Source organism: Raphanus sativus, chromosome 1 (assembly GCF_000801105.2).
Source record: "Raphanus sativus cultivar WK10039 chromosome 1, ASM80110v3, whole genome shotgun sequence".
NCBI lineage: Eukaryota > Viridiplantae > Streptophyta > Magnoliopsida > Brassicales > Brassicaceae > Raphanus > Raphanus sativus.
Window position 1 is genome coordinate 21,000,346 of NC_079511.1, and position 71,430 is coordinate 21,071,775.

General features: G+C 35.5%; 6 protein-coding genes, 1 long non-coding RNA gene and 2 pseudogenes across 19 annotated transcripts; 3 read left to right on the top strand and 6 right to left on the bottom strand.

Moving 5' to 3' along the window:
* Window positions 1-10,737: 10,737 nt before the first annotated feature.
* On the top strand, window positions 10,738-13,747 carry LOC108852548 (beta carbonic anhydrase 3). Its single transcript, XM_018626054.2, has 9 exons — window positions 10,738-11,412; window positions 11,573-11,637; window positions 11,812-11,955; window positions 12,309-12,357; window positions 12,606-12,722; window positions 12,815-12,868; window positions 13,043-13,131; window positions 13,243-13,348; window positions 13,436-13,747. Exons 2-9 carry the CDS (start codon window positions 11,585-11,587, stop codon window positions 13,601-13,603), a joined length of 780 nt encoding a protein of 259 aa, XP_018481556.1. The 5' UTR covers window positions 10,738-11,412; window positions 11,573-11,584; the 3' UTR covers window positions 13,604-13,747.
* Window positions 13,748-14,362: 615 nt separating this feature from the next.
* LOC108841146 (uncharacterized) lies at window positions 14,363-17,585 on the bottom strand. Of its 13 annotated transcripts, none has more exons than XR_001948060.2 (10): window positions 17,250-17,584; window positions 16,999-17,138; window positions 16,762-16,845; window positions 16,315-16,656; window positions 16,152-16,216; window positions 15,840-16,043; window positions 15,634-15,747; window positions 15,281-15,528; window positions 14,966-15,213; window positions 14,363-14,888 (listed from the first exon to the last, which is right to left on the bottom strand). It is a non-coding gene; the product is annotated as an uncharacterized LOC108841146 (long non-coding RNA). The 13 variants fall into 13 exon arrangements; XR_001948062.2 differs by having other exon boundaries at window positions 14,363-14,714; window positions 14,792-14,888; window positions 16,999-17,584; XR_008934928.1 differs by having other exon boundaries at window positions 15,634-15,741; window positions 16,999-17,585.
* Window positions 17,586-17,914: 329 nt separating this feature from the next.
* On the bottom strand, window positions 17,915-18,447 carry LOC108860166 (pectinesterase inhibitor 1-like; annotated as a pseudogene).
* A 3,676-nt stretch (window positions 18,448-22,123) lies between these two features.
* Window positions 22,124-22,549, top strand: LOC108847831 (secreted RxLR effector protein 161-like). The gene has a single exon (XM_018621182.2). It carries the CDS (start codon window positions 22,124-22,126, stop codon window positions 22,547-22,549), a length of 426 nt encoding a protein of 141 aa, XP_018476684.2.
* Window positions 22,550-27,339: 4,790 nt separating this feature from the next.
* Window positions 27,340-28,457, bottom strand: LOC108835177 (pectinesterase inhibitor 1-like; annotated as a pseudogene).
* Window positions 28,458-28,826: 369 nt separating this feature from the next.
* On the bottom strand, window positions 28,827-31,006 carry LOC108835178 (dihydrolipoyl dehydrogenase 1, mitochondrial). The gene is made up of 3 exons (XM_018608463.2): window positions 30,651-31,006; window positions 29,141-30,401; window positions 28,827-29,065 (listed from the first exon to the last, which is right to left on the bottom strand). Exons 1-2 carry the CDS (start codon window positions 30,921-30,923, stop codon window positions 29,151-29,153), a joined length of 1,524 nt encoding a protein of 507 aa, XP_018463965.2. The 5' UTR covers window positions 30,924-31,006; the 3' UTR covers window positions 28,827-29,065; window positions 29,141-29,150.
* A 1,859-nt stretch (window positions 31,007-32,865) lies between these two features.
* On the bottom strand, window positions 32,866-35,253 carry LOC108817424 (probable protein phosphatase 2C 13). Its single transcript, XM_018590142.2, has 2 exons — window positions 34,911-35,253; window positions 32,866-34,313 (listed from the first exon to the last, which is right to left on the bottom strand). The coding sequence occupies exons 1-2, from the start codon at window positions 35,049-35,051 to the stop codon at window positions 33,330-33,332; spliced, it is 1,125 nt and encodes a 374-aa protein (XP_018445644.1). The 5' UTR covers window positions 35,052-35,253; the 3' UTR covers window positions 32,866-33,329.
* Window positions 35,254-35,421: 168 nt separating this feature from the next.
* On the top strand, window positions 35,422-37,068 carry LOC108848017 (syntaxin-132-like). Its single transcript, XM_018621421.1, has 5 exons — window positions 35,422-35,595; window positions 35,917-36,015; window positions 36,094-36,150; window positions 36,793-36,873; window positions 36,964-37,068. Exons 1-5 carry the CDS (start codon window positions 35,422-35,424, stop codon window positions 37,066-37,068), a joined length of 516 nt encoding a protein of 171 aa, XP_018476923.1.
* Window positions 37,069-46,754: 9,686 nt separating this feature from the next.
* Window positions 46,755-56,947, bottom strand: LOC108840425 (acetyl-CoA carboxylase 1). The gene is given in 35 exon segments (XM_018613258.2): window positions 46,755-47,078; window positions 47,171-49,306; window positions 49,392-49,568; window positions 49,661-49,850; window positions 49,925-50,223; window positions 50,309-50,540; window positions 50,631-50,941; window positions 51,020-51,268; window positions 51,346-51,468; window positions 51,561-51,638; window positions 51,745-51,921; window positions 52,010-52,099; window positions 52,206-52,316; window positions 52,391-52,579; window positions 52,706-52,897; window positions 52,969-53,055; window positions 53,139-53,243; window positions 53,320-53,376; window positions 53,447-53,521; window positions 53,594-53,710; window positions 53,803-53,927; window positions 54,193-54,232; window positions 54,320-54,370; window positions 54,453-54,559; window positions 54,562-54,627; window positions 54,711-54,737; window positions 54,740-54,803; window positions 54,887-54,934; window positions 54,936-55,061; window positions 55,178-55,273; window positions 55,377-55,469; window positions 55,545-55,706; window positions 55,791-55,997; window positions 56,072-56,412; window positions 56,521-56,947. Coding segments are annotated over 35 exon segments (6,903 nt in total). The 5' UTR covers window positions 56,819-56,947; the 3' UTR covers window positions 46,755-47,021.
* Between the last annotated feature and the right edge of the window lie 14,483 nt (window positions 56,948-71,430).

Sequence of the window (71,430 nt, forward strand, 5' to 3'; positions counted from 1 at the left end):
ATGGCTAGTTAGGTACGATGATAAGTTACAAGAAAACTCATCCTATCCCTACCCTATTAATGTAGCACAAAATAACATCTAAAAGCATCAAGTAGTTGTATAAATTACACTTCATTACATTATCATAGTTCGTACGTGTCCACGTTGTCATCATAGTCTTCGTTGTGGAAGTCTTCCAGGTCTATGTTTAATGGAAGACTTTTGTGGAAGTATTCTAGGTTTATGTTTAATAAAATTTCATTTTGGATCAAATTCATATATAGATTGTTGCATAATTTCCTAGATAAATCTTAACATTTTGCATCTAAAATTTCTAGAATCTAAATGTTTTAGATTTTCTCATAATAATTTTGAAATAACTTCGGAATACTTATCATAATATATCTGTTACCCTCAATGTACACGCTAAATATGAAAATTTCCAGGATATTCTTTTTCTTTTTAATTTTATCTTGTCGATCAAGCTTAAATTACATATAAAATATATGCCTAACATTTCCACTAAACGTACAATTTAAGGAAAATATAAATTTACAAAAAGAAAATCAGAGTCGTCTTCTTAAGTAAGTTTCAAGAGTATATCTTAAAAATATAGTTCGTTGATTTTTTTTCAAGGTTGCGAAACAGTTTCATCACAGTTGTATGATGTGATTTAAAATTGCACATAACTATCACATATTACAGACGATTTATTGAGTTACGGAAATATATCAAATATTGACTCTGTGACTTCGTCTTTTCATTAACGTTCTTAAATATTTTTTTAGTCTTTATATTATCGTTTTTTTGTGTACTTTCTTTTTCATGATTTTCAGTCAGAATTTTCACTATCTTACATGTTTCATGTTCCAAAATATGCTTTGAGAAAGTTGAAAGCATGTGGGGGGGTTTTCTATTGGAGTGGATCACCAAACGCTTCTAATACAGCTAAAGTGACCTAGAAGGAAGTACATTTACCTAAGAGGATTAGTTGGGTTTGTGGAGATGTCAAGATCTCTTCATGCATTTTACTTTCACCTCATATGGAGTTATTAACCCTTCCATGCTATTATTTATGGCTTGGGTTCCTTTCCCTTTGATAGGAGAAACGATTTTTTCTAATGCTAGAAATACAAGAAGATGTTCTTGGAATTGAAAAAAAAGCATTTAAAGCTCTGTCTTCTTGCAAATGGTTTTTTTTTCATGCAAGTCAAACTGGGAATCTGGTCAGATTATTAACTCGCATGGATGTGGTGTAAATTTCCACACTACTCAATCTAATAGCAAATGCACAACAAATATATCAGTATAATTTGGGTTACCGATCAGGAAACTGTATGTATACAAAACATAAGAATTCAATAAAGGTGTAAATCTATATAATAGTAGGAGAGTTTTTCTCTCCCCCTAAGAGTGTCCACGTCGGTAGGTGGAGTCGCTTTGGAATTTTGGACAGTGAAGTTTTCGAAATATGGAGGTGTGGATGCCATTGTTTTCCAATTTGTGAAAGGGGTGATGCATGCTATGCTGCCAAGTCAAAATGCATTGCTTAATTTATATGTTATTGTAAATCTAAATGTCATAGTCAAAATAGTCGTAAGTATTATCCTCTCTATTACTTCAGAGCACGATGGATACTCCTTTGGATGTGGGAGCTTTCTTTCAGTAAGATTTCTCCAGTTTCTTCTTAGCACAACGGTTCATAATAGGTCTGTAAGTTCACTTGCATTCTCTTTCTGAATCTTGAACAAATCGTTATTACATACTAAACTCAGTTGTTTGCATAGTTTGAGAGTGATATTTACCAGAAAAAAATTTCTCTTATGCAGGTAAAGCTTTGTGGTTCAAAGTAAGGGACTGGTCTTTGCGGGTTAGGGACGTTCAGTGCATGGATGAGCCGATTTTCTTACTGTGCTAGAATTGTACCCTTCATCTTCACGTCTCCTTACGATCTGTTTTTCATATGTTTTTGGTTGGCCGGATAACACCAGTTGAAAGGCATGACTATTATTCTTCATGCCACATGAAGCAGAATAAATTAAGGAAGAATGAGAATTTGATACAAGAAAAGACGAGAGAAGGAATGACAAGACTCACTACTTTCCAGGATCCAGTGATTAGTTAATTGAACGCGCTACAGAGTCAAGCTGCTTATGAAGTTATGATGAATAATTGGGTGGTTATTTAGATTTTATTGTGAACAATCATGGACAGTTTCTGGTAGATAATGTAAACCACCGCGGCTGCAACACTTGCAGACGCTTACGGCTTATGCTAACCTAGCATGGATCAAAGAGCACAACTTAGGGGATGGTTTAGGAGTTATAATTAATCTTTTTACAATCATAGTTTCTCCAATTTATAGCAGCTCATGTTTTGTAACTGTGTTGTGATGAATTTTAGTCATTCGAATCGCCTTTGTGTGGACTATTAAACATAATCAAAATAATTAATAACAAAAAAGGAAACAAAATACTAGGGACAATCGAACAAGAGCAAATGAATAGTTTAATCAAAGACAAACACAAAAAAATTTGGAGGATGAAATTTTGAAGTATCAAATATTGTGTTTATCCAGATAATATGAAATTCAGATTAACACCCAACAATATATAATACAGGTAACTCAAATAACAATAATACTCTCGGTAAAGGAAAATGTTTCTAAGACTCCTTCGTACATATTTTGGTTTAAACTTATAGTTAACTGCTATATTAAGCCACTCAAAACACATACAACTAGGGAATATTCTAAACTATTTTTTATTTTATTCATCTTTAAAATATAAGAAGGTTTTTATTAAAAAATATAATAAATATTATAGGAAAATATATATGATGTAAGGAATAGATCTGTGAAAGTCAACTCAATAACAAAAGTTGTGATACTTTTTTTTGAATAGGTACCCATAATAAAATAAAATAAAATACAAACAAAACAATAAGAGCATCTCCATTAACGAGTTCTAACACAATATCTCATAAGTAAAGAAAATAAGAAAATGTGAAAATTATCAGAGAGACGAGAAATGAAATCTGACTGCAGAATTTTGGACACATATTTTAGAATTTCACATGGTAAATGTCAAATTTCAATTGGTTTTCTTTGATAAAAAGAAAAAAAAATTATCAAATGAAAACAGAATAGAATAATAATACTTTTTGGCTGAGATAATTCATTTTTGTATGAGACCAATAAGGTTGCTCTAACCATTTAGCCAAAAAAAAAAACAAAATAATAACCCAAAAGAACTCATTTGTCTTAGAAGTTATCTCATTTCGACATTTGTATGATTATCTGTATGAAATAACCAAACAACAATAATAGAATATCAAAGACCGAAAAAGTTTTCTTAATAAAAACATTAACTAAAATATATAAAGGTCAAGATAATAAAATTCTACATAAAGTAAATTGCCATGTACGAAATTTATGATATAATATTGGAAAGAATTTTTTTTAACTAATGAACAAGATTTAACTTAGATTTTACATCAACAACTATTTAGATATTATTATTAAAACATTGACAGAAAATAGTAGATATATAAAATTATTCGAACATGATATGAAAACACTAAAATTGAGATCTAGGTGGAGTTCACGAAAACAAAAAAAAAACAAAAATACCCAACGATTCCTACTTTCTCTATTATTTTATTTTCAAGTAAAATTACGAAATATTAAGGAAATAAGAACTTACTATTTTTCTAGTAAAAAAAAATTATAATTATACACAAAATATTAGTGTAAACAATCTGCGAGTTGTAAATCATTCTCTAAATATATAGAAACGATGCAGGTATCCAAATCTCTTTGCTTCGCTTTTTTTATGAAACCTGAATCATATAATTGACTTCACCATTATCCAAATAAGAGAAGGATACCAAATTTGGGATTATGAACATTATTTTAAAATAAAACAACATTAAATAAACCTCATAAAATTTACTACTCTGGTACAACAACCAAAATCATACACAACGCGAAACACAAAAAACAATAACATTTCATCACTTACCTAAATTCTACTAAAATACAAATCATGATAAGTCAAAGATCATAGCAAAACACGACATCAGCTCTACATATTTATATAGAGCAACATGTACGTCTTCGATCCCGCACTCGAGCGAGGCTTGAAATCAATTGTATTATCTTGCCTTTACATGTACATCATCACCTCAATATATACATGAGACTGTTGCATGATTACAGGGAAATTATCGTAACAAACATAAGAGATATCCAAGAATATCGGATGGTTTTGTTGGCATATTTTATCACTCCCCCTCAGTCTAATCGTTGGGTGCCCGAATGGATAGAATACGACTAAAGTTGTTGAAGAGCGATGAAGGAAGGACCTTTGTGAAGATATCAGAAAACTGAGATGAGGATGGAACATGGAGAACACATACTTGTCCCACAGCGACCTTGTCATTAGTAAACCGACGAACATAAATGAGGTTTTTAATAATATTTGAAGCAACAAGTAAATTATTTAAAGATCGGGCACGAGAATTAGAAGGAAGAGAAGTGGAACCATAGGAAGTAATCGGGACTTGAGAACTGTTACCAACCATAACCGATTTTCCGGTGCAGTTCTTGGCGTCTTTTTCGTATAATAATGTGGTATTTTGCTTGCAGTTTTATATTTTATGTAAGCTTTTATTAATTAATATTTATGTAATATTTTATTATATGTGTTATTTATAAAAGTTTTATGAATTTTTATTAATTGTGACAAATAAAAAGATCATAGTGTAAAATAAAAATAGTTTTGGAATTAGTTTTAAAATTTTGCTTTTGGAGAAGAATACTTTAAAACTTTAAATATACAGTTTGGGAAACTTCAAACTAGAGATTGCTTTTGGAAATGCTCTTGGTGTTTAGAATTTTGAATTTAGAATTTTTCAATGTTAGAGTTCTTTCCTTTTGTAATTAATATTATTTTACATTTTAATTTTTATCAATAGAATATGATTTGATAGGTTTTTATTAGCTATTATTTTCGTAGTCAACCTAGAAGTTCAACGCTAGATGTAACCAAAAAACTCTATAATTAATAATACTCCATCTGTTTCAATATACTTGATGCTTTAGAGAAGTTTTGTTGTTTCATAATAGATGATATTTGCATATATAAATATTTGTAATTTTAATTTTATCAAATCTGTGTAATCAATTGAATTATTTTTATTTTTATTTATAATTAAATAAACTAGTTTTAAATTATAATTCATTAATACTTTTAATTAAAAGTAGGTGTTTTTAATATTTGTGCATTATAGTAAAACATAAGTAATAAGAAACGGAGAGAGTAGGTCATAAATAGTTTTTGTAAAAACAATGAGTAGCGCCGAAAGAAAGGTAAAACAATGAGTAGCTAGTATGTAATGTGGAACAGGTGCTATATAATATGCCCTCACTATTATTGTATGTGAAACAAATGATGATAAGTTGATAACATATGATTATGGGCTAATTTGCCTACTAGCCAATTTTGAGATCAATATTAAGAATATGACTATTTATTTGACATAATTAAGTGGATAGCAATTTTTTTCCATGTTTTTCCCGGTTCTAACCTTTTGTCTTGCAGGTACACGGTAAAGAAAAGTTGAAGACGTGATATGTTGTAACCAATGATCTTATATAACATAGATTATAAATAACATGGAACAAACTAGATGGTATAGCAAGTATTAATAAAATTATTAAATAGATTGGTATATTCGAAAATGAGTTGCGTTTAACTCTTCGATATTTATGGCTAATTTATACACCTAAACCCAAGCATTAATCACTAATCCCTAAAAATAAATAAACCCTAAATCCAAATACAACATCTACAAATAGAATGGTAACAAACAAATAATATAGTACATATTGTTCAAAATTTGAAATGTTTACACTAATCACTAAATCAAAAATTTCTATAAACTAAATCCAAAACACTAATCACTAAACCCTAAAAGAAAATATAAACCCTAATCCAAATATCAATATATACACATAGTACATATTATTTAAATTTTAAAATGTTTATGATTCTATGAAAAGATATAATGTTTACTCCAACGTTAACTCAAATCTTCCATAAACTAAATACAAAACACTAATCACTAAACCCTAAAAAGAAATATAAACCTTAAATCCTAAACTCAAATATCAAAATATATTTCTAAATAAAATAAAATATTTTTTATTAACCGTCAAATAGAATGGAATAACGTAAAATAATATAGGAAAATGTGGTAAGGATGGAAGAAAAACAGTGGTAACTAGCAATCGAAAAAAAAGAAGGTAATTTGAGTTTTCATTGACCGGATAATAGGGATAATACAGTATATATTATAGAAATAGTTGATGTACTTTTTTTTTGGTTAGATACTATATTATCATATGTTTTGTAGTCCTCTGACCCAATTTCCCTATGATTATTTCGAATGTTTAGAATTCAAAAAGAGATTTACTTTTACAAAAAAAAAATATAGCTTATTACACAGCGTGTTAGTTGACTCATCCAATAATCTTTGTTCCATTGGTCATTGAAAATTATTTATTTTGTTTTCTTTTACGCGTTACGCCCTTTATAGATACCTACCTCTCGCGCCATGACAACTGTTGTTCTTATTACTTTTTGGTTAAAGGATCTGAAGAAGTTAAAGAACGTGCTGGAAAAGTAAGAATTATGCGATGCATTACCAAAAAGAAACAATAAAAAAGAAAATAAAGAAGTAAGCAATAAACATGACCCATAAGAGATATATATTTGTGTAGTTTTTTTTTTTTTGCTTGAAGTATTTGTGTAGTTAGTGATGGAAAATAATGCATGATCTAAACCTGCCGTGAATACTATTTTAATTTTACGAGAATTTATCAAACAGCGTTTCAGTAAATTATAAAACTGATTTATCATATATAACTAAAAAAAATTATACACGATTACAAGTTTATCTATATTATAAAGATAACGTCTCATTTCAGGCCGTTTTACAAAGATCCATGCCTGACAGTTTTATTTGCAATATGCTGAAAAAATTGTGTGTATTTTATTTTTTGATATATCTTTTCTTATAACATATATACGTCTATTTGTAAAATCATAAATTAAATCTAAATTAAACAATACAACATTTAATAAAATTTTGAAACATTACATTATAAAATTAAAATTTAGCAGGTTATCTGAACTCTGCTGAAGAGAAACGTAGATGCCAGACAAAAGCTTTTTCTGAAGACAAAATTAAGAGAAAGTAGATGCAAGAGCTATGCAAATGCAGTTACTCTTTATTTTCAGCTTGGTGGTTTCATTTGCATTTTTTATAAATAAATGATAAATTTGCAAAAAGGAAACCACTTTAAGGTTTATATATATGTATATATATATATATACTTAAAATGGAAAATAAATAGATGAAATATATCAATGGATAAAATCAAAGGATTGTAAAATATATATGAAATCAGTCACCTGTCAACACTCCTCTTTTATGTTTTGTTGTTTATGATGTATAATATTACTGTTCACTAGATTGAAGTACCTTCTGTTGCGGATAAGCTTTTTGCTAGGCAAATTGTTGTTTATTTCTTTCATTGGGTTGATTTATACTCTCTCCGTTCAGATTAATTATCGTTATAGAGAAAACATTGTTTTAAAATAAATGTCGTTTTATAATTTTAATGCAAAATTTATTAATAAGATTTTTCTGTTTATTTTTATATTGGTTAAAATATTGTTAGGTATATGGATAATGATTTTGTTATTTTGAAAATATAAAAAATTAAATATTTTTTTAATCTATGTGTATAAACCTAAAACGATAAATAAAATGAAAGGGAGAGAGTGTTCCGTTTTAAAGCGAAACTGAAGGAGTATTCCGTTGATGCTTGGGTTTGAAACTTTTCTTCTTTGATGGTTGAACACATATCCATTTTCTATGATGCTCTTTCTCTCTTATATATTAAGAGTTTATAAGTCAACATAAAAACAAAGTATCTCAGATGAAAAGGACGATGGTGATGTTGGAATTACTCGGTTGATTTAGTGGAGACATAATAAAAACTGGCATCTTCTATTAAGGTAGTCCTGTAAAGAGTCTTCTACCGCAGAGGTCATGCAAATACATAGGTCCTTCCCTTATCTTTTGTTGAATCAATTAGAGTTATCTCAGATTTAATTTCCCACCAGTTGTAGAAGACTCAATCTCTAGTGACGGTGAAGGCGAAACCTAAATATAAAGAGTACAAAATCAAGGTGAAATGAGGAATGAAGAGAAAGATCTAGATTTGCATTTTCCATTTATGCCACATGGTTGAAAGTTATTTTGTTACTCTACCTGTATTTCACTTTGTAATGTGTGTAAGAATAAAAATATTGCACTCTTTATATTTAATAAAATCAGAAGTTGACAAAAAACATATATTATATATTTTAACAAATTTAAATTAAAAATATTTATAGTATTATATATAAATTAATGTTATATATCTTTGTCATATTAGTTCTCACAAAACTAATAATATAAATATACTTAGTTAACATTTTTTTTAAAAAAATACACTTAGTGATTTATATATATTAACTACTTGAATATTGATTATTAAAAACCGAATTGTTCTGAAAATAGATTTGTTTTAAGAAACGCGCACGCTTACACACCCACACACATATTATATATATACGATAATTTGGAAAACCAAAATATTCAAAAATAAAGTAGTTATGAAGTTAGTTTAGATTAATTAAAACTCAATTTTAAATATCATATTAAAACATATTTAATCTTTAATAACCGATAAATAAAGTCTAATATTATATAAATATAAACATAAAAATTCTACCATATATATATATGAGCATTTTATGCATTCCGTTCACATTAGTTCTAACAAATGTCAATTAAGATTAACGAAGTCTTTTTTCAAATAGTGTACTTACATTTATTCTACCTTGAATCATTTTGGTTGAATAAATAAATACACAAATATATTTTTAAATAACAAATATAATTAATCTCATATTACGTATTCATGTTTCAGGACTAAAATTTAAAATTATGACTTACTTTATCTGAACCAACCAAACATGACAAAACTAACCAAATGAATTTTATTAGTGTTTGGTTGCCATTATTTCTAAATTTATGATCGATCAGCGATCTTTCAAAACAAAAACAGTTAAACAATTGAGTAGATTTTAGAATATGACTCACTTGATCTGAACCAAACATGACAAAATTAACCAAAGTATTTTATTAGTTTATGGTTATCATTATGGTCTGAATTCATAAATCAGCGACTTTTCAAATCATAATTTCATTTTCTCATACTAAAACTAATCTAATACTAATAAACAGTTAAACTATTCAGGACTAAAATTTTAAAATTAGGACTATCACTTAATCTGAACAAAACATGACAAAACTGACCAAATAAATTTACTTAGTTTGTTGTTTCATTATGTTCTGAATTCATAATTGATCAGCGATCTTTCTAAGGTTCAGTTCACTTGTTCAACTTTAAACCGATACACACTTCGACTTTTACCTATTTTCTGATCAAAACAACATACATTAAATTACACTAAATTTTACAAAAAAAGATATGCATTGATCTAAAAGAAATAACCTAACTAAGTGAAATTTCCAATTTTAGCTCAATATAGAACCAAAATTGTGCTTAAACTCGGAAAATTTTCCATAGCCTAATATACCCAAAACAACAAATAACCAAGCTTGTCTGAATTTATTTACCAAATATCAGTTCTAATTAAAATATCAGCATAAGACTAGAGAACATTCATTTAATTTTCACACATATAAATTACAAAAGCTATTTATATGTTATAAACAAAAGAAATTGGAAGAATAACCAAGTACTATGATTTAATTATTTTGAAGATATTTGTACTCATGCATCTCAAAAGATTGTTGATATGGTTCGCTAATGCAAATCTGTACCGGTCATCATTCAGCTTTCTTTACATTTTTCTAAAACAGCAGATAGCAAATTAAACAAAATTTATAAATTCAAATTAAAGATAAAGAACCAAGAAAAATACAATAAAATAATCTAATTTAACCTAATATAACAAAAGATGGTTACAATATAAGAAAAAAAAAGATTTAGATTCTTATACCCAAAATCATAGTTTTTTGCCATCAATACTACAGACCCACTCTAGACTTGGTAAAACAAAGTGGGAACTCTGTGTCTGTGTATACGACTTAAGACGGTTGACTCCAATCATTCCGTGTTAGACTGTTTGTCCTTATATTTTAAGTTTGAAAAATGTCAAAACGAACAGAAATTCATTATAATTACATTAAAATAGAAAAGAGAACCGATCAAGTAATAATTTTATAGTATTGGACATTTATTCTTCAGGTCGGTTTGGAATAGTCTTATTGGGCCAGGTATATTCGAACCGGCTCTTATCAGATTCAATTTTTTTGAATAGAAGAGTTTTGGATCCATACATGCATATACCTGCAGAGTTTCGGTTCAGATTTTTTGGTGTTGGTCCTGTTCGGATTTTCGAGTCTGAATGAAACACCTAAACCTATCTCCACATGTTTGATACTAATTTTTGCATGAGATTTTCAACTTGTGCTTGGATCCACAGACGAAAAACATCCTAAGCAATAAGTAATGCTAATTTGTAGACTAAATGTATGCATCTTATAAATAAAGATTCTATATTTTTGTTGACTAATCTATAATCAATATTTTCAGATTATATATACACAAAATATCATGAAAATAATGATTTTAAAAGAATAAATAATCAACTCTTTTAATTTAAAAATAAATATCATTTCAAACTCTTAAAATATAAAATCGCGCGAAGCGCGGATTAACCCCTAGTATTCTGTATTTTGGTTGACGGATCTATAATCAGATTTCAATAATTTGCCTAATCTTGGTAGCCGTCTCCACTGTTTGATCTGTTTTCGGTCTTAATTGGTCTCCTAACAGTGTAGCATCTATATTCCTACGTAATTCGAGGTTTATTTAGAATCATTGACGAAAATAGCAAATAACTGAAATCAAAATCATGATCTCTACAGAACATGGAGACAGAAGAATATTTGAAAGATTCACCATTGGTGTCTGTTTCTTCTTTTCCTTCAAAGACCAAAATATTCCAACTTGGAGGGTGTTTTCGTTTCCTGCATGCAAAACGTTTTGTATAATCTTTAAAACTTTCAAATTTGCTTTAACGAAAAGTATTTAAATAACAACTCCTCTCTTTTTAAAATAGACAAGTTAAGCATATATTTTTTCCGCGTAATAAAAAGTGACTGATCTCCGGCTATAAATAGCGGAGTAGAGAGCATCTCAGAACATATCAAGTAAAATTTGTATTTATTTTCAAGTATCATCGCTCTCTGATCAATACACTGTTTTTGAAATCACCTCCCAAGGTCCTTCTACAAACTATCATCAAAAACTCTTTGACTTGACTTTTCCAAAGCAAAGGAATTATATCAATGAATATTTATATTTCGAACGCATTAACGCCTGTATTTGGTAAAGTTTTACAATTTTCTTTTCAAAATTATTTATTTGTTTTTTTTGTTCTAGGAACGAAAAGAAATGTCGACAGAGTCTTATGAAGATACCCTTGAAAGACTAGGAGAGCTTCTCAGGTACACACTTACTTTCGCAAAGCAACTGAGACATCTTGGACTTTGCGGGTTGTGGAATGATCGAAACCATAGATCACTGCCCCCAGATACTATACCTTGACCCATTATTCTTAGGGTAGAGATAAAAGTCTGTCATCTAAGTTGTGTGATTTGAAAAGGTGAATTAATGTGCAGTTGTAAATCGGATCTCGGGAAAGTGGCGGCCGCAAAGATTGAGAAGTTATTTGGTGAGCTAGAGGAACAAAAATCCAACAAGTCATCAGATGCCGTAGAAAGAATCCGATCCGGATTTATCCATTTCAAGACACACAAATATTTGTACGTTTTATTCCGAATTCCCTATACGGATCCGTCCATTTTAAACACATTCCAAATTCAAAAAAGACAAACAATTTAGCTCGTAATGTTCCAAGTCTTTCTACAACAATGGTTTATAGTGGTTTAATTTGACCGGTTTGACTAACTGAACCATTTTATACTACTTTTTCCCTGCACATAATAACTAGTTTCACTCTGTGACAAAAAAAAAACTAGTTTCACTTATTATTTTAATCTAGTTACCTGCAAAAGGGTATAAGACTGGAAAATAGGTTCTTTTAGTATAGATATTCTTAAATGTGTATTTGTTAAATAAAGCTGCTCATTATATGGTTGGATTCATCAATATCCAGGAAGAAGCCTTCGTTGTACAATGCACTTGCCAAGAGCCAGAGCCCCAAGGTTTTGATTTTGCCAATCTCTTTTATTCTTTTGTTTTCCCTCGTTTGGTGGTTTCCGTTTCTTGCTTCACTTTCCTCTAATTAGCCAAAAGGCTATGAAATAGAAGAAATGATTAGACCAGTGAAGATAATGGTAACTTCATGGGAAAGCTGCTAAACGCCATTAAAAAAATACAAACCCTAACATTAGTAAGGAGGGTTAACACTGCTTGATATATATTATTTTACACGTGTAATATTGTTTTGCAGTTTCTGGTGTTTGCTTGTTCGGATTCTCGAGTTAGCCCATCTCACATCTTGAACTTTCAACCTGGGGAAGCATTTGAAATTAGAAACATTGCAAACATGGTTCCAGTTTTTGACAAGGTTTTTTCATGTCATTTCAATTATCTTCACACCAACATCACAAGTCGTTATTAGTGGTTGAATAATACAAGCTTTTCTTTGGAAACTTGCAGACACAACACTCTGGTACTGGTGCGGCTATGGAATATCCAATTACAGAACTCAACGTACGTAATAATTAAGAGAAATTAATGGTCATGTTCGATAGAATTGCTTCTTAAATATATTTTATTGTCTTGCTCCTTTGATCGTACATGGTCGTCTATAAGATGCTTAGTGAAAACCTGATGTGACCTAGTTTTGACCCTAAGAGATATAATGTAATGTTTTATCATTATCAGGTGGAAAACATTCTGGTGATTGGTCACAGCCGTTGTGGTGGAATAGAGGCACTCATGTCTATTAAAGATGATGCAGCTCCCCATAAGAGGTAACCAATCTCAAACCGCTAATTTAATCAAATATATTCTAAGTACATGATATGAGACGGTTCCTTAGGCGATTGGTTCACTAACTTCATTTAAATTCTTTGAAATGGCAGCGTCTTCATAGAAAACTGGGTCAAGATCGGTACATCGGCAAAGAACAAGATTAAGCAAGAGTATGGAGACCTGAGCTTCCAAGAACAGTGCACCCATTGTGAAAAGGTATGTATAAGAAATAAAAATACACAATATTTTCCTCTGTTTCCTGTCTGGGTTGGGTTTGCAACTGAGATTTCTTTGGGCTTTAAGGAAGCGGTGAACGTTACATTGGGGAATCTGTTGTCTTACCCATTCGTGAGAGAAAGAGTGGAGAAGGGTAAGCTCGCCCTAAGAGGGGCTCACTATGATTTCGTTAAGGGAACGTTTGAACTTTGGGAACTCGACGTCAAGATCACCCCTGCCTTTGCCTTTTCTTAATATAATTCCTAACCCTACTTACATTTATTTTATGTTGCTTCCAAGTGTGTTCTTACCATGTAATTGCTTCTGTTTCTTGTTTATGTCTATTGTTTATGTTTATGTGTGAAAAGAAATGAATAAGCTATAAAAAGCATTATTTTAGTTTCCGGCTTCATTTGAGTTTATAACTCCAGTTGCACACACTCTACAACGAGTTATTATCCGATGAATCAATCAACAATCATCAACTCTACCACTTAGATTACAAATGAAAAACACCTGAAATAAAAAAAAAGATATTGAGAGCTTTATTTTTTGAAAAGTTTTTAAGACAATAAAGAAAAGTTGTTCTTTAACCTTTGTGTTTCTAAAGATTTGTATTGATATTAGTGTTTAAGTTAAAGATTCTATCTTGGCGATAATAAAAAAATCACGTAAGCAAGATAACAGACATGAATAGAGCTCACCATGCACAAAGACTTTGGATCTGCATCTATCCAATTTCCGATGATGACATCGACAAACAACACAGTTTGGTCAATAAGAATGAAGGTTTTGCTACGTGTTCATGAATTTTTGGAAGCAATCGAACATGGTTCGGATGATCAAAAGAAAAACAATGTGGAGAAAACTCTTTTATTCCAATCCATTCGTGAGAACTATATTTTCCAAGTGAGAGAATAAACCACATTAAAAGAGATATGAGAGGCCATTAAGTCATGATACCTTTGAGATGATCGTGTATAAGAGGAAAAACTTCAGACGTTGATGTCAGAGTTTGATAGGTTGAAGATAAATGATAATGATTCGGTCAATGATTTTTCGGGAAATACATCAGGTTTATCATACAAGACAGCCTCGTTGAGAGAAAATGTAAAAAATCCAAAAATGAAGAAATTCTTGATCGGACTCCCGAGATACAAGTTTATCCAGATCATATCATCTCTTGAGCCCCAACACCTAAAAAGCTTGTATCCTAGACCTAGCCTATCAACTCCCAAAAGCCAGAACCAAGCCTTTTAAATTCCTTAATTACATTACAAAGCATCCGAGTTTCGCTCAGGTTGTTTATGACGGTTGGTTGCGTGCTGGAAGTGAGAGTCAAAGCCTTGCCCATTTGTGCTGGAAGCTGAAATTGATAAAGAGTGACTTAAAACATCTAAATAGAGAGAATTTTTCTAAAATTCAAGAGAGAGTTTCTGAAACTTATTGTTTGCTTCAACTTGTGCATGTACAAGCTCTCCAAAACCCTACCCCAGCCACATTCCAAGCAGAGAGAGATTTGCACCAGAAATGGTTATTCCTAATAGACATTGAAGAATGCTATTTCAGAAAGAAGTCTCGGATAAACTGGTTAACATAAGGGGACATGAACACTACCTTCTTTCATCGGATGTGTCAGGTTCGAGCTAACTACAATGCCATAAGGAGCTTTATGACGTGCACTGGTGATTGGATTACAGACCCGCTTGCTATAAGTGATCACGCCGTCACTCACTTCCAGTCTGTGCTTGGACCCCCACCTTACTGCTTGTTTGGGATTTTCACCCCTGCTAGCTGGTTCATGGAGACTTGTAGCTACCGATGCTCTGCTCAGATTGCTCAACAGATGAGAGCTATGCCAACCCCTAAGGAGATCAAACGAACTATGTTTAAATTAGACCCCATTAAAGCTCCAAGGCCTGATGGTCTTACCTCGGGATTTTTCAAGGCAGCTTGGAGTGTCTTGGGGATGAAGTCGTGAACTCCATAACTAACTTCTTTTCCTCTGCGTTCCTGCCCTCTTCTCTAAATGCTACCATTCTGTCGCTGGTTCCGAAATTCTCAGGAGCTTCTCAGATCACTCAGTTTCGCCCCATATACTGCCTCAATACTCTATATAAAGTCATCTCTCGCATCTTGGTTAAGCGTCTGAAACTCTGCTTGCCTTACCTGATTCTCCCCTGTCAAACAGTGTTCGTTAAAGATAGGCTGCTAGTGGAAAACACGGTTCTTGCAAGTGAATTGATAAATGGCTATCACAAGAACAAGAAGCCTAAGAAGATTACCATTAAGGTAGACATTGCAAAGGCGTTTGACACCCTCTTGTGGGAGTTTATGTTTGCTACTCTTGATGCCTTGCAGATTCCCGACCAGTTTGTTGCTTGGCTGAAGGCCTGTATCTGCACAACAAGTTTTATGGTGGGTTATAATGGTACTGTCAACGGCTATTTCAAAGGATCAAGAGGACTAAGACAAGGGGACCCTCTCTCACCTTACTTATTTGTTATAGCAATGAACTATCTCTCCCATCTTCTTAACAGGGCCGCGGTGGAGAATAAGCTCAAATATCACTCTCAGTGCAAGTCCACAAAGCTCACCTATCTCTCCTTTGCAGACGATCTTCTGATTTTCATTGATGGCTCTCTGGAATCAGTGCAACAGGTTCTCTCAGTGCTTCGAGAGTTTGAACTTCGGTCTGGGTTGAAAGTTAGCATGGAGAAAAGCAGTTTCTTTGCATTTGGTCTAGAAGATCAAGAGCTCCAAACTATTCAAGCAAGTACGGGAATGTGAATGGGGACTTTACCTGTCAGATATCTTGGAGTACTGCTGAACTCTAGGAAAATGAACCTCACTAACTGCGAGCCACTACTGCAACAAATAAAAGCAAGGTTCCCTTCCTGGTCAGTAAAAACTCTATCATTTGTGGGAAGACATTTGCTAATAAAAACTGTGATATCGGGTATTACCACATTCTAGTGCTCCTCCTTTATTTTACCGAAGGCGTGTATAGGCAAGGATAACTCTATGTGTAGTGTGTTTCTTTGGAAAGAAGATGTGAGAGCAGGAACACAGAGAGAGTCTCTTGGGATGTTGTCACCAAACCGAAATGTCAAGGAGGCTTAGGAGTTAAAAACCTATCTGTCTAAAATAGGGCTTGCTGTCTGCGATTGATCTGGTTACTTTTCTTCAGGAGTGGTTCTGTTTGGGTTGCTTGGTTCAAGGAGGTTGTTCTCAAAGGCTCGCTTAGCAACTACTGGACAACGAAGTCTAACCCCTCCTTCTCTTGGCTGGCCAATAAACTCTTAAAGCTGCGATCAATAGTTTATCCCATTATCAATATGAGAGTTCAAAGTGGCCAATCAGCACGGTTTTGGTTTGATAATTGGACCCCCTTCGAGAGTTTAAATGTGTACCTTAATGGTCCTCTATCAGGATTGGGTATCCGGCTAAAGAAACTGTGTCCTCTATCTGCATAAATGGAAAATGGCAGCTTCCCCCTGCAAGATCAGAAGCACAACTTCAACTACAAGGCTACCTCACTACTGTGGAGCTATATGGAGAAAATGACTACTATGAGTGGGAGATGAATAGAAAAATTGCTGAGAAATACTCAACAAGCGAAGTCTATACATAGCTCAGTGTAGATGCACCTCAGGTTCGGTGGGAAACTTTGATCTGGATTAAGAGAGGGATACTGAGGCACTGCTTTCATGCTTGGTTAGTAATTCAGGATCAGCTATCTACTCGCGATCGACTGATACGATGGGGTCTCCAAACTGATCATCTTTGTCTGCTTTGTAACAATCAAAGCGAATCTCGTAACCATCTCTTCCAGGAATGTGATTATAGTTATGATCTATGGACCTCAATTGCAGGGAGGTTACATGCAACCGAGGTGTACCTGGGATGAAACGCTGACCCAGCTCATGTCCCTTCCTGCTTCAAACTCTCAAACTGCTCTTGCTCTCCTCGCCTGGCAGGCGATGATCTATGCGCTGTGGATTGAAAGGAACTCGAGGCTCCACTCCAACACATTCAAGTCGGTGGATACTCTCTTTGTCACTCTGGATAGACAGATTAGGAACAAGACACATAGTTTCAGACATGCAAACCCTCGATCCTCATCTCAGATGCTTCAAAACTAGCTGCGATTTGCTTGATTTCACTCGTGAATTGGAAGGGGATTTTGCTAACTAAACCAGTCACGGGGTCTCTTTAGGTTTCAACTAGGTTCTCTAACTATGGGTTTCTGTTATGATGTTATGTAATGGGCAAGGCCCGCTAACTATAGGCTATGGGCTTATAACTCTTTTTCTTTTTTTTTAGCTATTTAATATGAAAGCTTTTTTTCAAAAATAAAAATCTTCACTGATATAATCTGTGTGCGTGTGAACGAAATGATGAGAAAATTCATTAACAAAAGAAAAAAAAAGCATCGAAATGAAAAACCGTGAGTTTCCTTTGTTTTAGAATTGGGTATAATAATGTAACTGCCCTCTACTAACAATTCAATTTAATCATTGTAAACGTGGTTGCAAATTCTTAGCCAAAAAACATGCTTGTAAATTAAGATCTATGTGGTAACATGTAAGAGGTAACAAGAGCAATACAATTTTTTTTATCAATTCTATTACTGTTATTGAAAACAGAAGCATCTATAGATCTAAATCTCTACACATCATCTAGACATGTATCAGCTCCATCCAATGCAGCAGAATTAATTTCATGTTCATCCCCGCACCATCACCAGAATCTAAATTCTCAAAAGCTTCCTTGAGGTTTCCAATCGTGCTCTTGTATTCATCTATGCATGATCTATAAGCTAACTTTGATTGTGGGTCAACTCGTCCATCGATAATATATTGGAGTCTTTTGAGTGTTTGTGTGACTATTGCTTGTGTTGCATCAAGTGTGGTTTTTGCCAAGGCTTAAAGTTTATGAGATGCGAATTTTAAATTTAGGAAGTTAAGACAGAAAGAATCCAAAGTTTTGTCACAGATTGTGCTCATCTCTGAACTAGTGATTGCGTACGAGGAACTGAGGAACATAAGCAACATGAGAGAATACAAGAATGCAGTGCTTCTTAGATTCACAACCATTCTTTAGTTTCTCTGCTTTTTGCGTTTTTCAAGTTTATGGTAAAAAACAATATCTGAAACAATTGAATATTTATATAGAGAAATTATCGTCCAACGCATTAGTCAAAACATAATCAAGGATAGTTGTTGATTTGAGCAATGCAAAAATGTTTGTCATTGTTAAAAGAACTACAAATCAACACAGTAATAACACAATATCTCTCCAAGGATTGACACCTAAGCATTTCAAAAGCCTGTGAGAGTGTCATGTCAATTAATGAAAAAAGTTTGAAAAACCAATCAAAACGTTATATACTTCCATGTCAATATACAACTAAGAAATTGTTTTTCATCTCTATTGTGTTTACAGCTTTGCTCTTTGTTCATTGTTCATATCAACCATGGAAAATCACTCGACACATGTGTGAGGTTTTGAAAAAACAGAGTGATAATCAGATGGGCTCTCTCTCTCTGTTTCTAAAGAATAACGAGTCTCCAGTGTTGCCCTGGTCTTTAGGAGATTCTCACGTTTATTGAGTCAATAAAAATTTCCTAGTTTATATGAAACTACATCTATTTGTTGAGCTTATTTCGATTATTGTTGTTATCTGATTTTTCTACTTAAGCTTTTTAATGCTCTTTGACGGCAATAAGAAGAAACAGTTTCAATATTATATTCTTGATATTTGTTTCTTACAAGTAGTATCTGAGTTTGTATACTAATCTATTGCCAGCCAGAGTTAGAGAAAACACAATGAGTGAAAAGGAGTCATCGTTGAGCATACCGAAGTTTGATGGGGATTATGAGCATTTGGGCTATGCTCATGGAGAAATTGTTGAGATCCAAGGAGTTGTGGGATATCATTGAAACTAGAGTAGTGACGATGGAGAGGAATATGATACTAATGGGGCAGCAGCGGACTGAGCTTGCCGAGCAGAAGCTGAAGGATGGAAAATAAATAATTATTTATTTGCTTCCATTAACAAAATATCCTGAAGACTATTCCGAAGATGGAGAGTTCGAGAGATATCTGGGAGTTCATGAAGGAAAAGTATCAAGGGAACAAGCGTGTTCAGAGTGCTCAGGAGAAATTTCGAGATACTTGAAATGAGGGAAGGTGATACAGTTATGGACTACTTTGGAAGAGTAATGGTCGTGGCTGACGACATGAGAAATCTTGGAAAAGATATGCCGTATGACAAAGTAGTAGAGAAGGTACTACGTACGCTGGTTAAGAAGTTCACGTATGTGGTCTCTGCCATAAAAGAGTCGAACGATATCAAGGAGCTTAAAGTGGATGAATTTCAAAGTTCTTTGCTTGTTCATGAGCAGAATCTCAGTAAGCATGAAGGTGAAGAACATGATTTGAAGATGCAGGGTGAGAGAGATTGAAGTGGACAATTTCAAGGCAGAGGAGGATTCTATTAACGCCGTGGAAGAAGAGGATACAAAGGAGGTAGAGGTGGACGTGGTAATGGAAGTTTCAGCCGAAGTAACATAGAGTGCTTCAAGTCTCATAAAATGGGTCACTTTAAGAATGAATGTTCAGTTTCAAGGACGAGGAGAATCCTATTAAAGCCGTGAAAGAAGAGGATACATAGAAGGTGGAGGTGGATGTGGTAATAAAAATTCCAACCAAAGCAACATAGAGTGCTTCAAGTGTCATAAGATGAGTCACTTTAAGAATGAATGTCCAATCTGGGAGAGAGGAGCCAATTACGCTAAGTTAGAGGAAGATGTGTTGCTGATGGCACATATAGCGGAAGAAACAGAAAACATGTGGTACCTAGACTCATGCTGCAGTAATCACATGTGTGGGACAAAGTGGTGGTTTTCTGAATTCGATGGAAGCTTTCGCCAACAAGTGAAGTTAGGAGACAACATAAGGATGCAAGTTGAAGGAAATGGGATCTTGATGATGGAGATAATCAGGACTACACAAGTAATATCATCTCTTTACTTTGTGCTAGGACTGCGAAACAACTTATTGACCGTTGGGCAGTTGCAACAAATGGGTCTAAAGATCGTGATAGAAGATTACGAGTGCAGAATCTGGCACAAAGAGCAGAAACGTGTGATCATGCAATCAAAGATGTTTATCAACAGGATGTTTGTGATCTGAGCAATCATCAGAGGACCAAGATATGGTTTGGAGGCGAATCAAGTCAGTGATGAAACCAATGAAGAAATCTGGAATAAGAGATTTGGACACTTGAGTCTCAACAGTTTGGCAACTCTTGTGGACAAAGAGATAGTTATTGGCTTGCCAAAGATCACGACAACAGGAGAGGTATGTGAAATATGCATGAAAGGAAGGAAGATCAGAGCCAATACTTAACTGCAGCTCTACACTGGTAAGATGGAGCAAGCACTAACCGGTGGTGGACCATCTAAGGGTATTTGGTTGTACGGAATATGCACGTATACCATATGAGAGAAGAACGAATCTAGATGAGAAGAGCATTCCTTGTGTTATGTTTGAAGTAAGCAAGGAGTCTAAGGCGTATACTATATGATAAATCATGTACACAAGAGGATTATAATAAGTAAAGATGTGCAGTTTGATGAAGCTAGAAGTTGGGATCGGGAAGAGAAGATTGAGGACACAATAATGTTGGAGGATGCAGGAGATACATAAAACGTTAGGGAGTCTGGAGGAATGCATGTCTCTCAAGATACCAATGTTACTGATGAGGAAGGAGAAGAGGAAGTAACAAACGATGAAGTAGGAGTTGAGAATACATAAGAGCAGTCTGGTGCGAGTAGGAGTGCAATCAGAACTGGAAAAATGTGCAAAAACCATCATGGATGAAGGAATATGTGTGTGAGGGACTCAGCATGATAGTAGAGCAAGAAGAAGATGAGATTATGGCTCTGGTGGTTGCGGTTGAAGATCCAGAAACCTTTGAAAAATCCGCAAAGTATGAGAAGTGGAGGAAGGCTATAGAGGCTGAGATGAAAGCGATCAATGATAATAACACATGGGAGTTAGTAGATGTGCCAGAAGGTGTTATAGTAATTGGAGTCAAGTGGGGTTTACAAGACAAAACTCAACGAGAAGTAGACAATTTCAATGCAAGTCTAGTGGCGAAGGGATATCACCAAACATATGGAGTCGATTTTTATGAAGTTTTTGCAACTGTTGATAAGTGGGATACCATCAAGCTCATTCTCGGTTTTGCTGCACAAGAAGGATGGGTGGTTCTACAACTTGAGGTTAAAAGTGCCTTCTTACAAGGGGATTTAAGTGAGGACGTATTTGTGGAGCAACCGAAGGGCTTCCATTTCGAAGTAGCAGGAGAAAGTGAGAAGGTTTACAAGCTGCAAAAGGCTCTTTATGGACTTAGACATGCGATAAGGGTTTGTTATAGTAGAATAGAGAGCTATTTCCAAGAGAGGGGTTCAAGAAGTGCTATTGTGAGCATAAACTCTTCACCAAAGGAGAGAAAGAGGGAGTCTTGATATTGGCCTGTATGTAGAAGATCCTATTTATACAAGCAATTTCACAACAATGCTTGAAGACTTCACAAGCGCAATAGAGAAAGAATTTGCCATGACAGACCTTGGCAAGATGAAGTACTTTTTGGAAGTGGAAGTAACTTAGAATGAGAAGGGATCTTCATATGTCATGAAAAGTATGTTGAGAAGACTTTGAAGAAATATGGCACGGAGAACTGCAACTCAGTTAGAAATCCCATGGTTACAGGAACCAAATTGAGCAAAGTGGGAAATGGGACTAGTGTGGATCCTACATCCTTCAAACAGCTAGTTGGGAGCTTAAGATACTTGACAGCAACCAGACCAGACCTTATCTACTTAGTCAACATGGTCAGCCGGTTTATGGAGAGTCCAGGAGAACCGCATTTGGCAGCTGCTAAACGTAACCTAAGGTATGTTAAGGGAACAAGTGATTTTGGGATTCAGTATAGAAGAAGTAGAAACGCTGGTTTGGTAAGATATGTCGATAGCAATTACGCAGAAGATGAAGATTATAGGAAGAGTACAACTGGCTATGCATTTATGCTTAGAGGTGGTGCGGTTTCTTGGGATTCAAAGAAGCAGCCAATTGTTACTATGTCAACTATAGAAGCTGAGTATGTAGATGCAGTATATGGAGCATGAAAAATCTCAGACATAATAACGAAAGCGGAAAAACTTGACGTGTTTGAAGCTTCGAGGAATGTTAGGAATTGGTCAGTTAGAAGTTTAAACTGAAATAAGGAATTCTAGTTTAAAGGATTGAGGTATAATGAGTCTCCAGAGTTGTCCTAGTCTTTAGGAGATTTTCACGTTTATTTTATGAGTTTATTGAGTCAATAACAAGTTCCTAGTTTATAGGAAACTACCTCTATCTGTTGAGCTTATTTCGATTTTGATTGCTATTTGATTTTGCTGTTTAAGCTTTGTATTGATCTTTGACGTCAATACAAGAAACAGTTTCAGTATTCTATTCTTGATCTTTCTTTCTTACAATTTCACCGCTACTACCTTCTAACACAGAAGATTTGTCTTCTTCGATGCACAGATCGATTCGAGCCGAGAATTGAATCGTGGGATGTGTTTTAATTCTGAAGGTAAAGTTTCAAAAAAGAGATTAAACCACAAGTGGCTTGGTTTGTTCCATTGCAGGAAGCATCAATATAAGTTTTATTTTTCTTATTCTATAGATTTTTAGTTTAAAGGTTTCTGCTTGACCTTTTGTTCTTGTTCTGCAATGGTAAGTTCACAATGAGGTTGAAGTGTCTTCAGCAATATAAACCTTCTCGTAGCTTCCACGCAGATTCAATATCATACTTATGTTACTGGAAGATACATGTGATTACGCATATACTTAAAGATCTAAGCTGACAACTTCATTTGTGAATTGTAGTTAGTCATCTAACTTCTCAAACAAATTTACTATCTTTTCTGGCACATATGAAAAACTTTGTTGATTGCTAGGTAGCTGAACAAATAATCTCAATCATAGAGGAGCTAAAGTATGAAAAGTCTCCATCACAGAACATGTTTCTTGCTTCTTTTATCCACTCCACTTTTTCAAGAATTTGCTTTTTTTTTCTGGTATGTTGCATTGCTTAACCACAAAAAACCCATATGCACCTGAAAGGTACACTGGCGGATCTTCCTTAGGTTCAGCAGCCTATGGACTATATTCAGCTCTCTAGTAGAAAATGTTGGACGTATCAAAGTTTTGCTGATTTTTTTGAACTGCGTTGTATGCTCACTCGTGTGTCTGGAGATGCAGGTTATGTTTGCATCCTGCATCACATTGTGTGTATAACAGGACTGGAAACAACATACGGTCGTACACCGTGTAAGAGTTAAGAGAAGCAAGACTTCGAAACAGTGGAAGTTATTGGTCCACTTGCTTCATCCCCGGAAGATGCTCTATTGGTGTAAGTTGTTTCTCTCAATGCTTGGGTCCCTGCTGATGAAATCCTTCCACTCTGCAGAGCTTCCTGATGCCTACAAGACAGTGAGCATCTGATGCCTTTTTTGTCCACATGTTGGGCAAACTAAAATATTATCTGATTCATGACTGAAAATCAATCTCGTGGTTTTGTAAATCGAGAAGGATGAGGACCTCTAGCCGTAGCTTCCTGTCCTGTTATCAATGAAATGTTATAATTTTTACATAGTTGTCTTGGTTTATAAGGTTTACATAGTTATCTCTAGGCTGTAGCCATTGTTGATTGTGTCTTATATTAACTTTATCAACGAGATCAATACAAAGAAAAGGTTCGTATCATTCCCCTCACTGTTACCAAATAACAATTGCATTTCTAAAAATAATAAACAAACAAACAAATCTATCTTATTAAAATAGAAGTACTTTAAGCTTTTGTTTGGTAATAGGATATGAATCTTTAAAAAAATTAAATTTTGTTTGGTAACAAAGATAATAGAGAATTTTGTATTTTCCTTATTTAAATGATAGATTTAAGTATTTAATGTATTTTCCTAATTTAAATAATAAATTTCTTTAATAGAATGAATCTTAACCAAAATAAATTTCCTTATAGATTTTTTGTTAACATTAAATATTTTTCAATATTTATTAATAAAAATAATAAAATAAAAATCACACATCAAAATCAATTTATATATCATATAAATAAAATATAAAATATTTTATTTATAAATTGTTAGTATAACACTTTTATAATATAAGTCCAATTAGTTATAAATATTAGATTTTTATATGATACACTGTGATATAATAGACGATTAAAATCACATATCAATACTATTAAAACATGAGCGATATTTATCGACTACTTTTTGGACTATCGAAAAAGTCTATGTTGGTCATTTCTCTAATAATCTAATTAACTTAACATATTATATATATTCATATATTTATATATCTAATTTAATTGTAATTAAATATACATAATTCTTTAAATAGAAGAACTAACTAACTAAGATATTATTTTTATAAACTAATGAATTTAATTTATATAAATACGAAATTTCTTTAAAAATAAATTAAATTTTATTTATTAATGTAATAAATAATTATATATGTCTATTAATTCGTATATATACAACTATATATTAATCCTAATGAAAAAAACATACATGAAAACTTTTTATCTACTTACAAGTAGTCTAGATTAGACAATTTCATTGATTTATATTCTATTTTTTCTCTTACAACTAACTTAATTACTATTAAATATATACTATATTCAATCTATTATTTTAATATTTTCAAAATAAGATATCTAAAAAGATATTGTCAAGTATCATTTTCCAAGATTTTATTTTACTAATATCTTTTAATATCTTTTTATTTAATATGTAAACATAATTTTTTTTTAAATAATTAGTTTTAGATAATAAAATTCGTATTAGTATTAATAAAATTATTTACAAATATTAATTCTTTCATTATAGAACAAGAAATAATACCCATAATATTTATATTCATAATTAAATTAATACATCAACTAAATATAAAGTGACTTAATTCATTTATTAAATATTTTACAAATCATAAAAAAAAAATTAACATACATTCATGAATTTTACCACATATACTTCAACGTATTAAAAAAAAAAGTAAATTAAGATATATAAAATAATAAATAATTACATAGTTAAATTAAAATATTAAACATAATTCAATATAGTATGATATGGGTTGAATGAAATATAGTTAATTTATATAATATTAAAGTAAGCTTTGACCAAGATAAAGATAAAAAATAAATTTTTACTGTAATTTACAGTTTTAAAATATAAGTAAATTAATAAGGACGGGTTATATAAATGAATTATCTTAGTTTCATAATTTTTTTTTTTAATTTTAATTTAATCTATAAATAAAAAATTTAATAAAAATACATGTATGAAATTTCTAATTTTCAGTAAATAAATTGTTGAAAAAAACTGATTCCGTATATCCGGGTCAGGAAAATATAAATATATTATCTTATTTCAAAAATAACAGAACGGTTTATATATCTCTTGAACAAAAAAAGAAAAATCATAATTGAACTGAAACAGAAATCCAAAACGAAAAACAACCTAAAACCAAAACCAAAACCGAAAACTGAACATCATATTTAAACATATTGGTGAACAAAAAGACGGGTTAAATAAATTTGTCAACAAAATATATATATATAAATATCTTATGTCCCAACGAGAATCATCAAAATGCAAACTTTTAAGATTGATAATAATCTTAGATATTTAACAAACCCAAAAGATCAATGCATAAGATGATGACAAAAAAAAAAATCTTGCCCGCTCTTTGAAATGGCGGGTCAAACTCTAGTTAGTAGGAGATTAAAGCAGAAGAAACAAGCAGGCCATGAATGACCTAAACAGTGTTGTGATCGACTATTTTTTTTCTTTTATACGTGAACGTCATTGTGTTTTTTTTTTTGACGGAAATCATTGTGTTTTTTATTACTCTATATTTTAACCATGTACTCCCATAAACAATTAAGTATTTAATTAACAAAAACTTGCCACCAAACATAATGATCTAAAAAAAGTTACATATTACAGACAAAAAATCTCATCATCTCAAAAATATCAACAAATTTTAAAATATATAAAAATGCTTACAAATTTAAAATAAAAATTTCTCTTGAACATGTAATAAAAACCAACAGTATTAAAATCTACTAATAACAAAAAAATCAAATGATAAATTAATAACATAAAACTAAAAAATAAAATATAAAATATCAAGAAAAAATTTTAATTTAAAAATTCATCAAAAAAAAATTCTGCAGTGTAGCGCGGATATTTATCTAATATATATAGTAAACAGATAAACATGAGTTATTTTATTTATAACTTGGATTTTGTGCACAAAAAATAATATTCTTCAAACAAAAAGATACTACTAAATTTTTTACACTTTAAAGTTGTCAATATTGTATCATCAATAGCAACCTTATGAGTATACTAATTTAGGGTTATTATTGGCAAGTAAATAATATTTTAATGCTTTTAGAATTATTATTGACAAGTAAATAATATTTTAATACTTTCAGAGTTATTACTGACAAGTAAATAATATTTTAATGCTTTTTATTAGACATTTAATGTTTAATTTTTTTTGAAAAAGATTGATGAATAACAGAAGGAGATGTGGTAGTTTAACATTTTAACAAGTTCCTGTAGAGAGTTATACTTCTCTTTCATATTTTAATTTATTTATGATTTTCTTTTTAAGGGAAACATTTACCTAGAAACTACGGTTGGAGAAGCTCTGTGTATAACATCAATTCATTGCACAAAAAAAGATCAATTCATCATGCATGGAGCTAATAATATTCATTTTAGTGTCTTTTTTTTTGTGCACATTTCATTTTAGTGTCTAGTAGTGAAACGTATACGGAAAAATATTGATGTAAACCGAGTGATATAATTTGGGTGGTAAACGTAAACCGGAAATTGAACCGGAAGCAAGAAATCAAAACCAACTTGGTTTACTCAATAAACCAAAATGGGCAGAGGGAAGGTAGAAGTATTATTACTGATCAGAGGCCTAAGCCCGGATCTGAACATTTGTAAAGAAAACTAACGAATAAAATCCACCAGAAAATGAATTGAAAGGACAAAGTGAAGGCTAAACCACAGAAAACCGAACCAAATCCAACCCGGTTAAGATATAGAATAGGCTTGTCATCGGTGGCTGGCTCTCTCCTTTATGGTCCTCCTATTGTGGGACAAACTAACAAGAAATCAACACACCAACTAAAAAGGCTAAACCAAATCAAACTGTGGCATACCTGTTTGCACTTAGATGTGAATCGGCTTGTCATAGGTGGCCATGGCAGCTTCCTTGAGAGCCTCACTCATAGTGGGATGAGCGTGGCAGACTCGAGCAATATCTTCACTTGATGCGTCATAGTTTATCGCAAGAACCGCCTCATGGATCAGCTCTCCAGCGTTTGGAGACATAATGTGAACGCCCAAGATCTTATCCGTCTCCTTATCAGCCAAAGAAATACTCGAACTGAATAATGGTTGCATATTAGAGATAACAAGAGCAATATCACAAAGTTTCTTAATTTCTTTACTGTTATTCAAAACAGAAGCATCTATAGATCTCAATCTCTTCACATCATCTAAACATGTATAGCTCCATCCAATGCAGCAGAAATTTTCATGTTCATCCTTGCACTATCACCATAAGCTAAATTCTCAAAAGCTTACTCGAGGTTTCCAATCATGTTATCGTATTCATTTATGCATGATTTGTAAGCTAACTTCGATCGTGAGTCAATTTCTCCATCGATAATATATTGGAGTCTTTTGAGTGTTTGTGTGGCTCTTGCTTGTGTAGCATCAAGTATGGTTTTTGACAAGGCTTTGAAGATTAGGAGATGCCAATTTCAAATTTAGAAAAGTAAGACAGAAAGATGAATCCAAAGTTTTTGTTACAGATTGTGCTCATCTCTAAACTAGTGATTGTGTACGAGGAACCGAGTAAGAGAAGCAACATGAGAGAATACAAGAACACACTGCTTCGTAGATTCGCAGCCATTCTTTTGTTTCACTGCTTTTAGTTTTTTTTTTTCTTTCCAAGTTTATGGTAAGAAACAATATCTGAAACAATTGAGTATTTACATAGAGCAATTTTCGTCCACGCATTAGTCAACACAGAAAAACTACAAATATATATAGTAAACAGTTAAGCAGAAGTTATTTATGACTTGGCTGTTATGCACAAAAATAATTTTCTTATAAGAAAAAAGATACTCATACTACCATATTTTTAACACTTTGTCAAATATCGTATCATCAGATTTATAAGATCAATTCATCATGCATGTAATATTCATTTTAGTGTCTATTAGTGAAAGGTATTACGGAAAAATATTGATGTAAACCGAGTGATAAAAGTTGGGGGTTAAACGTAAATCAGAACTCGAACCGAACTTGGTTTACTCAATAAACCAAAATGAGTAGAGTGAATGTAGAAGTATTATTACGGATCAGGCCTAAGCCCGAATCTGAACATTTGTAAAAAAAACTAACGAATAAAATCCACCAGAAAATGAAAGGATAAAGTGAAGGATAAACCACAGAAAACCGAACCAAATCCAACCCGGTTAAGATATAGAATAGTCTTTGCATCGGTGGCTGGCTCTCTCCTTTACGGTCCTCCTATTGTGGAACATAACAAGAAATCAACAACACACCAAATAAAAAAAAGCTAAACCAAATCAAACTGTGGCATACCTGTTTGCATTTAGATGTGAATCGGCTTGTCATAGGTGGCCATGGCAGCTTCCTTGAGAGCCTCACTCATAGTGGGATGAGCGTGGCAGACTCGAGCAATATCTTCACTTGATGCGTCATAGTTAATGGCAAGAACAGCCTCATGGATCAGCTCTCCAGCGTTTGGAGACATAATGTGAACGCCCAAGATCTTATCCGTCTCCTTATCAGCCAAAATCTTAACCAATCCTTCAGCATTATCTATGGCCTTAGCTCTACTATTAGCCATAAACGGGAACTTCCCAACACGATAGCTCACACCGTCTTTCTTTAACTGTTCTTCGGTTTTACCGACCGAAGCAACCTCTGGATGCGTGTAACAAACACCAGGAACCTTGTCGTAATCCACATGGCCGTGTTTGCCTGCTATGAACTCCACACAAGCAACACCGTCTTCTTCAGCTTTGTGAGCAAGCATTGGTCCTGGAATCACATCTCCAATCGCATACACTCCCGAGACATTGGTCAAGAACCTCTCGTTCACCAAAATTCTTCCACCTTTGTCAGTTTCCACTCCGATTTTCTCAAGATCAAGTCCAGAAGTGAAGGGTGTCCTCCCCGCTGAGACAAGGACAACATCGGCTTCGAGTGTGGTTTGGTCTCCACCTTCAGCTGGCTCCACCGTGAGCTTCACACCGTCTCCAGAGGCGTCCACGGATACAACTTTAGTCTTGAGCATGAACTTCATCTTTTGCTTCTCAAGAGAACGCTGAAACTGCTTACGGATCTCACCATCCATAGAAGGAACGATATCCGCAGCGAACTCAACCACGGTGACCTCCGATCCAAGCCTTCCCCAAACAGAACCCATCTCCAGCCCAATATATCCAGCACCAATCACAATCAGTTTCTTGGGGACTTCAGACAAAGACAAGGCTCCAGTCGACGAAACAATCTTCTTCTCATCGATTGTAATACCAGGCAAAGACTTGACGTCAGAGCCGGTAGCAACAATGATGTGCTTGCCTTTGACAACGGTGTTTCCTCCATCGATAGTCTCAACAGAGACTTCATTAGGGGAAAGAAACTTACCATACCCCTTGACATAGGTAACCTTGTTCTTCTTGAACAAACCCTCAATGCCACGAGTGAGGCCCTTGACGGCATTGTCTTTCTGAGCCAACATAGCAGGAAGATCAATCTCAACTGAAGCCAACTTGATACCGTGATGGGCAAAAGCGTGTTTCGCCTCATGGTACATATGTGAAGAGTGAAGAAGAGCCTAATATACATCAGAAAAAAGCCAAAAAAAAATAATTTAAGTTTTGCATACTGAGCTACGATTTAACCAAATGGTCACAAGCTAATAACATGGGCATAGACTATTTATCAGAAGCTCATAGAAACAGTGCACATCAATCAAAAAAAAGCTTCATACAATCAGAGTAACCTAAGATAGCAAATTAAATCTCAAATTGATTCATCCAAAAACTAATATCGATCGAATCTCAAGTGATGATCAAGGATTGACCTTAGAGGGAATACATCCGACGTTGAGACAAGTACCACCGAGTGCGCCGCGCTTCTCGATACAGGTGGTTTTGAGACCGAGCTGAGCCGCCTTGATCGCCGCCACGTAACCGCCTGGACCGCCGCCGATTACGACGACGTCGTTCTCATCAGATCCCGACGACGCGAAGCCACGCGAGAGGGAGAAGGAGAATCTAAGAGCGTCAGTGTGGGAGTTAGTTACGTTTCTTGTGAGAAAATAAGCCTTCCTTCTTGCTAAATTCGCCATCGCCATTTTTGTTAGAGAGAGAGAGAGAGAGAGAAAAACTTGGCTCTTAGTAGAGAGAGATGAACAGAGCCGGCGAAATGTATAAGGCGAGAGGCTTCAGACCTTTTTTTGTTTTATAATCACAAATATATTATTATTATTTCCACAATTGACCAAATATTATGAAATAGTCCTGTGAATGATTTGGGGAAAATTAATCAACTCGTTTGATTCATAAAAGAGTTATTCTTGGGTTCACTCCCTAAAGGTTCACCGACCAATAGAAAATTGTCATTTTAGATTTAGTATCTTTTAATTATGACTTTTTCTTGGGTCCACCCCCTAGAGTGAACCTTTAGGTTCACCAACCAATAGAAAATTGTTATTTTAAATCTAGTATTTTTTAATTAAGAAAACAAAAATAATTTGCCAAATTATATTATGCTTTTAAAATAAATAAAAAAAAATAAATAAATAAAAATAACAATAGTTCTCAATAGAGATTATTATAAAAAAATATTTATTTATAAGATTTTGAGTTTAGTGTTTAAGATTTATAGTTTAGAATTTATCCAAATATTTAGTGTTTTTCCAAGGGTTAGGATTTACCCAAGGGTTTACGGTTTACCCAAGAGTTTAGGGTTTACCCAAAGGTTTAGGGTTTACCCAAGGGTTTAGGATTTACCCAAGGGTTTAGAGTTTACCCAAGGGTTTAGGGTTTAGGATTAGAGTTTAGGGTTTAGTGTTTTGTTGACAACATGTTTAGTGTTTTTTCCAAGGGTTTATGGTTTACCCAAGGATTTAGGGTTTATGATTAGAGTTTAGGGTTTAGTATTAGAGTTTAGGGTTTAGTGTTTTGTTGACAACATTAATTTTTTTTTAATTCGTTTTTATATACTATTTTTATTTATTTTAATATTTTATTTTGAAAAAATAATATAATTTGACAAATTATTTGTTTCCTTAATTAAAAGATATTGAATCTAAAATGACAAGTTTCTATTGGTTGGTGAATCTAAAGGTTCACCCTAGGGGGTGAACCCAAGAATAACTCTTTAATTAAGGAAACAAATAACTTGTCAAATTATATTATTTTTTCAAAATAAAATTTAAAAATAAATAAAAATAGTATATAAAAACGAATTAAAAAAATAATGTTGTCAACTAAACCCTAAACTCTAATACTAAACCCTAAACTCTAATCCTAAACCCTAAACCCTTGGGTAAAGCCTAAACCCTTGAAAAAACACTAAACATGTTGTCAACAAAACACTAAACCCTAAACCCTTGGGTAAATCCTAAACCCTTGGGTAAACTCTAACCCTTGAAAAAACAATAAACATTTGGATAAATTCTAAACTATAAATCTTAAACACTAAACTCTAAATTTTATAAATAAATATTTTTTAAAAATAATATTTTTTAGAACTATTGTTATTTTTATTTATTTAATCTTTTTATTTATTTTAAAAGCATAACATAATTTGGCAAATTATTTTGTTTCCTTAATTAAAAGATACTAGATTTAAAATGACAACTTCCTATTGGTTGGTGAACCTAAAGGTTCACTCTAGGGATGAACCCAAGAAAAAGTCTTCATAAAATACTTCAATTTCCAAATCTTATGTACCACGAAATATTCGAAATTAATTACAAAATTATCAAATCAATACTTGAATCTTTTCTTTTCTTTTTGTCAATCGCATTTGCGTCATTTTCATTCATAAAAAGACAGAAAATATATATATAAGAAAGAAAATATATGGACATGAGGATTCATGGAGGAGAAGAAGATAAAGAGATAAAGATAGAGATGATGAAAAGCAATGACATAAGGTTAGGATTGCAGCTTTTCAGATAAACCACCAAAATCTTCCACAGTCCACACATAACACTCTCAATTTCCACAGATATGGGAGGGGGATTCTTGAATTACATTTGCATCTCTTGTGGAACCATGTACCAAATATACTTGAATGAATAATCCTTAAAAAACCAATAATGGGTACAACAATAATCCTCAAAAAGAGAAAAAAAAAAGTAAAACCTGAGATATATTCATAACCAAACCGAATTCAAATACTCGAACTAAAAAATCCTTAATACATCAATGGTTACATCATCACTAATCCTCAAAAAAATTAAAGTTCAAAACTTGAAATACTCATCACCAATTTGGTGCTTCTGCTTTCAATAATCCTAACAAAACTTCAGGTTGCTTTTTCTCTAGCACTCACTCTTCTGAAACAACCTAATAAACAGATGAATTCAAAAATGACCAACCAACGTTACAAACATGACCTTACCTCTCTACCTCTGTGTAAGCCTTTTTATTTTGATCTCATTGGAACCAATCGCAACTTTGAGAAATAATCACTAGACCGGTCTAAAACCGATCCCTCTTTTATATATACTGCCAAAAAAAGACAGGCTTCAGTCGCCTCCAAGCATGGCTTGTAACCGAGCTCGAGCTTCATCAGAAACACAGAACTTGAACCTTCTCCTCTGCGGTTGTTGAGGTGAAGACGGAACAGAGGAGAAGCAGATGACCACAACCGTCAGATTATCCGACGAGTTAAGCCTCGCAGCTTCTTTCCCAAGTTCCATCGCGCTTATTCTCGGGTCGCCGTGTCTCCTCAGTCCTTGTCTTACGTTACTCACTGCATTCTGGCTTGACAACACATCCCATATACCATCACACGCCAAAATCAAGAACTCGTCGTCCTCTGTTAGAACAATCTGTTGAATCTCTGGGTCTGAAATCAGAGGCGAAGAGGAGCCAGTGAAAGGGCTCTTCAGTTCCCAGTCTCCAATGGCACGTGTGACAGCAAGGACCCCGTTGAGGTACCCATCCTCAAAGTACCCTCCTAGGTTCTCTATCCGCCTACGCTCTGGCTCATATGTTGACCTGTGATCAAAAGACATATCAACAGCCATTCCTCTCCGGCATAGCACTGCACGGCAATCTCCAGCGTTAGCGACCAGAAGATGTCGTCCGACAATGAGAGCAGTCAAGGCGGTTGTCCCGCATGAACCACTGACAATGCTTTCATCAGCCATGGCGAGATCAGCCAGAGCAAACGCTTTCCGGTGAGACTTCTCAAGCTCTTGCAAGAAAAAGTTGTCCACAACGGAGGGCATCTCTGGAAATACAGAATCCTGGAAGAACAGTCTCGTCAAGTTCTCCTTCATGTAAAGCGATGCCTCAGGTCCACCATGGCCATCAAACACTCCATAGAAAGCACTTGGTAACGAGAAGTTGACGACGGATCGAAACTGAGCTGATAAGTCGTCTATGCAGATGTGTTCGTCCTCCATGGTTTCTCGGCCACGAATGTCAGCAAAGCTCCCTGAACGTATAGTTGGGAAAAACTCACTGGTGGGCTCTTCAATGCCAGTAGTTGCAAAACTCATGCCCTGTTAACATGAATGCAAATTGTTAATGTTACTGCTCATAATATCCACGGAACAAACAGTGAGTTTCGCACAGCCAGAACCAATGACAGTCTTAATTAGAGAAATAATCAACAATTTAAAGGGCAATTAACAGTCTTAATTAGAGACGAAATCAACAATTGAAAGGACAATCAAGTTGTCCTTGTAACAATGTAAACACTGAGATCAATTAACAGTCTTAATTAGAGACATAATCAACAATTGAAAGGTGGGCAATCAAGCTGTCCTTGTAACAATGTAAACACAAAAAGTAATTAACAGGTAAATTAAAGTCTTCACGGTAATATCAAAGGCATAACTTTTCTGTAAAAGGACACAAGCTAATCATCTCAACTCGTATTGTCAAAACCACTCTTGACTAATATAATGCAACAGAAAAAAAAAACCCCAAATCCCAATTTTGAATTAATCTCATCTAAAAACCTAATCATTGACTCGTAATCTAAGCGAACAAAAAAACCCAATTTAAGGAAGAATCTGTATAAAAGGCAGTTGAATCTTGGAAACCCCAATAAATTAAAACAATAGCGATCCAGATCGAGAGACCTAAACACATACCGATTCAAATCGAGGCGGTTCAGCGGAATCCGAAATCTCAGCACGCACAGATTCAGAAACTCGAAAATTGTTCTGCTCTTTCGCAGAGGGGATATGGCACTTAACGTCGAGGACCCTGATCTCAGGCTGACTCAGAATCATGATGATGTCTCTTCACTTTGTTATAATTAAAAAAAATCGAGCAGATCCGGTTGCGAAATCCACCGAAAGGCGAAATCGACGACGCTTTGCTTGGACGCAATTGAAATTCGCGCAAAAAAGAATAAAGAAGAAAGGAGAAAAATGAATTTAGGGTTTGGTTTCTGTGTTCGATGTTTATTTGTATTATTATACTGTATGGACGGACTGTATTGACAGGTGCCCATAAAACTAATAACAATAGTAAAAGGAAATATTTATAGGATAGCAGCACTAATAAAAACTTTTATCATTCACTATCTAAGAGCATCCGCATTAACGGATTTAAAGGGGTTCATGGCACGAGTTTTTAGGGCTGTATTAATAAAAGAAAATGAAAAATACGTTTAATTCCGTGAACCGATCCTTACGCGTGAACCCGAAGGAGGGGAGTTCAAGCCACGTGTCGTGTTCTCAGTCGCCTGTTTCTTACCCGTCGGAGAAGCTTCTCGGTGAGGAACCTGTGGAGGAGACTGTTAACTCTGAGCGTGATAGTATCTCTGTCACCGTTTGTTTTCAACTTTTAAGGTATGCAATTAGATCCGATTGCCGTAGACCAGATCTGCTTAATATTGCTTTTGTTTCAATGGCCTCTCGTTAATATTGCTTTTGTTTCAATGGCAGAACATCGCCATGTTGGTTCAAATAATTTCAGTTTGAGAATCTGAATGCTGTAAGAGTGTAAGGAGATCGTTTATGCGAATGTCTGATTATAAGAATATAAATTTAGTCACTTGTGCGGTCTCCACCAGCTGTATGCTTTGAGGGTTTATGTAAGAAGATTATTGTTCTTTAGTTCTGCTGAATTTTATTGGCTCTGGTTCTATAGGGTTCGTTTGAGCTTCCACAGGGTCAATCTTCTAGAGAAGGAGATGTGGAACTTGGTGAACAAGGAGCAGATCAAGGATTAGATGATTTCTTCAAAAAGGTTATCTATGCTTTGAGGTTTTATGATTTCTTCACCAGATGCTCTACCTAAGTGTGTTTTCCTTCCGTTTTTTATTAGGTTCAAGAGATTGATAAACAATATGAAAAGCTTAATAAGCTTCTAAAGAAACTTCAGGTATATAAACCAGTACAGTGACTTCTTCTTGGGCTACTTATCTTCATGAAATGCGATGCTATATATACATATGATGTGAACAGAGTACATTGCATCGAGATGAGAAAGAGAACCAACATTGTTTGTTGGGTTTCCTTTTTCAAGATTTATGATTCTGTGGCTTCTCATTTCTGTAACCAATTTTAAACCTATAGGCTGCACATGAGGAGTCCAAGGTGGTAACCAAAGCTCCCGCCATGAAGGGTAAGTTTTGTCTCTTTTGCTCATTCATCTTCTTCCAAAACTATTACAAGTCAGTGAAAATAATTTTTGGTATGTTTCTTCTGGGATTTATTGATAGAAACACTAAGTTTCCGATGATGATTAGGTGTTTGCTTGCACTAGCACTCGATATAGTGAACTTTCGCTTAAGCATGTGTTCCTCAGTTAGACAAGCTTTATATTTCTAAATATTTGGTACATTAATTCTTCTTAGAGTACAAAGGATAAATCTTAACTTAGGTGAACCGTCAAGCAGCCAAGATTCTTTGTTTTCATGGGCTTGAAACTGTAGTAGGAGAATTAGTGTTAATGGTTTTCCATAGCCCCTTACATATAGTCTGGTGTTTTGTGTTGCTTAGTCTGTAATGAACATCAATAAAGAAGAAAATGGAAAAGGACGTTGATGAAGTCAGAAGTATTGCTCGTTTCGTTAAGGGTAAACTCGAGGAGCTGGACAGAGAGGTGAGTCACTCAAATGTTGTTGATTTTGATCCGTTTCTTTCTTTGTATTAATATTCAAAATGTTTGTATAACTTGGCAAATAGCTTACAGAAGAACTCGAGAAAATGGATGTATATTGCAATCATCATCTTTCTCATTGTTGTTGCTGTGATCGTTGTTGGTGTTCTCAAGCCTTGGAAAGACAAGAAGGCTTAGAGGAATACAAGAATCTGTAAACAACAATGAAGAACCATCCTTACGTACTGCTTGTATTGAGTTGAGTGTTTGTGAATTGTGTGAAGTATACGAGACTATATGTAAACAAAGAATCATCTGTAAACAACAACAAAGAACCATTCTTCAGATTGAAAAAAAAAATTTGAAAAGTTTTCTAAAAATATTTTATTTTATTCCTATGAACCTCAACTTCAGGTTCACTGATGGAGAAGCACAATTGATAGAGATTCATTACTATTTATGGTCCCACCATAAAATTATTAAAAAATGTCTATGAACCCCAAGAGGGGGTTCACTAATGAAGATGCTCTAAGATCTTAACCTAATCAGCTAGAATACAATCTATATTTTAGTGTAATAACTAGAGGCATGACCGATCTTCGTACGGAATATTATTTTATTATTGTTAATTATGTTTTTTTGGATGATGTTATTAACTAATTATATATTATGTTATTGTTGTTAATTGTGATTTTTTTGATGATGTTATTAACTAACTATGCGATTGTTTTTATTTGTTAAAAGCATTATTTTGCAGTTGTAGGTTGTTTTGGTCAATATTGTTTTTTTCTCTTCTTCCTTATATTTCGGCTGATGTTAGGAACTGCATCTCTTTGAGGTGGGTCAGAGTTTAGTCGTCTTTAAAGTTGTTTTCTTTGTCGTTGGTTTATCGTCGATAGTCCCTTCTCGTCTTGGTTTTCAAGATATGGTTTTTGATGATCTGATTTCTATATCTCGAAGGTGGCTCCACGGTTTGCTTATTTCGTTTTGTTTACCCTTCCATCTATGTTCCTTCATTTGTTGCAGCTTTCATCGCTACTCGCATCTCTGTGGTTCTCTTTTTCGCCATGTTTGTCACTCTAAGTTTGGATAGTGTTTTCTTCCATGTATGCTCTTAAATTTGGAAGATTATTTCTAGTCTCAAATTTCGGCTCTGGTTTCCCGGCAGTTAGCTTCCGTCCTCCCTCACTCAAGTTGTTCTGTTTTCCATTTTTCCCTTAGTATAAGTGTGCTGAGTTAGTCTCTTGGAGATTTTGTCCCTTCTCTCCAGAGCTTTGTGTTTCTTAACTGGCATGGATGTATTGTTTGTGCTTTATTTAGTTTGTGAAATGCTTCTTAGCTCTTATCTGATGGTTGTGCTTATGGTTCATTAGGCATGTGTCTTCCTGTTTCGTGGTCAATTGGTTTTCTGTTGATTATTATTTTTCTAATCCGCTTTCTTGGTTTTTTATGTTGGTCCTTGATCATGCTCCTTTTGTGTTCAAATGATTGCATTGTCTCAAAGGTTATATTTCTACATTTCTCTGACTTTTGATTGTTCTAGCCTAGACATTCTATGATAAAGTGAGGACAGTTAATTTTCCTTCTTGATCGTGTTTCAGCTCTGGACCTTTATTGAGTTAGTGTTACTTTGGCACATTTTTTTCTCTATGATTATGGAGGTTTTATGTTTAGGTTGTGTGTTATGCTTTAGTTTGTTTAATGTTAAAACAAATATATAATTGTAAATGAAATAATAGATAATAGTAAAAAGATAGAATTTCAAAAGTTTATGTTATTTTTAGTTGTGAATAAATTAAATATTTAAAATATATTTATATTATTTTACTTATTTCTTTATTCGTTTTGTAATTTTGTGAAGAATAAAATAGATTATCAAACTTCAAATGATGATGGTTAGTGTGAGAAAGATTAGATAATGCATAATTAGAAAATATTGAACCAAGTTTTAATATTCTAAAAGAAAAAGAACCTAAAATGTTAAAAGATAAAAAAAAAGAGGACACATATCAAAATACATATGAATAACCTTTTATCAGGAAATTATACTGTTAAATCAGGATACCAAACGGAGACATTATTCCCAGATGTGGTTACAAGTTTGGTCTCGTACGGCCCAAATATTAAACCATTATTTGCTTATATGTGGAAACTAAGGTGCTCGCCGAAGTTGAAATATTTTCTTTGGCAGATTCTTTCTGGAACTCTTCCAGTAACTAAGAATTTAAGGACTAAGGGGATGAAATGTGATATACGATATACGATGTAGCTTGTGTGGAGCATAGGAAGAAAGTATCAATCATACTCTCTTTGAATGTCCTCCAGCATTACAGGTGTGGGCTCTCTCTATGATCTCATCTCTTCCAGGAATTTTTCCTTTACCCGCTATCTTTAATAATATGGATTATCTTTTTTAGAGATTTCCTAAAGATTACAATTTCAGTTATTTTCCATGATTTTTTTTGGTATATTTGGCAAAATAGGAATGACAAGGTGTATAAAAATAAAAATAGGGATCCGCAGGAAATTATGCGAACTGCAGTTATAGAAGGGACCTTATGGGCTGAGGCACAAAATCCGATTACCCAGCAGCCAGGGGCTGTTACAACGTTTCTGGATTTACGTAGTCTCGGACACGCTAGAATCTGTTATGTTGATGGTTCGTGGCGAGAGCAAGATAAATGGACGGGTCAAGGATGGTTCTGTCGAACCTTTGATTCAACTGAGAAGATGCTGGGCGCGATGAATCTCCGAAGAAGCTTGTCACTTTTTCATGCTGAATGTGAAGCGTTGATTTGGATTATGGAGTGCATGAAGATCCTTCAGTTCTTGGATGTATTTCTTGCAACAGACTGCTCTCAATTGGTGAAGATGGTGTCGACACCTAGAGACTGGCCAGCTTTTACTACACATTTGGAGGAATTTCAACACAGTAAAACTTTCTTCCCTATGGTTTCGATCGTACATATTCAAAGAACACAAAATATTATGGCGGACAAACTTGCACGGGGTGCAAAAAGTTTTCCTTCAGCTATAGTTTATGTCGACTCTTCCCGGTCAGCTTGGCTTGCTGATCCGATAGGAAACTCTTAGGTGATGATTGTTTGTTTGGTTTTTAGATTTTAGCTTTGAGTTTTTAGTTTTTAGATTTTGGTTTTTAGTTTTTGGTTTTTGATTCTGCTGTAGATTTTGGTTTTTTGAAAAACTTGATTGGTGATTTTAGATTTTGGTTTTTGTTTTTGAAATTAAAATAAATTATTAATAGTAAAATATTCTTATGAAATCAATAAAAACAAAATATCACTAGTGTCTTTAAAAGTATAGAAATTAATGAATAAATTATTTTAAAATTAAAAAATAAAATTATTATTGATATAATTTGCATTTAAAAGTATTTAATTTTACTTTTTCATGAAAATACAAAATAATGTTTAGCAATATGCAATAATTTAAAATTATAAAACAAATTAAATTATTTTTTTATAATTTTCAAATATGGTAATATCAATAAGTAAACTTTCAATTACGTCTCTTTCTAGATAACTAATAATTTATAAAATATACTATTTTCATCTCAAATTTCTTCCATATATTTATATAAATAAAATGTTATAAAATACAATACTTAGATTTTAATACTATATAATTTTACACATAAATAGTGCATAATTAATAATTAGCTTTTGCAAAAATTGGGTTGCAAATTATTTTTACTAAAATTTCTTTAAATTATATTAAAAAATACTGCAAAGTATATAAAATAAGAAAATATTTTCACTAATATAAATTATTTTGTAATTTTAGAATTTAATCTTCAATGATAGACAATTTTTTGTTGACTCTTAGTAATATAAAATAGTTACTTTTCATCACTAATCTCTTTTTATTTAATAATCATATGTTAATACATAAATATAGTAATATTAATATTTCAACAAAAAAAAGGAAATAAATATGACATAAGTCACGTACTAATGCTGAAGAAAACAAAAAAACATGGTTTTTTTTGCAACTAAAAAAAAAACATGGTTTTTGGTTTCTATTAAGAAGTAGATAGTTATTCTAAAATCTGGTTTCCTTAGTTTTTAGAAAAACTATTTTTCAAAAATCTTGATTGGTGGCGACATTGTAACATCAAGGACGTTTCAACACACGTGCGATAGCTTTGGCGACTCTCCACACCGACAGTGCCGACGCTCCCCGCTTCCCACCGGCGTCGGCTTCTCAACGCTTTGTCTGTTCCGTCACCTACGAGATAGATGAAGAAGAAGAAACCCAAAAAGTCTCCGAAGAAGTTAACTCCGGCGAAATCGAGTTCTTCTCCGGCGCAATCGAGTCCTTCTCCGGCGAAATCGAGCTCCTCTCCGTCTAGATCGAATTCATCTCCGTCGAAATTGGAGCCCGGCTCGTCTCCTCCACCAGTCGTTGACTCTAAGAATGGTTTTGATGCCCGAATTGGCTGCTCTGCCGACGAGGATGCTCACCATTCGCTGATCTCCGATAGCGTAACCCCTAGCTCCGACGGCGTTGCGACTAGCGAGATTGTGATCGTTGCTCCGTCGACGGATCCCTCTCCAGTCTGCAACTCCCATACGACGGAGGTACCTACAGAGTCGAGCTGTAAAGCCCCTTTGAGTCACCCCATCGTCGTCTCGGAAGTCTCGGTCATCATCTCTGCTACATTGACTGAGTCGAGCTCCGCAGCTCCTCAGCTCTCACCCGCCATTCCTCCTGTTTTGTCAATGGACAGTAACGCTGAGGTTGTTACCCCTGACGCAGTGGATGCCAAGGTCGACTCCTTGAGCTCGCTGCCCACAACGATCTCACGGCCCAGAATGGAGATGTCATCAGCTCGGATCTTACTGCTCCAAACGCCTCATCTGAGTTAGCTAACCCGGTTCCTCAGGCATCGGTCGAGCAGATGCCGGTATCTCAAGACATCACGAGGAAAGAACCCTCTGCGCAACCAAACTCAGAAGCTATAAAAACTCCGGTTCAGGTTCCTCCCATGAAGAATGGCTCCGGAGCTCCATCCACTGGTGATTGGTGTGCTCGAGTTAAAGGTGTTGGCAAGCGCCTTTCCAAAAAGGGGGAAGCCTTCACACTTCCTTCCGGGGAGGCTTGCATCAAGATCCCAGATTCTGTAATCGAAAAGAACAGGAAAGCTTGGGAGCCGTTTGTTCTAGGGCAGTTTTATTCCGATCCACCGTCGCAAGGAACTATCCATAACATTGTCAATGGCATCTGGAGCAAGCATTTTAGAGACATCGCGGTATCAAAATTGGAGGGCTTTGCCTTCCTGTTTCGCATACCAGACGCAGCAACGAGGCATCGTGTCATCATGCAAGGCTTCTGGCAAATCGAAGGGCAGACAATGTTTGTTGATAAATGGGAAACGGGTGTTATTCCAACCAAACCCGAGCTCACATCGGCACCCATCTGGTTGGAGCTTCGGAATGTTCCCCTTCAGTTTTTCAATGAAGACGGTTTGGAACGTATTGCGGGTCTTGTAGGTCATCCTCAGTTCTTGCATCCGACAACAGCAAACAAATCCAACTTGGAGGTAGCTAAAGTCTTCACCGTCATAGACCCAAGAGTGCCACTGCCTGAAGCTGTTAATGTACAATTCGATTCAGGGGATATCAGCAGGGTTCTTGTTTCAAGTCCTTGGATGCCTCCGGTCTGTACGTTATGCAAGGAAGTTGGTCATGTCACCAGGCGATGCCCAATGGCTCCTAAGGCATGCTCTTTCTGCGACTCTCTAGCTCACGCTTCAGGCAAGTGCCCGAAGAAGCCGCAGCAAGAACTTCCTAAAAAGAAAACCATGAGAGGCAGGTCTAAAGACAAGCAACAATGGCGGGAAGTCAGCCATCCTCCAGTGATCCCTTCCTCCGGCGACCCTCCGGTGTTCACTACACCCGCGCTAAACTCTTCCACTACTTCTGATGTTCCTGAGCAGGGCAACCATCTTCAGATTGTTCTTGCTCACGACTCGAAGCTCGGCACACACTCTGATAAAGTGAGAGGTCAAACAAGTGGTTCAGCATCTCTCCAGATTTCTACGGGTTCAAGGAGCGTCTCGGCAGTGTCAAGATCATCGAACTCTGATGTTCAGCCTGATTCTTCAGATGTGGATTCTTCTGATTCTGAGCTAGAGGAAGGTGAATTCAGTATACATGAGCCGGATTTTGAGCTAGTGTGCAATAAGAAAAAGTTTTCAGGTCTGAAAGGTAACAGGGGCAAGGGCCCCAAACTCAATTAATTTTATGTCGACTGACCTTTTTTGTTGGAATATCCGCGGATTAAATAAATTCAGTCACCGCAACGGACTTCGTAAGTGGTTTAGGAAAAACTCTCCTCTTTTTGGCGGCATTCTTGAGACTCATGTGAAGCTTTCCAAGAAAAATAAATTTATCTCAGAGATTTTCCCGGGTTGGCTTTCTGAAGATAACTATAGCTTCTCTCCTCTAGGTAAAATTTGGCTGGTTTGGCACCCTTCTCTACGGGTCTCTGTAGTTTCCAAATCACTTCAGATGATTACGGTGGAGGTCTTCTGGCCTTCTCAGCCCATCAGCACCTACTTATCAGTAATTTATGCGGCTAATACTGCTGCTGACAGGTCCCTTCTTTGGTCAGAAATCAACGATCTGGCTAAAGAAGCCTTTCAGGTTCTACAACTTCCTTATTCAGAACCAATACTTCCTGGCCGTGGTTTGCACTAGCTGGTTCTCTTTTAACATCACAGGCTCGGCAATGTTTAGAGTCTCCAGGAAACTCAAGCTGCTGAAAAATGTCATTAAAGAGCTTAGTAAGCAAAACTACTCTGGTATCGAGGAAAAGACAGCACAAGCTCATGACAAGATGCTACAAGCTCAGAATGTAATGTTGACCTCGCCATCTGTCTCTAATGCCTCTTCGGAGATCCAAGCAGTGCAAGACTGGGAGGAGTTGTCAACAGCTGAAGCGTCCTTCTTCTTTCAGAGATCGAGGATAAATTGGATTTCTTTTGGTGATGGCAGCACAAGGTTTTTCCACCGGTATGCTGCGTCAAGACAGGCTCAAAATCACATCCATTTTCTCATCTCTGACTCTGGTGCTAGGATTGATTCTCAGATTGGTATCCAAGAGCAGTGTGTTAATTATTTTTCGAACCTCCTTGGGAGTCCGGTTTCTCAGCCTATGTTTATTCAAAGCGACTTGGATCTTCTTTTCGACTTCAAATGCTCAGCGGAGCAGATTGCGGGTTTTGAAAAACCATTCACGGCAGATGATATCAGGAAAGCTTTCTGCACCCTTCCGAAAAAACAAAACTGGTGGTCCAGACGGTTATTCAGCGGAGTTCTTCATTGCAACATGGTCAGTTATCGGTGCGGAGGTTACTGAGGCCATCTTGGAATTTTTCAAATCTGGGCGCTTACTAAAGCAGTGGAACTCAGCGAGTCTTGTCCTCATCCCGAAGATACCGAACGCATCCCTCACATCAGACTTCCGGCCGATCTCCTGTCTGAACACAGTGTACAAGGTGATTTCAAAGCTTCTTGCTTCTAGACTTCAGGAGATCCTCCCTCTTATGGTATCCAAAGCACAATCAGCCTTCCTTCCCGGCCGTTTACTTGCTGAAAATGTACTTTTGGCGACTGATCTAGTCAAGGGATATAACACTCAAGCTCTCTCCCCCCGTGGTATGGTGAAAGTCGACTTGAGAAAAGCGTTTGACTGCGTAAGGTGGGATTTTATCTTAGCATCTCTCCGAGCCTTGGCCATTCCGGAATTCTATATCAGGCTTATCTCGGAGTGCTTAACCACTGCATCCTTCTCTGTTACGGTCAATGGGGCCTCCGGAGGATTCTTCAAAAGCACTAAAGGGATCAGGCAAGGTGACCCTTTGTCTCCATACCTCTTTGTTCTTGCAATGGAATGTTTATCTAGACTGCTCTTATCTCGCTACGAGGCTGGTGGTATTGGATATCATCCTGGAACTGCTCATCTTAAAATCTCCCATCTCATGTTTGCGGATGACGTCATGGTCTTTTTTGATGGCACTAGTAACAGCCTTCATGGTATTGTTGAGTGTTTGGATGATTTTGCATCTTGGTCAGGCTTACTCATGAATACCAACAAGACCGAGCTCTTCACCTCTGGAGTAGACCAAAGTGAATCCACTGCCATTGCTGTCTATGGATTCACTAATGGTAAGCTCCCAATCAGGTATCTAGGTATCCCTTTAATGAACCGTAAGCTGAAAATTTCAGAGTACTCTTCCTTGCTAGCGAAAATCACCAGGAGTTTTCAAGCTTGGTCAGTAAAGCTTCTCTCTTTTGCTGGCCGGTTACAACTACTCAAGACTGTTATCTTCGGCACAGTTAATTTTTGGATTTCTGCCTTCATCCTGCCTAAAGGTTGCATCAAAGAGATCGAATCTCTGTGCTCGCGCTTCTTATGGTCTGGAAATATTGAGAAAAGGGGTATAGCTAAGGTCGCTTGGCCTACTGTGTGCCTCCCTAAAGATGAAGGAGGGCTAGGCTTGAGAAGTTTCTCTATATGGAACCAAGTGCTTTGTCTTAAATTCATTTGGCTCCTGCTGTCTAGGTCTCCATCGCTTTGGGTTGACTGGCACTGGAACATTCATTTGGCTGATACTTCTTTCTGGAAACTCGAGCCCTCGCAAGATGACTCGTGGGCGTGGAGAAAATTGCTGGAACTCCGGCCCCTAGCACTTCAATTCTGTAAAATGTCTTTGGGTAACGGCCTCTCCACCAGCTTTTGGCATGATGTATGGACTTCTATGGAACAGTTATCTAGCGTTATGGGACCGGCTGGACCTCGGGTCTTGAGAATCAGAGACAATGCTAAGGTGGCAGACGCCATCTCTGGTCATACTTGGTCTTTGCCGCATCCAAGATCACAGCAGGAAGTTGATTTACATGCTTACTTGACAACTATTACTATCCCTCTTCCTATAGATGTTCATGATGTTTTTGAATGGGTTGCTGGTGATTCTCCCTTGCGTATTTTCAAGTCGTCCACCATGTGGGAGTTGCTTAGGCCTCGGCAAGAGAAGAAAGAGTGGGTGGATGTGGTGTGGTTCAAGGGTGCAGTTCCTAAGCACAGTTTTACGATGTGGGTCGCTAATTACGACAGGTTGCCGACACGAGCTAGACTTGCTAGCTGGGGAATGCTCATCTCTCCTATGTGTGTTCTCTGCTCCAAGTGCGACGAAACCAGAGACCATGTGTTGTTGGCGTGTGACTTCAGTAGGGAAATCTGGTTGAAGGTCCAGCGTAGATGCTTCTCCCCTTCAACATTGCTCACCAGTTGGGCCGAGCTCCTGTCATGGATCCGATCTCCTCAGTCCAAGAAGCTTACTCTCCTTAGGAAGCTAGCTTCTCAAACCACAATATTTCATCTTTGGAAACAGAGGAATAACCTTATGCATAATCAGATCGTGGTGTCTCCAGAGGCGATCTTTTATGCCATTGATAAAGATTTGAGGAACATTATTTCAGCTAGAAGACCAAGAAAGCACTTTCACTCTCTCATGTTGTTGTGGCTGTCATAAGCTCCTTGTTACTAGTATCTTCCATGTTCCATCTTGTTTTTTCTCTTTTTTGCCAAGATGGTTCAAAACTCTTAAGATCTTCTTGTAAAATCTTTTTCTTTCGTATATAATATTTACATTTTAGTAAAAAAAAAAATTTTGATTGGTAAAAAAATAGTCTTTACAGGATCAAAAATCAAAAACTAGTTTAAAAACTACAAACATATCAACCTATTAGTTTACTTATTGTTGTCAAAAGAAAAAAAAAACTTTTATCATAACCAAAATACATATAAATTTTACAGATCGCTGCACCATAGCGACCCAACAGAAAAACTAATCGAAGTATCTTAGATCGGGCTTTTCTAAATTTTAACGCCTCACGTTATTCTAAACAACCCGATCCGAATCGATAAAATGTGATGCAATAAAAATTCACAATAACAGAAAATTACTAATGAGGCGCGGCTCATCATAACCAAAATACATATAAATTTCAACAAATTAACAACAAGCAATTTCAAGGACAATTCTTGTTTCAATCAAGGGGAATTTTCGTCACCGTAGCACACAAGCAATTCCAAAGACTCTTTTATTGGGGGGCACAAGTATATCAACTCAACACCTTTCTTAGCGCATCCACTAGCTCTTTTCTTTTCAAAGGTTCCACCTGCAGCGCACATATTCACTCAGGCTCCAGAACACACACACACACGCGCAATTCTAGAATTTAAAACTCGGTTTTTATCTACGGTTTAATACCTTGTGTAGAATATTAGCAAGTCCCTGGGGCAGAGCCTGCAGATCAGATGAATTCCCAATCTCCGCAAGTTGCTTCAGCAGTTTCTGTGCTCTCAACTCGCTGAGCTCGGATTCGTAGTTACCAACATTCTCCTTCCACGTAAAGAACACTTGGTCGTCTGTCCAAGCTTCTTCTTCTTTCCCCTTTGCAACATCGGATTTTCCAAACCAATCCTTAATCAAACCCATTGCATATTTGTACGACAAGTTGTCCCCAGAAGCCTCTCTCACCTTTTTCACCAGTGAGCTCTCGGCAATTCTCCGAACGAGCTTTCTATAGAAGAAAGATCGCGACCCGCTCCATTCAACGACACTTTTGATCACTCCTTTTGCCGCCATCCTCATGGAAGTGTCGTGAAGATCCGCAAATTTGGTGGCGATCTGGATGTAAAGTGGTAAAAGCTGCTTCTTCCTCGCTTTAATCTGTTGCTTGATAAGTTCATAACCCTCGCTTTGTTTTGCATCTTGAAGTTTTGCTTTGAGACTAATCAGCTTCTGGTCAAGCCTTCCCATGCACTCCAACATCTCTCTCTTTCTAAACTTTATCTCAATCATCCCTTCCGGCTCAAGCACATTCCCACGAGACGTCTCGTCAGCATACATCTCGACGTAATCCGAATTTATCTGGCTATCAACAACCACCCACGCTCCACCTCGCAGCTCTCCCATCTTAGGGATGTACACAAACACCGGCTGCCCATACGTTCTCAGATTCTCGACTATAGCAGAACCAGCCTGGAGTATCCCTTCGAAAAGATCTCTCTGCCCACCCGAAAACCCTCGCCAGTTCGCTAGGATAAACAAAGGAAGCCCTTCCCGGTTGAAATCCATGAGGGCTTGAGCCGTCTTGGCCGCCGAGCCAGGGAACCAGACTTGCCCTGCTTGCGGAACAACTCTTTCATGCAAGTCGACCTGTCCAGGATCCGCTGGAATAATCTGCGTTACGCTCTGTGTCTCGACCGCTACAACTCCAACAGGTATCCCCCCGAGCTTAGCTCTACCAGTCACTACCGTCCTCGCCCAGCCTTCGAGCGTCTCAATAAAGCTGTTTTTATCAAAGATACCGCCAAGCCATTTACCGGCATTGTCTTTGACACCAGCTATAGCTCCTCGCGGGTCGCAAGAGTTCTCTGGTACATACTCCACGGTTCTCTCCGGTGGATCTATAGGAGCAAGAAGAGGAAGAGGACCACCAACGTAAGCAGGAACGTAGCTCAGCCATTTTAGAATCGCCGACACGCCTTCAAGATCATCCGAGACCGTAAGATGAACAACACCGTTCGTGCCCATGATTTTGGGGCCACCAAGTTGCATGTGAGAGCTGTAAACCTCACGCCCAAGTAACTTGTTCAGCGTCGAAAAGCCAGTCAAGATGATCGGCTGGTCTGATCTCTGTATGCACCGCATACCAAGGCGGGCAAGGTAAGCACCAATACCAACCGTTCTTCCACTAACAAAGGTTAAAGTAAAAGTCTCCTTGTAGGCTCTTGAGTAAGCACCCGCTATCGCCCCGCTTCCCGTTAAGTTCTCTACGCCGATACCATCTTCTTTACCAACGATTGTATCGATAACCCATCTCTTTTCCCCACTGGGGATATTTATTTCGTGCGCGATGACAGATGATCCAATCCTTGCGTGATCTTCAGGGGTTAGGTATATATACTGAAAACCATTCTCAGGGGAAACTTCATCCGACCATCCAACTTTAAAGCAGGCTTTGACTTCTTCCGCTACACCTAGACGTGCACCAGAATTTGCTGCTAAGTAAATCAAGGGAAGCTTTTCGGCGCAAGCGAGTTCAGTCACAGCAAGGAAAAATGCGTCCTCTCTAGGACCAAACGAACCAGCTTTGAAGGTGACATCATTGGCGACTACGAGAAGTTTCCGTCCCGTTGGATACTCGGGAGTCGACATCTCTAGGCTCCATGCCACCATTCCACAGTCGTTGAGACCCGGTGGTCTTTTAACCGGAACAAGAGAACCTTCTGGACTTCCAGAGAATACAAGCTCTTCAACATTGATCAGAGTGTTCTTAAACGGTTGCTTAACTCCCTGGTGTTGTGATTCCCACAACTGTTCCAAGGCTGTCTCAAATGCCTAAAAAAGGAAAGAATCAAAGGTAAGTGGGGGCCAAAAGAGTAGGCCAAATGTATGTGAAATATTATGAAATTCAATAACTAACCAACGGGAAATCATAGCAATAAGTAGTGTTACTCCTCCTTGCGGCTAATCGTTGCCTGTCAAGATGTCCCAGTGGTTTATATTGATCATTGATCGGGGTTCCATGCAAAGGTCCCTTCTTGGTTATTGATTGATAAATTAAACTATTTCTACCAGTAGCTTCAACTTCTCGGTATATCTGAAACATCGAAACACATCAGGTTAAAATCAAACTCTGCCATGTTGTACTCTTACTCTACAATTAAAATAATATGTAAGCAGAAGTTTTACATGGACAGTGCATGTACGGCCTGTCACGTTTGCAACCACAGCCCTCCAAGCGCCACTTGCCAACCGCAGCCGCACTTCCCACTCGCACACACCCAACCTATGCATTCTCACTCCAGCTGACTTGTGTATCTCTCGTACCGTTTCTTCTAAGATCATCTCCATTCTAGTTTCTTCAACCTCCCCAACTCTCCTGTGATGAATATAATATTGTTTTAGTTGTTACCATAAGGTCTGATACATTAACAAAACAGAGCCATCGCAAACCTGGGGTAAGGCAAAAGATCATTAATCTGCTGCTCACGAAGTAGGCAAAGAAACATATGTGCGTGGTCTGGTTTCATAGCATCCTCCTTATGAGCATTCAGTTCAAGTTCCTCCATTGCATCCATCAAAGATCCAAGAACGCATTTGAACAAGCCACCATCGGTTATTGTAGGCTGTCGAACAAGAGATCTCAGGAACATCCTCCTGACTGGCACCGGCTTGTCTGTGACAGTATACATATGCCACTGACGATCTCGTGAAGGGGTATATTGTATATTTTCATATCCTTTCAGCTTATCCTGCGTCAGACAAAAACAGTAAAAACGATCATAAAATATAGAATGCTTGTCACACAAGAATTTTATTAATCGTTGTTATCATTACCAATTCAAGGTATATGGAGAGAGGATGTTCAAGATGGCGCAGCATCGGCTCTTCTGCATAATATTGTTTCTCCATCGACCAATGGAACGAATGTCTAATAGGTGTTCGTTCTTCATCTCGCTGGATTACACAGCTGACCACACCGACACCTGCAGAACACAGTCTCAACCTCACTTCTTCCTCTTTGAGAATTTTATCCACTCTTTCTTGAGCTTGTTCCTCCTCATTTTCACTAATAACGCAAAAAAAAAGCAGCAAAACCGTTAACATATATGGTAGACAATATAGCTAGCACCTAAGCTAGTTTGAAACTGTCAAGTACCTGTCCTTGTTGATGCCCACAAGAGCAATGTGCATTATATTGCCAGATAAAGGAGATCCATAGTCGCTGTGGTTTGTTTCTGTCAGTGCTACTGCACTTATTAAATTCGGCAGAAACTCCAGCGATTGGCTTATAACCATAAACCCCTTTTTTTTCTTTCTACGCTTCTCAACAAAAACTTCTTCACATGTCTCTAGGTCATCATCCGAGCCAGTGTTTTTTCTTTCCATAACATCGTCTAGGAACTCCCAGGAAGCAATAAGACCATATTGGTGCCACTGCATCCTCACGCTTCCTTTAACGACGTAAGGCTAATGACAACAAACTATTAAGTCTGTGACCAAACATAAGTGTTAATAATAATAAGAGTGCAAAAGATTAACTAAAACCTGGTACAATCTGTGAACATAAGTCTCAACAGCCAGTCTTTGAAGTGTGCGGTCGCTGTGGTCAAATAGTCCCACGAGAGCATCTTCAACAGCTAAAGGTGAGCTCACGAGTTCATTAATGGCACACTTCATCTTGGGAGAATCCATATCTTCCCCATCCTTTGCCAACATTTCTAACTCCGACAGGATGCTAGAACGAAGTTCACTTAGTTTTCTCTGTTCGAGTAATTGACTCGCCTTGACCACCAACTACAACACACAAATTGATCATCACTTAAAGGTACACAAAATATATTTTTATATGACACAAGGAAACTAAAACTCACCTCAGAGTAGTTAGTATGGTTAAGTGCCAAGAATCGGACAAGTTTATCTCTGTACACAGCAGGATTAGCATAAACAAAATGCTTCATGAGTCGGAGAACGAGCTTGTTTTTGCTTTTTAGGCCCTGAAAAGAATAAATAGATGTAGCATACAAATTAAATGACATAGAGTGATGAAGACAAGAGAAACCTGGTCTTGAGAAGGATAATCACGGACCTGGTGTGATAACACTAAATCCACAATCTTGGACCGATCTTTCTTGTATTCCTGACGCATACGTTCTATAACATCAGCCTGTCCAAAAGAAAGATAAAAATTATAATTAGGACTCCTCAGACATAGCTAGCAACCACAAAGCCGTATATAACTAATTGAACCATGTATGTATATATTATATTACCAGCATGTTATCATTGAATAGTTCTTCTACTGACAGATATTCCTCAAAGAGGGAACGAACAATAACACAGGCATGACTTTCTCTACCACCTTCGTAAGACTTTGCAAGGATCATCAATGGTTCAATGAGCCTTTCAAGGGCACCTCTCTCTTTCTCATGACAAGATGCTACATGAGCCTGTTTCAATAAATGGACCGAAAAGTTCAGAGTAACAACAACAGGATCATAGATCTCAAATGTAAGAAATAAATAGGTAAATAATCACCTCCAGAATGCCTTTTAAAAGTTTGGCAGGAAAATCTGCGGTCAAGGAGTTCCTGGAGATACACTCATATTCCTTATACTTTGATTCTAGCTGATATATAATTTTAAAAAGAAAAGCATTATTAAAAGTCTTAAAACTAAAAACAAATAATGCAAGAATGGGATAAACATATTATGAATGCTACATAAGTGTTTACCATGATTCTGAGATCTTTTGGTAACCGTGTTGCCAGAACTGCAAAGCATTCTTGCCACTGAAGGAATGGGAGTTCAGGGCTATCAAGGCAAGAAATCAAGTCTTGAACAACCTGCAAGATACATATTATGGACAATCTCAAACGTCAGAAATAATCTTAAGAAAGTTAGATCAAACGGTGTTTACCTCGTCTACTTGATGCTCATAGCCGGCAAGAATCATGCGAGCAGCATTTAAAGTTGCAGCACATCTCTTGTGAACTTTAGCAGAAACTTCCGTTGGAAGCCCTAATCTTGGGAAACCTCCATGGAAGGGTTCGGCCTTTCTTACAGTCGAAGGATCAGCAAGATCAAGATTGGCTATAAGTTCACCAGCCTGCAAGAAAATAATGGACGAGTTAAAAAAAAAAAAGTCATAACAAAATCTATATGTATAATTTGTATTTTTTTAGCAAAAAAATAATAATTCTATATGTACGTAACTAAAGCAGAGCATTTTTACCAGCATGACTTGTCCTTCAGACATTTTGAAATGGATAACTCCTGACGCAGGTGAAACAAGCGGCATGCACATCTTCATGACCTCAACCTCTGCATAGGGTGTATCCGCATTAATGATGCTACCATCTGAAACCAGATACCTAAGTAGCTTGCACGGTGTCTCAGCCATTAATTTTGAAGGGTCGTGTTCATTCTGAATAAGCCAAAAAAATTGAAGTGTGAGGTAAGACAGAAAAAAAAAGAGAAGAATTATTAATTTGATACCTGAAGTAAACAAGTTTTTCCGTCAATCAGAAGACGGGTTCCTGAGGTTTCTTCCTCTGCATATATAACATGGCTTTTACCATCCAGCTGCAATGACAGTGAAAATCAACGTGAGATTCTGAAAGGAAGTTAATATATGTGTGACACATGTTGCTTCTGTTTTGTAGTACCTGCATCAACAAACCTCCATCACGTAGTGTGTGTATTTCTGCTGCCACTTCTGAGTTCTTCATTCTTAGCCTGTAGCTTCCTGATCCACTCCGGACCACATCAACCTAAAAAACATTTATTTTCACAATTTAATATGGTAGAAGAGAAGTAGAAGTTTGGGCACTAGAACTAGAAGCATACCGTATATTTACTTCCTTCAATATTCAGAGACACTTGAGAATGCACTAGAGATATATGCTGCAAATTTGAAAGAGTAAGATAAAAGATCAGCAGCAAGACAAATGAGAGAGCTGATAATTTTAAATACCTTTGGGGGAATTTGCCCCTTGTCAAGATAAGCAATGTAGTCAGAGACCACGGCAGCACCAGTCGATGATGCTTTCTGGACAAATAGAACATCCTCTGTCACCAGACACACTTTTTACAAGAAAACACTGATCTCTGAGAAACTTACATAGAGAGCCCCGCTGATGACAGAGAGGTACCACGGAGGCCTCTCTGCTCGGACCCGCATAGCAATTCTACTGTCCAACCAACCAGTGTGAATTTTGTTTCCCCGGTAATCAGAAGCCTGATCAACAACAATTGCCATTATCCTTGTCAGAGAGTTGTATTTTTTTTTTTTGAAAACACAGAGTGTAACTAGGAAGAAGGGAAGCGTACATGTAGAAGGTCAATCGTGTAGTCAACGTTAGTCCTAACTTCTCCACGAATTTGAATTTCTTTCAGCGCAAGAACCATATTTGCTATTGCCATAGCTCTGGATTCCCCAAATGCAAAAACATGTCCTGAGATGAAGATTAAAGAAAGTATAAATTTTTATTTTTTTTTTCTAAAAAAAAAACTCAAGAACATATAAAAAAATGGTAAACCATTCTCGGAAAGAGAATGTGAAAGTCCCTGTGGCCACGCACTGTGATAATTTGAGTGTAGGCGGATTCGAACTCAGGTCCCGTAGGATCCATGGAACGCCATGCTACCACCCGATCACAGATATGTGATTAACTCAAGAATATAACTGACTTAGAGGCCAAAAAAATACATTTAACTTACCAAACTGAGAATCTGAGAACTCGTGGATGCCTCCACCAGACTGTAAAGAAAAAAAAAATTGAAGTCGTAAGATTAAAGACATAACGAAACACTGTAATACAGAGAATCATCTATAGACATGTATTACCTTGACAGAGAAGTAACCCCACACATTTGGGTTGCTCTTAAAACTAAGCTCCTGTCAAAAAGTTAATATATAAGAGTGTTACCCCCACCCACAAAGTTGTCAGTGAACAGACTTTTTAACATTTCATTTTTACCTGCACTTGACCGCTGGTGGGTTTAAAACCGTCATCAGGATCCTCGCTTGTCACGCGTACAGCGACACAATGACCCTTTGGCCTTACAGATTCAGCTTTATCAAATCAAAAGGGGAGGCTACCAAAGATGTTGTCCTCCAAGAATCATGTTCTATACCATAGAACCGTCTTATCTCTGGAGATATATTAAAGTTCTATTACATACATATTTGGGGACTAGTTTGGAGAAGGCAAAACAAGGATCGATGCAGGGCATACCAGGGATTTGCCAGAGAGGGATTCCATACCGACAGCAACTTGGGCAGCTGGAAGATTTATGTCAGCGATCCGCTCGGTTACAGGGTGCTCCACCTAACCTCAAAACAATTTTTTTTTCTACTTTAAAAAGACCAAACATTTTGTAGAAAAAACTGGAACCTTTGAAGGAAACAAACCTGTAACCTAGGGTTAAGCTCTAAGAAGAAGTATTCCCCAGTGTCCATTGCTGTAGAGAAACTCAACAGTAGCAGCTCCAACGTAGTTAACACTCTTCGCCAACCTTCTAGCTGCCTGCTCCAGCTTCTTCACGGTATCTCGGGGAGCCACAGTGATGGGACCCTCCTCGATGATCTGTGTGATACAAAAACCAATAAAGTAACAAGTCAAGCAATCACCAATAGAGGCATTTGTGGAGATTTCATGTGTTTTGGATAGGTGGTCTTAACAATTTAGATCCAATAACAAACCTTTTGGTGTCGTCTCTGGACGCTACAATCACGGCTATGCAAAGCTGAAACGTTTCCATATTGGTCACAGAGCAGCTGCACCTCTAAATGCCGACTCTAGACATTGAAAATAAAATAAAAATAAATCAATGCAAGTTAAAATACTCATCAGCTGTGTGATTCGGTCTAAGTGATATATTGTTAAAGCTGCCATACATACCTGCGAAGCAACCTTCATTATGAAAATCGGAGAGCCTGGGACCTCACCTTGAACTTGCTTGAATAGAGCCCTAACCTCATCATCATTATGAACCTAAGAGATGAAAGCAGAATAAGTACACTTTCATAGTGACCACTCCAAAAAGGCATATTGTCTACACTATGTTACCTTCCTAATTCCTTTACCGCCACCACCCCAAGATGCTTTGATCATTACCGGATAACCGACAACTTGACAACTAGCAACCGCTTCTTCGGTAGTGTAGACACAAGCTTGCCTGTAGACCTCCTCGGGGATCGTCGCCAAGCTGCTACCAGGAGGTATTTTAACCTGGGAAACATCAGAACTCACCACTTTTAGTTATATAAAACCAGAAAAAGTTCAGCTTCACACAAGGAGTTAATTTGAACTTACATGGGAACCACTCCATGGCAGAGTAGGTACATCAGCAGCTTGTGCAATCAACGACGAACCAATCTTATCGCCTAACGCTTCCATTGACGCTGCTGTAGGACCAAGAAATATGACTCCTTTGGCCTTTAACTCATCAGGTAACTCAGGGTTTTCAGATGCATGACCCCAACCAGGCCAAACTGCATCCACACCTGTTGCTTGAGCCATCTGCATATTTACATTGTATATTAGTAGACTAAAGCAAAAAAAAAAAAAAGTAGCTAACAGAAAGTTGCACTCACCTCTACAATAAGATGAACATTGGCATAATTGTTATTGTTAGTTCCACCGGGGACTTCCATAAACTGATCAGCGATTCTGATATGTTCCGCATTGATCCGCATGTCTTCAGGAGTCGCCATGGCCACCAATGATATGGATTTTTCCGAGCCAAATGTTTGGTAAGACCATGATCTGACGCTGCGTATAAACTTGACAGCTGCCATTCCATTGGTAGCAACCAAAATGCTATGGATTGGCCTTTTTCCACCAAGAGCCTTACAGAACTCATCCACTTGAGACACTCTTACAGCACTATGATCATTCCCATTAATGGAGCCAGTCCCTTGAGGTTCAGATATATCTGTAAAAAATAAAATGCAAAAATAATACGATTTGCTTAGTTCATCCATATGAATACGACTGTGAATAAAAATGCAAAAATAATAATAACACGAGATTGAAAACAAACCGTTATCGCAGAAGGAGGTCGGATCATGGCTGCTCAAGTCGTTCCTTCCTACGTAGGCCATAGGACGAAACTGTTTGTTCCTTTGAGACAGAACATTTCTTCTGCTCTTGTTTTTGTAAATCGAAACTCCTTTGAAGGCTCTGATCATAGAGCTGCTTCCCAGCTTCACTGTGGCTGGAAAGTCTCTGCCACTTGCACCACGAGCTGATGTGATCAATGGTGAAACATTGGAGAGTCTAATCCGATCAGAGGCTCCATTTCCAGCAGCAGAACACGAAACCAAAGCTCTCATTTCCATGTTTGACAGAAAACTTTGTAAACAAGCCAGAGCAAAAGGGATCGTAAACTGTTGTAGAAAACTCCTGCAACCCTAACCTTGTCAAAATACTCAAATACCCCTCTACAGTAAATCTTTTCTATACAAAAACTAGGTGTTTGCCCACAATTTCGCGAAAAATAATATTATACTGAGAAATATATATTATGTTTATAATATTACAATCACTGAAAAATAACGAAAGATATTATATTTAAAATTTTAACTTTGAATTGTTTGATTATCAAAAATTTCAACATATATTTTTAGAAGATCTTAGATAGTTCAACAATATAAATATAAGTCACTAAAAATCTTTCTATGAAAAGCCATATTATAATCTTTCTCTTACTCTACCTGTCATAGAGGAAAAAAAGTTTTTTTTTTGGTGGAGTTCCAAGATGATGGTCAGAGGTTTCTATAATTACAACATCAGAATTACTTCTTTGTTTTACTTATATTTTTATTTGTTTGATTACTTTTAATTTATTTTAAATTTAATAAAATTATATTTTCTTTTATATTTTTTCCGAAGTATTTGTCAAAAACAAAAGTTTTAAATATGATTAAAGGTAATAACATTTTAATTTAAATATGAACAAGGTATTCAAAATTAAAAATGGCAGATAATTGATTGTATAATGATTTTTCAATTTACATAGATAGATGAAAACGTCAAATGTTAACAACCATTCAAAATTAAGAGAATTAATTCTAAACTTCATCTATGAATGACACACGATGAATTCTATAGGATGATTTAATTAAATAAATTCAAATTCCAACAACCAATCAAATTAAGATAATTAAAACTAAATTTCACCTATGAGTGATACTGTACATAAGCAAAATATACTATATAGGAAAATCGAGCATTGATGACACAATCTCCTAAAATACATATTTGTTAAATTATTTTTGTAAGTATGATTTGTTTGGCTATTGATATAAGATTATTCTTGATTTAGTTTCTTTTAGAACTGAATTAAATAAATCAAAAATAAAAAATTTCGATCAGTCAAATTAAAAAAAATAATTAGAGCGCTCTCATATGAGTGACAGTAAGCACAATCACTAAAGTGTATTCTCAATTGATATATAGGAGGATGGAGATTTTAGTATCCTTTAAATTAAACTATATTCCATATATATTGATAAAATTAAACATTTTAATTTGATCCAGTCATTAAAATATATTTTGCATATAGTTGCTATTATTAAAAAATTCTAAAATTACATATTTATTTTATAATATTTTATAAAATCTCACTATGTGCAAGGCGTACATTATTAAAAAATATTAATATTTTAAGAACGGCATGACACCACGCAAGGCACCGATCTCCATATATATATATATATTATATTATATATATATATATATATATATATATATATTATATATATAAATTTTGTTATTTATAGTTTTATAATCATATATTAAACATGTGAATAAAATATATTTTATACAAATTATATTTCAACATTTATTCTAAAGTTTTGGATTTTTTTAATATAATCTTCTTATAACTTACCAAATGTTAAAATGTTGATTAGATATAACTGGAAATAGTAAATGTAGGAAAACCGAGCATTGATGACACAATTTCCTAATATATGATTTGTTAAAACCATTTTTGTTAAATATGATTTGTTTGGCTAGTGATATAAGACTATTTTTGATTTATTTTCTTTTAGAACTGAATTAAATAAATCAAAAATAAAAAAAGTTTCAACAAATCAAATTAAAACGATTAATTAGAGAGCTCTCGTATGAGATGACACATAAGCAAAATCACTAAATTATCTTCTCAATTAATATATAGGAGGATTTAAAATAACTTTCCTAATATATATCGACAGCGCTAAATCCATGATTCAAAGATAGTCTAAACCGAGAAAAAGTATAACAAATTACTAACCTTTGTTTGGTTTGGTCTTGAATGATATTCCCATGTTGTCCACACTCATATTAATTTTCTCGTGTATCCAATGACATGAAATGAAAACATAGGAAGATATATAGTTCATTAGAATTCATTACAATAAATAGCTAAGTATTTAGTCCGCGCATGCGGGCATAAATATTTTATAATTACTTATTAATAAATAGTACTAATTTAAAACTATAAAAATAAGACTCTTGTTTATGTTTTCAATAGAAAATTCTTAAATATTATAAAAAAATTGAAATTTCCTTGTACATTATATTTATTATTAACAAATAAATCTTAAAAAATCACTCAATATTCTATTTCCAATTACATATAATTAAAAAAATACTTTATTGATATTTTAGTTATGTGTTTACTGTTATTCTCAATATTCCCATGTTGTCCACATCCATATTAATTTTCTCGTGTATCCACTGCCGGTCTAGAGTAAAAACATGCCTAAGGGTCCAAAAATATTTATATGTATATAGTTCTGTCTTCATAACAAAATATTACTGTTTTAATTTTTAAAACAAAATATATATTTAAAATATTGAATAAACATAAATTTTAAAAGGCAAAAAAAAAATGGCCTAGGGCCTCTAGCAATGTTAAGCCGACCCTGGTTAATATGACACAAAAATCTCCTTCCATTGAACCACAAGCAAGGCGTTTCCCGTCAAGAGACCAATCCACCATCAGACCTGCCAGAGATACAAAAGGAGCAAGTAGAGGCTGAGCATTTTGTGGCTGAATCGCCTGTTGATATTAATAGGTCTTACCAAATAATGCAAACAGTATTTTGACCTGCGAGAGAACTCACTGTTAGTATGCACCAAAAATATAATCAGAGCCGGATCTGAGACTTTTTTAAAAGATACATCTGTTTTAGTAAAATATAATGTTCCCTAATTTTTTTTTTTTTTTAATAAAAAATGTTCCCTAATTTTTTTTTTGAACATTTTCACCCTGCGCAAGGCGCAGGTCATATCCTTTAAACATTATTAGTAAAATAATATATCTTAGACTTTAAAGTATATGTTCCGGTCTTGTGCTAAAATAGTTGGTTGTCACTGCATCTGTTTGAAAAAATAATGGTCCACTTATATACCGAAGCCATACCAAATAGCAATGAGTGTATGCGATTATAAACATAAATACACGTGTCATACACAATCATAATTTTGGTGAGCAACACAGCTATCCAACAAATTCTAATTAATATATTTGTCCAATTTCCATTATTAACAACCAAAATTTTAGCAAATTTATATTTATTGTAGATCATCTTTTCATAATTTAGGAAATGCATAAATATCATGGTCAAGATTGATAAAATTATCCTCGAAATTATAGATTTTTTGGCTCAAATAATATCAATCACCCCCAAATCACTATAAATTTGGTTCCTAATTTTATATGCTTCCCATATTCCAAAACATGCAATAATGTTGTATGTGGTTCCTATTTTCGAAATTCGAAATGTTGAAAAAGAGCACACATATATAAAAAATGTATAATTAAAAGAATATATAAAAGAATGTATAAGTAAATGTATACATATATGCATTTTTTAGATATTTCATATTTCATATCTTGACCAAAATTTTAGCAAGTTTATATTTATTGTAGATCATCTTTTCATAATTTAGGAAATGCATAAATATCATGGTCAAGATTGATAAAATTATCCTTGAAATTATAGATATTTTGCTCAAATAATATCAATCACCCCCAAATCACTATAAATTTGGTTCCTAATTTTATATGCTTCCCATATTCCAAAACATGCAATAATGTTGTATGTGGTTCCTATTTTCGAAATTCGAAATCGAAATGTTGAAAAAAAAGAGCACACATATATAAAAGAATGTAAAATTAAAAGAATATATAAAAGAATGTATAAGTATATGTATACATATATGCATTTTTTACATATTTCATATTGCAAGTAAGCATACATATATATATATATACAAAAGAATGTATAAGTTCAAGAATATATAAAAGAATTAATGTATAAGTTCAAGAATATATAAAAGAATGTATAAGTTCAAGAATATAGAAAAGAATGTATAAGTTCAAGAATATATAAAAGAATGTTAGTAAGGATAAAAAAATATATATAAAAGAATGTATAAGTTCAAGAATATATAAAGAATGTATAAGTTCAAGTATATATAAAAGAATGTCAGTAAGAATAAAAATATATATAAAAGAATGTATAAGTTCAAGAATATATAAAATAATGTATAAGTTATGTACACATATATGATAGCAAAATCAGCAAAGCATGTGATAATTAGCATACAAAAAAATATGATCCGTACAGATGCAAAGGAAAAATGTAATAAAAAACTCGAAATGCATATGTGTCCTTGGACTCGACAACTCATTTTATATAACCTGTTTGCAATGCATATGTGTCAAATAATATAAAGAAAGAGCCAAATAATATGTTGGGAATGAGAATATAACAAAAATAATAGGACCAATGGCATTATATGTAATTACTCTAGTAAATTAAGGATAATTTTAAATGATGGCTGAGGAGGATTGTGAGGGTGATACATAGGCATAATGACAACATCGAAATTAGTTTACTTTTTAAAGGTTAAATTTTTAAAATGTTTCTAGATTAATAATAAGGGGATTAGAGAAAACTTTTAGCATGGATTTCTTTTATTTTCTAACAAATGTCTAAATCTATACTATTAAAGTACAAGCATGACCAACTGATATTAGTTGTGTCCACTTTTTAAATTTTATAACTGCATCTAAATATAGGTTTCTACCTATTTGATGTAGCGGAAGTATCCGTAGTAACCGATAATGCAAAGATGTCGTTGAATTCTGAGAATGCCCGCTATCGATGCCTTCTTAAATCTGTTGAATTCTTAAGAATGCCCAGAAATAAGGATTCAAGAGATTTGTTTCTTAAAACCAAAACCCTAAATTATATTAATCAATAGTTGTAAAATCTGTATCTCTCACAAAGCCGAGATGATACTATATATAGTTAATATAAAAACCTAAACTTAGTAGACATTAGATCAAGAGATCCTTATCTGAAAACAATTAAAAATACTAACACAAAACAGAATAGGAAATAATAAAACCAAAGCGTAAAGGGAATAGGATGTACGCTACATCAGGTCCCCTCCCGTACGGACGATTCGTCCACGAATCCGGACAGCATCTCCTCGTCAGGCTCAAACTTGAACAAATGCTTAACATTAAAAACATCTGCAGTATGGATATGAGGAGGCAAAGCTAGGCGGTAAGCATTAGTATTAATCTTCTCAATAATCTCGACTGGACCTATCTTACGAGGCTTCAATTTGTTGTAACGACCCGTTGGAAACCGTTCCTTGGTCAAGACTGCCCACACAAGATCACCAACACCAAAATGGACCTCCCGACGATGTTTATCAGCATCAGCTTTGTACTTACCAGCCGAAACCACCAAGTTATCACGAGCTTCTGACTGTACCTGCGCAAGTTCGTTGATTAACTCCACTGCACGACCATGAAACTCCGCTGGGTTAGGAAGAGTAGACAAAGCAATAGGACTACGCGGATTATAGCCATAGACGACTTTAAAAGGACTGAACCCAAGGCTCCTGTTAAAGGCATGGTTGTGTGCAAACTCGGCTTGACACAAACAAGAGTCCCATGACCGAATGTTGTCTCCAACCAAGCACCGTAGCATATTACCTAACGAACGATTGACCACCTCAGTCTGACCATCGGATTGTGGGTGATACGCTGAACTCATGTTCAAACTGGTCTTGAGAAGCTTCCAAAGAGAACGCCAGAAGTGACTTATGAAACGGGAATCGCGATCAGAAACAATCGATGTCGGCAAGCCGTGAAGACGATATACCTCGCGAAAGAACAAAGAAGCCACTTGTACTGCATCAGTCGTTTTCCGACAAGGAATAAAATGCACCATTTTTGAAAAACGATCCACCACGACAAAGATTGAGTCATTGCCCCGCTGTGTACGCGGCAGACCAAGGACGAAGTCCATGCTCAAATCACTCCAAGGTTGTGTTGGCACCGGCAGAGGTAAGTAAAGTCCCGCATTAGACGCATGTCCCTTTGCTTGCTGACAAACGGTGCAAAGAGAAACGAATCTCTCTACATCCCTTCGTATCGTTGGCCAGAAATAGGAGTCGGTGACCAATTTTAAAGTCCTATCCCGACCAACGTGACCCTCGCAATGTAGTTCCTTAATAATCTGCAAACGCACACTGCTACTAGGAACACATAAACGGTTATCGCGAAAGATGAACTGGTCCACCAGAGAGTACTCGGAAGTGATTCCGTTGGCAAGGTCAGTCCAAATAGGCGCAAAGAAAGCATCAGAACCGTATAGCTCCGACAGACACTCAAAACCAGGGACCGAAACGTGAAGTGTGGAGACGAGGGCGTGACGGCGACTTAAGGCATCAGCAACCTTGTTCAACTTCCCTGATTGATGCTTGATAACGAAGGTGAACTGCTGAAGATATGCAGTCCATGAAGCATGTCGAGCCGAAATCTTGTCTTGCGTTCCCAAATATTTCAAAGCGACATGATCTGTAAACAAAACAAACTCCTTATGTGCCAAGTAATGACGCCAATGCTTGATGGCTTGCACAATTGCATAGAACTCCACATCATAAGTGCTATAACGAACCCTTGCACCCGCCATCTTTTCACTATAATAAGCAACAGGACGTCCCTGCTGGCTTAAAACAGCACCAATCCCGAGCTTGCTGGCATCACAGTGAAGCTCGAATGGCAACTCAAAATCTGGGAGCACGAGTATAGGCGCTGTCGTGAGTTTGATTTTAATGAGCTCAAAAGCGCGAGAAGCTTCTGGTGTCCAAGACAATGATGATTGCTTCATACAGTCGGTGATGGGTGCCATGATAGCACTAAAATTGTGGACAAATCTCCTGTAGAAAGAAGCTAATCCATGGAAGCTTCGCACCTCTGTCACAGTCGTCAGTAAAGGCCAGGAAGAAACCGCAGCTACCTTCTGGGGATCTACACGCAGACCCGCAGCTGAAACAACATATCCGAGAAACAGAACCTCCGGCACTCCAAACTCACATTTGTGGAGGGCGACGAAAAGTTTTTCACGGCGCAATACCAGGAGAACCTCGCGGAGATGGATCAGGTGGTCTTCCAATGAAGCACTGAAAATAAGAATGTCATCGAAATATACGACAACAAACTTACCAATGAACGGACGCAAAGCTTGGTTCATGATCCGCATAAACGTGCTTGGAGCGTTTGATAAACCAAACGGCATAACCAACCACTCAAATAACCCTTCACGCGTCTTAAAGGCTGTCTTCCACTCGTCGCCTGGACGTATGCGAATTTGATGATACCCACTCTTCAAATCCAATTTGGTAAACACAGCTGCCTTCCCAATTTGATCTAGAAGATCATCCAACCGTGGAATCGGAAACCTGTATCTAGTCGTGATTTTGTTTATGGCACGACTATCAACACACATTCGCCACGTTTTATCCTTCTTTGGGATGAGCAGTGCAGGAACCGCACACGGACTCATACTTTCACGTACGTAACCTTTAGAGAGCAATTCTTCTACTTGACGTCGCAATTCTTCGTGTTCTTCTGGACTCATGCGATAGTGTGCACGGTTAGGTAACACGGCATTCGGGACAAGGTCAATATGATGCTGGATGTCTCGTAGTGGTGGTAGACCGGGTGGTAGTTCTTCTGGAAACAGATCATCAAACTCCTTTAAAATCGAAGCAAAAGCAGGCGGTGTGTCTCCACGATGAACTGGAGCCGGGTCAGTAGCGATAAGAGCATAAAGGGGGCCTGACTCACGAAGTTCTTCCTCAAATTGTGCTTTAGAGACAATCATTAATCCCTGCTGAGGCGGAGACTGATCTTTGGAGCTTGCTAAATCGGCATCATGGGAAGGGAGTAAAGTAATCTTTCGGCCTTCAAACATAAAGGAATGGGTGTTGAGCTTTCCATTATGAACCACTTCTCTGTCGTATTGCCACGGACGACCAAGAATGAGATGAGACACGTCCATGGGAGCAATATCACAGTAAAGAGTATCCTTGTAAAAAGCTCCGATCGAAAGTGATATCAAGGCTCGTTTAGAGACATGAACCTCTGCACCGGTCTGCATCCAAAGGAGACGGTAAGGATGAGGGTGAGCTTCCGTTTGTAGAGACAGTTTGCGCACGGCTTCTTCAGAAACGACGTTGGCTGAGCACCCTGAATCAATAACAAAACGGCACACCTTTCCTTTAATGGTACAAGTAGAGGTAAACAATGCAGTTCTTTGCCAAGCTTCACTTGTTTTAGGTGCTAAACAGTTTCTGCGTAGCATGAGTAGTGTTCCTGTGTCACCATTCACTTGCTCCTCCTCGATATCATCCTCTGTATCATAAATAGGATCGTTGTTAGATTCTTTTTCAGTAGCAAGTAACCCTCTTTTACCGTGTGTAGGGCAAGCAGTTTGAATATGTCCGCGTTCTCCGCAAGAAAAACATCGCAGTGCGTTGGGACGAGATGGTCGTGCCTCTGCAACCGTAGTTGTTTCTGCTGCTCGAGTTGTTGTACGTGATCCTGTTGCTGTCTCAGAAGTATTGGTGTCATCGGTGGTAGTCGTGGGGTTGCGCTGGCGTTTGGAGTCCGACCATTGGGTATTGGTAAAACGAGATTGTTGTTCAACCAACAAGGCTCGCTGTCTTGCCTCTGAAATCGAACAAGGGTCAAACTGGTGCAACAGAGTCTGTAGTTGAGGCCGTAAACCTGCAATAAATCGAGCAACCAATTGATCTTCTGAGTCGTGAATGTCCACTCGAGTCATCATCTGATAAAACTCGTTTGAGTAGTCCTCCACGGTTCTTGTCCCCTGTCTGATATTGTGAAACTTTTGAAATAGCAGTCGTTCAAAATTATACGGAATGAACGTCTTTCTCATATGTTTCTTGAGTTTATCCCAAGATGTAATTTTTTCTTTTCCTCGTCGAGTACGAGTAAGTTTAATCTGACTCCACCAAGAGGCGTCATGTCCTCGAAAACGAGTAGTAACAAGAGGAACTTGTTTGTTGGCCGGAACGTCTTTGAACTCAATGAACTCATCGACTGTCACAAACCAATCTAGAAGGTCCTCAGGTTTAGCTCCACCATGGTACTCGGGGATATCCAGTTTAATTCCTGAAAACCAACGATCACCATTATTGTGTCTGTGAGCGCGATCTGCCTGACGGTTTTGTTGTCGAGCGAACGGGTTATCGCCGTCGGAGTCGTCGTCTTCCTCCTCAAACACGGGGTCGAGGCGAGGGTTTTGTCGCTGTTGTGGTGCTGCGTTTCTTGCTCGTGCTGCATCCTCAGCGTGTCCTGCTTGGGCTCCGTTTGCTGCAAAGGCGGCTTGAACGCCAGCCTGAATTGCCTCAGCCATTGTTCTTCTCATATTGTCTTGAAAGTGCTCCTGAAAATCTTCCAGGAATTGTTGCATCTGTGTCCACTCGTTTGGACGCGGAGCCATTGAAACCGAAGATCGATAATCACGATTGGAACGTAATTAAAAAGGTCTCTGATACCAACTGACAGAGCGGAAGTATCCGTAGTAACCGATAATGCAAAGATGTCGTTGAATTCTGAGAATGCCCGCTATCGATGCCTTCTTAAATCTGTTGAATTCTTAAGAATGCCCAGAAATAAGGATTCAAGAGATTTGTTTCTTAAAACCAAAACCCTAAATTATATTAATCAATAGTTGTAAAATCTGTATCTCTCACAAAGCCGAGATGATACTATATATAGTTAATATAAAAACCTAAACTTAGTAGACATTAGATCAAGAGATCCTTATCTGAAAACAATTAAAAATACTAACACAAAACAGAATAGGAAATAATAAAACCAAAGCGTAAAGGGAATAGGATGTACGCTACATCACTATTACGATTATTGATATTTCATAACCTCTAATCTTCTTTATTTCCTATATTCTCGGGTCCCATAACTCTCTTATCTGTACTAGGGAATCTGTACTAGCATAATCTTTCTCCTCATCTGTATTTTGAAACTAATTGTCATCTAACGAGGAGAATTTTCTGAGAAAAAAATATATTTGACTTCTTCATTGCCGACAACAACAAATTGATCTACGGTATTTCACGGTCTGATTTCCAGAATTCAATCTCGAAAAAACGTCATCTCTGCTCGAATTAGATTTTCTGTCGTTTCTTTCTTTCCAATTCGGTATTTAAATACTTCACCGATTCTTCTCTTCCATATAGCGCTTTTGATATATCAGAACAATATTAAAGTCAACATTCATCAAAATAAAGTACTTTTCATAGTTCAAGTGTCGATCTTTTCATACTTCACCGTATTACTTTGTTAGCTTTATTGTTAGTTTCTAAAGAAAAGGCTTTTATTGTTTCTTAGAAAAAGTATTTGGTATCTATTGATGGGAAACAAAACTATAAAAAGTATACCTATTTATTTTATTAACTAATACTCCCTCTGTTTTTAAAAGATGCATATTCTGGAAAAAATATTTGTTTCAAAAAGATGTATTTTTTATGTTTTCTATATAAAAATTGCAATTTTCAATAAAATTAATTGAATTTATTGAAAGACTATTGGTTAAAATGCATTGAAGTTTGATAATTTCTAAAAACAATGCATGATTAATGTGTTTTCTTAATATGTGTGAAAACTCCAAAACATACATCTTTAAAAAACAGAGGGAGTAGTATATTTGTTTTTGTTATTTTAATTTCAATATTAATATTATTATAAGTATACTTATATTTATTTATATGTTTGTATACTTATTCGGTTCTTGGTGCTGGTCGGATTTGATATTGATTTTCTTTAGATATAGCACTTTATGACCCGTTCAAGAAAATAGGTCATGTCTACTCAGATCCATAACCCTGATTTTTAATCGATTTTGAGTTAGTTTTTGGATTCAAATATTTTTTACTAATTATGTTAATGACTCGAAATGTTAATAAATACAAAAATATAGCTTGGTTACTGATAGAATAGATCTATATCGAACTCCTAATCATACTAATCTCAATTTCGAATTTTGTATATTTTTTGCAGCTATATTTATAGGTTCAGAGATGTGAGAAAAATTAAATATATCCTAGAGAAATATTAAATATTCAGAGATATAATTGGTTACAAATTATAAAAAAAATATTTCTTAAAAAATATAAAACAAAAAATATATCTGTCATTTTAAGGGCGAATCATAAACTTGGATCAATTATTTGAAAAAATTGTGGGTTATGAGTATTTTATTCGGGGTGGGTGCGGGTTAGTAGATTTTGGATTGCGGGTATCCGCCGACCTGAAAGTATTTTAAAAAATAAATATGGTAGTCTATAAACAATTTTAAATTTTCAAAATATATATTTTATTATAAATATATATTTTATAATAATTATATTAATACTTATTTTTTAAAAAATATAACCCATGGATAACCACACAATTAAATGGGACGGGTGCCGGTACAAATTATTTGTTTGCGGGTTGTGCCGGTCGTATTTTTTGACCAAAACAAAATTGAAACCTGCGGGTTGGCGGGTTCGACCTACAACTCACCCCTAACCGAACGTATACCGGATCAATTTTTAAATTTCTATTATTTAATAAATATATTTTATCAAGATTTATACACAAATATAATTACAAATAAAAATACAAATATAATAAAAACACAAATATGAAAATTAAACTAAAACAAAAAAATATACCCGCCCTTTAAAGGGCGGGTCAAAATCTAGTTACTTCTTATTTTTTGAAAAAATAAATTAGTAGTTGTCAGTTTTGATGACAGAGAAAAATTATTTAATTTATATTAAACTTCTTCATAATTAAATCATGATAACATAATTTATGAATCATTTTGTTATGATTTACAAACTATTTTCATCAATTTTGTATCGTAAACCATGATATACTAATTTATAACAAAAATGATATTACTGTTACAAATTAGTTTTTATAAAAATTATTTATAGCAGCAATTTGTTATATAAGATAAATTTAATTAAGACCCAAATTTTTTTTTCTGTTCAGAAAAAAAGAAACCTACGAATATATACCATTAAGTTAGCCAAAAATCTTCTGAATAAATAGTAAATCTCACCAACCCAAAAAAATGAATTAAAAATATAACAAAAGATATTATGTTTGAAATTTAGCTCATTGGCTCGGGTATAAATCTGTTCATTTCAGGTATGAGTTCTTCAAGTTCTCAACATTTAGATTTAAGTAGGTATTTGATTTTTTTTGTCCGGATCGATTCGTTTTGTTCCGGATCATTCTAACTTTTTTATATTATAAATCTTAAATAATATACAACATGAATATGAAATATGTGAATCAAAAGATAAACCCGAGCAGGCGCGCGGGTCATGATCTAGTTGTCCATTACATTTGGATTATGAGCATAACCATGAAGAAGGAAGAAATATCATTTTGGAGCATTCTATGAGAAAATGTGATTATCAGGATGTTATCAGCAATAAACAAAATATGTATTATGTTAATCAAAAAAGTTGTCCCTTTTAGCAAAAAAAAGTTGTTCTTAATAACCTTCACATAATACATCAATCCCTTTTTTTTTCCTGGATCATAGTAATGACATGTCTTTTGAAGGGAATTATGCATCTCTCCAATTATTATAGTTGCTGTTCAAAGGAAAGAAAAGTTTTTATGTTTTTTAAAAATCAAAAGAAGCTTGGCCGCACTTTCAAACTATAAGCTTAAGCTTATTTTTCAAATGGTCAAAGTTAACTGTACTCACTTGGACGTGACTATGTTGATACACGCATATATACCTGTGAACCTTGTTTTAAAAGTTTCTTGAAATCTGGTAACGGTCAGCATGCTCCAGTTCATGACAGACACTGCACTGCACCTATGTGTTTGTTTTTGATATCCAGACTGCTAAAATCATTTATACTTTATTATGATTGTAATCAATTTATTAATTATTGAGTCTTGTTATTACAATTTTTTACTGTTTATTGACCCAAAGATAAAATTAAACTTTAATTAACTTAAATATTTTTTTTATTTGATGGGTGTACCTGTATATTTGGTGTTTTGAAGCCAATGCTTCACTACGATTGGCTCATGGCCGTATCACTTGGGAGACTAATTAACAAATTAAATCACTCAAAATTTGATATACCAGATTAAATAACTTTATACTAATAGACATATATGATATAAACAGAATATGATTCTTCATGAATTGTGATATCATATTCTACGTGATATACTTAGTGCAATACGAGAAGTATAACAAAACACGTAATATAAGAATAATAAAAACAACCTTCATGAGGGACCATAGAAATGTAAAAATCAGACTAAATTTATAGTGAATCTTATACAAATGTTTGAATACATATGCATGGATTAGTTATTCCATGATTATATATGATATAACTTTAAACATCATTCTATAATGAAAAGTAAATAATGTTTACAAGACCACAAATATTGAATCAGAAAACTGTATTTATCAGAATTATAAATCATATTAATGTTCGCACAAGCGTGCGGAACCATCCACCTAGAAATGTAAGCATCAAACTAAGCGGATAGTAAATCTGATACAAACATATCAATACTACATATCAACATGCGTGAATCATATATTTATACATATATGGTCTATTACAACCGAATGAAAAGTAAATAATGTTTTAGAAGGGTACAAATGAAGTCACAGAAATGTATTTATCATAATTAAAAATCATATTAATGCATGCACAAGTGTGCGGGCCTGTCCACTTAGTTACTACAAATATGAGATATAATTAGTTAAATGGATCCTAGTATTATTTGGAAATATGTCGGAGTTAAATTGCTAAGAATAAACCAAACTGAATCTAGATTTTGATTATTTTTTATTATTTTAACATTTTGTATAGAATTTATTGTATGAAATCTTAATACATAATTAAATATTTGCAATTACATTTATTTGGTTATGTAGGGTTCCATCCTTTGGTTAAAACCAAAGTTGTATAGAAGATTTTGGTGTAAACACGATGAAACCATAGATCTGCTTTATATTAGTATAATAGTCTGTTCTAAGATTTGGAGGAACCAATTATAATAAAATTTCTCTATGGTTAGCATTGTTTTGATTTAGGTTGTAATGCACTTGTATTTCATCGGTTTGATTTATATGTGTAATATATAAATGGTTTTTTTTTCAAATATGACCAAAAATTTCAATTCAAACACAAAATAACTCATGCTTTTTTGAAACTTTTTTGCTATTCACCTTTAAAGTTCGAGTTATTCACGAAAATACCATAATTTTTTTTTTTTTTTCAAAAATGAATATTTAAAATGGTTACAATATTTTCATTGTCATCAACGCACCTACCACCATGAACAACCAATTTGAAGCTCTTATTGCACGAAATTTTTGATTTTTACTCTTCTTATCTCATTACTTATTCACAAAATCACATCTCTTTCATTTTCTCTTTAAATTCATCCAAAAAACCAAGATTCTGATTCCAAACTTTTTAAAGTTCATAGAGACATTGAAGTTCACGATTCTTGGTCATTAACAAGTTGGTAGCTTTTATAGTGAAGTTCTGTGTGCTTACA

What these genes read in the sequence shown, in the direction of transcription:
- LOC108852548 (XM_018626054.2), top strand. Translation starts at nt 11,585, where the DNA reads ATGTCGACAGAGTCTTATGAAGATACCCTTGAAAGACTAGGAGAGCTT. An exon ending in ATCCAATTACAGAACTCAAC is followed by an intron (nt 12,869 to 13,042) that starts GTACGTAATAAT and finishes TATCATTATCAG; the next exon opens with GTGGAAAACATTCTGGTGAT. An exon ending in GATGCAGCTCCCCATAAGAG is followed by an intron (nt 13,132 to 13,242) that starts GTAACCAATCTC and finishes TTGAAATGGCAG; the next exon opens with CGTCTTCATAGAAAACTGGG.
- LOC108847831 (XM_018621182.2), top strand. Translation starts at nt 22,124, where the DNA reads ATGGTTACAGGAACCAAATTGAGCAAAGTGGGAAATGGGACTAGTGTG.
- LOC108835178 (XM_018608463.2), bottom strand. Translation starts at nt 30,923, where the DNA reads ATGGCGATGGCGAATTTAGCAAGAAGGAAGGCTTATTTTCTCACAAGA. An exon ending in TCGGATGTATTCCCTCTAAG is followed by an intron (nt 30,402 to 30,650) that starts GTCAATCCTTGA and finishes GATGTATATTAG; the next exon opens with GCTCTTCTTCACTCTTCACA.
- LOC108817424 (XM_018590142.2), bottom strand. Translation starts at nt 35,051, where the DNA reads ATGATTCTGAGTCAGCCTGAGATCAGGGTCCTCGACGTTAAGTGCCAT. An exon ending in AACCGCCTCGATTTGAATCG is followed by an intron (nt 34,314 to 34,910) that starts GTATGTGTTTAG and finishes TCATGTTAACAG; the next exon opens with GGCATGAGTTTTGCAACTAC.
- LOC108848017 (XM_018621421.1), top strand. Translation starts at nt 35,422, where the DNA reads ATGAAAAATACGTTTAATTCCGTGAACCGATCCTTACGCGTGAACCCG. An exon ending in GTGATAGTATCTCTGTCACC is followed by an intron (nt 35,596 to 35,916) that starts GTTTGTTTTCAA and finishes CTGGTTCTATAG; the next exon opens with GGTTCGTTTGAGCTTCCACA. An exon ending in TCGAGGAGCTGGACAGAGAG is followed by an intron (nt 36,874 to 36,963) that starts GTGAGTCACTCA and finishes AATAGCTTACAG; the next exon opens with AAGAACTCGAGAAAATGGAT.